Consider the following 72,089-nt stretch of genomic DNA (forward strand, 5'->3'; position numbering starts at 1 on the left):
CCATTCCCTTCTTCCAGGCGGCGATTCTGTCAACTAGTGACTCCAATGAGGTGTCGATAATGGCAAGGTCATCAGCGTACAACAGCTCCCAAGGGCAGCCTGTGCGCAGTTCGAGTGGCGGGGCCTCCAAGACAATGATAAAGAGCAGTGGGCTCAATACAGAACCCTGATGCACACCTACGCCTACTTTGAACATGTTACTGTGCCCATCTCCAACACGCACATAGCTCCTAGCATTCAGGTACATTGATTGTACTATCCGTACTAGCCATTCCTCAACACTCAGCTTTCGCATGGCCCATCAAATCACCTTTCTTGGCACTCGATCAAAGGCTTTTTCTAGGTCTACAAAGGCCATATAGAGAGTCTTGTTTACGGCAAGGTGTTTTTCTTGAAATTGACGGATGATGAAGATGGCGTCAGTTGTACCTCGACCTGGCATGAAGCCGAATTGTATTTCATCAATCTGCACTTGTTGCCTAATCAATTGTTCTGTCACTCTCTCAAGTATTTTCATGGTCTGGTCAAGCAGCTTCAAGCCTCTGTAATTACCCCTATCAAGGGCACCCTTTTTACCTTTATAGATGTTGACGATGTAACTTTCTTCTCAATCTGCTGGTATACGACCCTCGCTAACAATAGCTTCAACAAGATCTCGTATAAGAGCAACTGCAGCTTCGCCTGTTAGCTTTAGCATCTCTGCTATTATTCCTGAAGGACCAGGAGCTTTGCCCATGCGCATCTTACTGATGGCTTTTTCGATCATCTCGGTGGTGATTGGTACACTAGGGCCCTCGACTGATGGTTCATCTGAGAGATTATCCGGGTTCCAGGGGAACTCTACATTGAGAATTCGTTCATAGTATTGTTTCCAAGCGACCTTCCTTCCTTCCTCGTCGAGGGAGAATTCACCAGCACCATTTTTGATGGGTTTATCACCACTAACGTCTTGATTGTCACGTCGCATTTGCTTAGCCAGCTTGTAGACGGTCCCTGACTTTGAGTTGACATTGTGAAATAGGAATATAGGAATCAATTAGTCTATGGGTCTCAAAAGTTTAGTCTAGCTATAATATGCCTTTTTACCCACAATTTGCCTGAGAAATCTACATTTTTAAGCTTAGCCTAAATTTTTACGCTCGGGAAAAAATGCCCCTTTTCCCATCATTTATGCGTGAAAAGTACCCTTTTTAACATAACTCTCGCGGTAAAAGTGCCCTTTTTTAAAAATTTGCCCACCTAGTCCCAATTTGTGAAAAGATGCTATGGAGTACATTTTCGAATGGACAAAATATTAGCTTCTTTATCAAGAATTGCAACACGGCTCAAAGATTTTAAGTTTGGTCACGTTTTACTGAACGTAGTCGAAGATATGAGTTGATACTATTGTTGGAGATATCTCGTTACTTTCTGTCCGGTCCGATTTGATTGCATAGAATGCTCGGCACAACGCTGGAATTCCAATGAAAATAAGACTTTTAACAGCATTGACGTAAAAAGATATCTATATCATTTTTTTTAAATAGTTTTGATTTACACTAGAACAATAATAACTCGTTGCATTAACAGCCGTGGCTTGATTTCTTAAAAAAGCGAAACGGCTTTTGCTGTTTACGAACACTACGTGTAAAAATTAAGCAATTACTAGAAAAAAACAAATAAAATTTATAGAAACTTGAACCTTTCAATCACTGGATAAGATGCATCATAGCGCGTCGCCATACCTTCAGGCAAAGAAATGATTTCACCAGCGCTGAGTAAAACAAGGTTGGAATGCATAGACTCACCACACGCATTGTTTAGATTGCAAAGCACCGATGAACTTGATACTTGAAGGCGAAGAAACCTGCAACAAAGAAACATTGAAAAAGAAACCGGGAGGAAAGTTTGTTATTGTTGACTGATTAATAAATTTGTTTTAAGTTAATTGATTGCGATGATTCGACACGGATCAGTGAACAAATTATAATTATACAGGCCTACTTGCCATGGATGTATTTGTCAGATCATAGACGTACTCTACTTGTAAATATATTATTTTTCTTACAGAAGGCCAACATAAGCTAATCGGTCATATCTATTCTTACATCCGGTGAACAAAGATTTCGATTGAGTGGACGAGAAACCAAGAAAGCCAATCTTCATGTCCAACTTCACAAGTGTCTTGCCACAGCACAGCCGAACCGGCACCCTTCTGAGCGTCGTAAAGGCTCTCACCAATCAGTCATGCAGCAGACACTCAGGTAGTGTTCACCAGCAAATGCCGTTGTTTTCATTTAAAAAACAATTGTACAGAATTCCTGGGTCAATCAGATAATTTTTTGTGAAAGTAAAGATTTGTCACAAAAGGTAAATATATCGTCAATACAAACTTTCAACAAATTCTACTACAGCTTTTGGCTAAAAAACAGTCAAACTGTCTGCGGATTTTTAAGTATAGAAAACAGCCAACGTGTTTTAAAAACTGAATGAAGTGTTAAGATAAAAAGTGCCAGCATGCTTGAACAGAAAGTACGGTTGGATTCTATGTATGCGCAGAGTACACGCGTATCATCTTTAGTTTCAGATGTCACTTCACAAAATCGACAAAATTTACATAAAATACAAATTAACCTTTGTGACGTAATTTTCTCAAAAACTCCGCGACTCAGAAAACAGAGAAAAAATGACCACATAAAAACAACTGTCTGTAAGACTGCAATTTTAAAAGATCAAAATTTCAAAACTATGCTCCCAAACTTGAGACAGGACTTAGTTACTTTTAAAACAAAACATTTTTTCGTGTCTGAAAATCTGTGACATGCAGAAGTGGACTTCGGCACTTTTTTCGTGCTGAAATTTTGCAACAATGTGTAGGCTAAGACTGCTAAGTGACTTCCAAAAGCACTTTTTCCAAGGCTAACTCCAATTTAGCAAAATTTGACGTCGTACTTTTAAAACTACACTCTATTAGTTTTGTTCTCGTCAACAACCCTTTTACAACTTGATATGTTACTGCAATACCTTTTGTCAACAAATCGTGGTAAAACTTATTTTTTACATACTTTGTTTTGGAAGAAATTGGCAACAAATGTTTTCACAAAACCAAATACTGTACAAAAGTATCATTGTGTAAGTGTGTTTCTCGGCAGTCGAGTGTAGTGCTGACGCCAGGAAGATCGCTCCTTCTCAACATTGTGTAGTGTGGTAATTTTACAATCAGTTCTTGGTTTTCACAATTTGTGGGTTATAATAGCAAATACATTGCAAGTGTTGATCCAACGCTGTGTATCATCATGTGATAGCCTATGTGTGTGATCTTTCGTTACAGTTTAACAAGTGATGAAAAATGGCTGAGATGAAACTTTTGACGACGATTATCTTGGCAATATGTAGTTGATAATATTATTAGGTATCTTACGGTTGGCCCAAGAAAAAAAAAGGGGGGGGGGGTTAATTAATGTTAAAGGATTTTTGTGGTACCTTGTGGGGAAAAATAATGTGGCATTTAAGCTCGCATGTGATTCTCCCAACATGTTTCCATTGGTGAATCTGAGCCTCGCCAAGGCGTTTACAAGAGACCGCACTGGATTCGGGGACTGGATTGGGGTCAAAAGTAGCCTTAGTGTAAAACTAAGCCGACTAAGATCGCATGAGAAATACTTTTGATTCTCGGCAGTCAAGTGCAGCAAGAATTGAAGTGGTAGGCATCGTGTACCGGCTATCAATCTGGCCTTGTCAATATCACGTGACACAGAGGTCTCGAACACTACTGCACCAAATAATTGAATTTGATCTAAATAAAGCATTCTGTTTGAATAAGGTACTGAAGAAACCGTCTTTAAGAGGCGAAGGCTTTATCAACAAATTTCCGGACCTGGCTGGTTTTACTTAGCCTACTTGTTAAATTGAAATCTTGCCTGAAATAATTTCCGTTTCAGAGCATAACTAAAATGTACGTATGGAGCAATAACAATAATCAAGAAAAAATGACTTTTTCACTGTACAAAGTTTACAGCCAGAACATGCCAAATGAAACTCTGGAGTAAAGATTATGCAGAGAACACTCTCAAAGTATGGAGCCTGGTGACACTTGAGAAGCACTATTTGTCACAGATTTTGCTACTTTGCGATTTTCTTCTAAAAATTCGATCATGCTTTTGATGACGACCATTATCAAATCGCTTGAGCGATAAAATCGAGAAAAACAACGAGGTGAAATCACCGTAAAATCGTTCAAGCTATTATTGTCATCGTCACTTTCCTTAAGCTAAAACTATATCAACGATCTCCAACCACTGAGGCACCCTTCTAGGCTACATAACAGCCCTTTCGTATTAAAAATGCATTAAAATCTTTGAAAGTTTGTTAAGTTTTGAAATTAATATTTCTTTCAAAAAATGGAAATATTTAAATAGCCTACGAAGAGTGGAAGACCTATGAAACACAAACCACCAAAATGAGTCAATTAAAGTAAGCTAAAAATAGAAAATTTGAAGAAAGTTGTTTAACAGACCGGATTAATAGCCTGTTAACACTCAAATTCACTGCAAGTTGCTTTAAAAAATAAAGCATTTAAAAAAACGGAAGCTGCGGAAAGAGGTCTAGAAATCTGAAACAAAAAATGTTTACAATACTTATAGCTTTAAAAAGTTCCAAAAGATACGCAACGTGGTCATCTTTCAAAGTTCAATGCTGAGAAAGAGTCGGAACCAAGAAAATCAATTTCTCCATTACGATAAAAAGCTTTTGAATAAATACTGCAACCAAGGCCAATCAACTACCCTAATGTAATCTAATCAGTTGCACTCAGTGGCAGTTCACCCTTCCCTACAAAAAAAACACACGCACTGAAAAGTAACTTTATTCATGATGCATTTGCAAGGTCGGGTTAATATTTACCTGCACATCATTGTCTTTTGTTAAAATCGCTTTATCCTTAGGCTACTTATTGCTTGATCCGCCCCTTGTTGTAGGCCTATCTACATTGCATTGTGGAGATAACAAACAAGTGGAATTGACTTGGTTCTGTATTAAGTGGGGTATCAGAAAGTTAAAAATAGGTTTCCAATTTTCTATTAAGTTACTATTATTTTTATAAGAAATGAAATATTTAAAATTTGTAGGCTACTTCGTCTAATTAAAACCGTTTGCCAACATAGTTGAAGCTATAGCAAGGACTTTTGACGCGCAGAAAAAAAAGCTCTTTACAAAGTCGAGACCATGAGGCAAAACCGTTTCAAAGGAATGCTGTGGGCAACTTTAATTATTATATAACCATGAACATGTGAGATTTACGGCACTGATAAGGACATTACCTTAATATATATTTTTAATTTGACCAAACGATTATCTGCGGTCTACAGTAAAACTGTAGCATCAATAAAAAATAATCTTTTTTTTTCAAGTTCAACTCTCAGTAAAAGTTGTCCAAGCATCAGTCACAATAAACAAAGCAAAAAATTTGCACGTTTACTATAATCGACGAAATTTCCCAATTTTTATACAAGGATATTTGAGTAGTGAACGCAAATTTCTACCATTAAAGTAGCGTCAAATGACATTGCAATATTGTTTGTCAAGTATAGGTGTAACAAGCCAGAAGCAAGTTGTTAAATCAGTTTTATGACTCATCGCTTTTATGTTGTGATTTCCTAGTATATTAACTGTCATATTAAAACGTAAAGCAAATCCTTTGTTTATAGTTTACATTACAAAAAGGGGCGTGTTTGCAGAATACTGCTGCGGTGACTTTTATCCTTGAGATTAAACATGACTTATCCCCCACACACGTTATAATGGACTCGTGGTTTGGCAATTCGGTTCCTTAACAATAGACCAATGTTCGACACCAGATCGAGGGGTACATAAAAACTAGAAAAATGTGGTATTCAAACCACACGAGTAGAACTGAGATCCTACTGCATATAGGCTACACAATGCTACAAAGCTTCATAATACGCTTCAACCAACTGTGTGGTCACAGAAACAAAACTACTTCACGTTTTTCAATCATAAAAAAACATTATTAAAATTTGGAAAATGCGATAGATTAAAACCAATAACACATTAACTGGTAAATATAGGCCTGCCCTACATCCGTTAAAAACAAGTAGGCCTACTCTATCTAGTTATTTATGCAAAAGCCAATGCGCCTTTCTGCTTTATTGAAGACGCCTGAATGAAACAGAAATAATCGGCAGCAAACCTTATCTCAGAACTAGCTTACACAAGAAACTAAGTAGTAGTTTTTTTTAGCAGTAACCAATAATGATTTTATGTCATTTGGTTGTTGATTCCAAGTTACAAATCAGTTTCATCCAAGACGGTTTATATATTGAACCGTTGACGTATTTGTAATCTGCAGGTCGTTGCAGCAGATGAGGTTTATTGACCAATCAGAAGCAACAGCTGAGAAAAGTTTCGCAGGAAAAAGTTTAGGAGATCAGGTTTCTCACAACTCGCAACATTATTTGTCAAAATCAAACTTGGGAAGAATCGGGACGAGTTTTAAAAAAGCAAATTCAACAAAAGTTTAGTAAATAAGAATTGCGTACAAATTTTCGAATGCTTACTTTTCAGGTGGGCTACTTGTCAGTTTTGTCAAAGTGTGTTGCTGGCATGCTTATTGCTTATGGAAACTTTGCCACTATAATGAGCAAATGTTGAGAGTTGTGAGTAACCAGATTTACTAAACTTTTCCCTGCGAAATTTCTTTCAGCCGCGTTAAATCCTCCCTTCTGATTGGTCAAAACACCCCATCTTCTGCAGCGACCGCCAGGTAACAAATACCCGTACTGTTGTGGTGCGCATGCGCAAAATAGTCTTACACCAAACGTAGTGAGTCGTTACCACCGAATTATCTCAGTGGTAACGGGTGAGCGATACTGTATCACAACATTGTCAATTGAAAGCTAAGTGTAATACTGTATAACGTATATCGCCATTTGGGTGTTTACAAATGGCAACTGTAAGTAATTTTGTGAAAACCACCAACAAAAAAGAATGCCGCGGGTTACAAAGAATTTTTAGTTTCGAGTTCACCACTCATTCGCACTATTTTACACCCTCGGTTTCGCTGATTAGACCGTACCCGTGGTCTGATGTAATAACACGCAAAGAAGTTTTCTTCAATTTCCTCTAACGATTACGCTTAAACATTTAAATTGCGCTTTCCAGATGAATGAAAAAAGACATTATGCTTGGTTTAGCCAGCGGAAGAGGAGGAAAAGGCTGTCCCAAAACGAAATGGATCGATACAGTGATGAATGACAGCGGGATGGACATGGAAGAGCTGAAGGAGGTTGTGAGGAATCGAGAACTGCGGAGGGAGATGATATATAAAGTGACCCAGAGTTGAAATAGACTGAATGGATGGTGACGAATACCAATCACCCCTTCAATAGCCTTGGTTTATAGAAATCGCAAGCAGCAAAGTAGGTCTACTTTTGCGAGTTCGAGTAGGCTACTTTCATTTTCAGAGTTCCAATTCTGCAATGAAGATCCTGTTCTTCGAGTTTGAAGCTTTGGTACGAAAGGGGTGTGTTTGATTGTTTTAAGTGGTCTAGTTTCAGTATCATTTGTGCTGCATTTTCATTTCTCTTCAAGAATTGCAAAACACAGGGCAAAAATCAAACTTAGTAGTTTTGTTAAAGTTTACATTGGCCTACCTAAGCACCCTTGTAAAATTGTGCCAGTTAATGGTAAAACAAGTTAAAACATATTTCGGTTACATTGAAGGTAACTTACTGCAGATGAGAACAGTAACAAGGTTAGTAAGAACAGTGTGATAGTTATTTATCCGGTTTCATGTCACTTTAAATGGGACCCAATTTTAGACTTAAAACATAATCTCATAAGCTATCTGCAAAATGTCTTGAGGATTTTTGGCTATTATCTATGTGATGTGCTGTTCAGAAGTGATCTTGTAACACATTGTTAAATTGTGCGTTTAGAAAAAAGAACTGCTTGTACGATTAAGAATTTCATGGTACCTGAGCCATTGAGACGTTTCAAAATAAAGTAATGACCCATGGCCACCTGGAGATGCGGCCTGATTTGTCACATTTTGCAGATCTTGATTACAGCTACTGCTAGTGCTTGACTGACATTTTCTGAGATCTTTTTACTTTTTGCTGTCTCTTAATGATACAAAAGCTTTTTGTTGGCTTGGGGAAGCAGTAGCAAATGAGAAAAAATAAGTTGAAAACGCTCAATCAGACTGTTATTGACAAATTAACAGTCTGACTAAAATCTTGAAAATCAAATTGTCTTTGTTTTTCAACATCTGATGATAAAACCTATTGTGTCATCTGGGGAAAACAGTAAAGGCGAAAAAATAAAATTTCTAGAAAAGTTTATTTAAACAGTCGCCCAAAGTTGACAAAATCTGGAAATTTCTGCAAAATGTGACAAATCAGGCCGTATCTTTAGGTAGCCATGAATGACCCAACAGAAAGAAGCTTTGCAATTCAAAGTTCCGATTAAAAAATTTAGTCGACAAATTCAGGGCTCAAATCTATGCTATTTTAACTGGTGACCAAAAATGCTTTTCGTTCTTTGCATTTCGAGAATCAACTCACTCAGCTCATTGCTGGGTTGGTTTTATGAGTTATTGCTGACCAATGTGAGGAAACTTTGAATGTGAGTTTGAAGTGGCCACAATCGACAAAATACTAGAAAATGCTCGCTGGGAAAGAATTGTTGCACGCCAATGTATTCTTGCAAGACATCCAAAATACCACTGATGCTTCCAAACCAACATAAACGCCGGCACTTTTGGCTTTAATAAAACAAACTTTGACTGCACTTTTCATTGCTGATGGATCGTATCAAGATATCAGCGATATCAAGATATCAGCTGGCAAGCGCCGTATGCGTGATCTGTAAGTACTGCTCAACAAACGCAATGTCTTATGTAAGAGCTGGATGGAAAAATTGTAGTGATTTAAAATTAATAAAAAAGTTACTTTCTGAACGCGACAACCCTTAAAGTTGAAGACAGTATTTTTTTTCACTTCACTTCTACTGCATTGCTTGCGGTTGAACGCAAAGCGCCGCGATGATCAGCTTAATTGTTAAGCAATGTCTACCTCTTGGTGTTGCTTCGTAATAGCCATTCGGGATTTGAGCAAACTGTTCTGATCTCGAACTCACTTTCTGCATTTCTTTGTTTATTCTCAATCTACCATCAGAGAGCAATAGCAAAGTCGTATGAGGATGCCATTTTATTGTAACATTTTGTCTTTCGACAGCATGCATCAATTTGCAAGATTTTCCGCCATTTTTTATAAATAGGTGTGAAGCCGCCGGGTATCAAATGGATTCATTTGTGAGAGTTCTTCTTCTTTGTCTTTTTATTATTTAAACCATACTTAGCTTTGCTTAAAACTTTCTTAGGTTTTAAACCATACGCTTCAAGCCTGCTAGAGTGGAGCTTCGATATCTTTTTATAAGTTTCATTGAGATTTTCTTTCCGCTGTTTTTTCTTCTTTGAACTCGTGATGGATTTGTCAGACCCAGGTTCGATGCCCAGCATGCACAACTGACGCAACCGATCGCGTTTTCGACGCCGTTGTCGTGAATTTAGCTTTTTGTGTTTTTCAACGAGTTTTTCTTCAGAAGTTTCTGTCTCTTCTTGTTCAGTTTCATTTTGAGGCTGCGTTGATTTTCTAGAAAGAACAAAGAACAGTTTCAAATTTATCAGAGATAGCCTGTTCCTAGCATCACAGAGAATGGCTTTCTTTTAAAAAAATACCCCCTTAGAATAACTTACACTTAACATTATTGGACGTGTTTCAACATAACGTATTAGAGAAGAATTACACGTGTCGTCCAGTCAAGCCGGTGTTAGAACAAAAACAATTACGGATCCAAAAGATACAATGCCAGGAAATTCAAGTTCAATGTTAAAACACCTACTTTTCTTTTTCTTCAAGTTCTTTGTAAAACTTTTCAAAATGTTTATCTTTTTTGCGCCTAGCTCTGAGGCCATACAATCTATTCAGGTAATCCTCTTCTTCGGGTTGTCTTCGTTGCACGACACGCTTGAGTGAACACCAACTATTTAGGGTACGGTCGTCTGCGAGCAATATCTGAAGATAAAGACAAGCTTGAAAGTGCAAGTCGAATCGGATTTATCCAACGAACCTGGTCAATGAACTAACGATATATGATTTATAACACCGTCGCTGTTGTCGGGGGAGGATCCAACAAGGAGCCTTAAAGGGGAGGATTTCCACAAAACAATAATCCGACCTTGCAAATACAAGTTATTTTTCTGTGTTTTAGGGAGGGGACGATCATCCCAATCGCTTCTCAGTACTCCCCCATCGATCCGCCACTGGCTACTGTATTTAAAAATGATTTTATGATGGATTTAACCTCTTGCGACGTTGTATCAAAGCAATAACGTTATTTGGTGAGCTGAGGGCAAACGAACGTTTGAAAAATAGCTAGTGCACTAGAATAAGACACTCTCCTCATAAAAAATTGAATTGAATAACAACTTGCATCTGAATTGAGATCAAGTGAGCGACATACTGTGGCGTCAGTCTTCAGCCTGGCTCCAGACTGCGGAGAGGTCATTTCTTTTGATAACTATGAAGCTCAAGAACGTGTCGGTTTGGTGCACAGCTATTGATCGGCCTATTTTTAAGATAAAACGGCAGAAGCACTCACTCCCTTACGACAAGGTAACCTCTTAAGATGCGTTAAACATGTCACTCAAAGGACAATTTCATCAACGGTCAGACAACATGTTCATTGTTCATGACGTTCACTTTGTCAAGCTGAAAACTAATAGCTTATACAAATGGATTATTGAAGAGTACAATAATCTTTGTAGCGCCCAGATGTACAAAATGAAATTTAACACTTTGTTACGTATCATACAAAATACGCTTCTTGCTGAAGAATACGTTATGATCAAAGTCACTTTAAAATGATCTCAGGCTTCTCCAACACCACACAATGTCGTCATTAATCTCCACTCCCGTTGTGAAGAACTAACCCTAACCCGCTCATTAACAAAAAAAACTTTTTTTCTAAATTTGTATGTTGCCGTCAAGACCTTACAATCTCCACTGATGATTCGTAAACAGAAACGAAAAAGGGTTTCGGTGATTCTTGCAGCGCATACCATCTCAGGACGATCAATTTATGTAACTGGTAAATGCTAACCGTCTCTACATGAAATATTTGCTGCAATTAGACTAATGCCGTTTCCAGAGCAGAATATTTCACGATTTTATCAACAGGATGGTTATGAAACTCAGATTTTTATCAGTTTGGTTTGGCTTGTTTATCACTTTACGATCAACAACGATAAAACTGCTCAGGGTGTCCCCGTCTAAAAAAAGATGATTTCTTTGAAATTGTTGTCCAATGAACTCAGTGCAAATGGTAAGTTTCTCGCACTATTTAAGTTACAGTTTACAGTAGAGTAGCCTACTTACATCTTCAGTGGAAAGTCCGTAGTCATTTGCGGGTACGCTCCGGTATTTAAAGCGGCACGGCATATCACCGATCAAATCGTCAAAGTCCATCGCGTAATATTCTTCCAAGTGTTCGCTCATTGTCTTCTCATCTGCGCATAAAGCAGCTTTGCTTACATAACTATCGGTTTTTACGCTCATTTAAACTGCGTAGACGTTAAAATGACGTAATGAAGAACACTGCAAGCTACAAGATGTTTTTAAACAAGACTAGACAAAATCCAAGTAGGCTACGTGAACAAAACAAATGCTCCCTGCAAACATCATTTTTCTTTGAATAGGGAGGCCTAGGTCTGACGTGTTGGGATTGCGGATAAACACCAGACACCCAATATTTTAACTCATTATGACGCCATAAAGATGAAGAGTATGGCCCTTGAAATCCAAATACACATTTTTGACTTATTTTGTTAGCTATTTACCGTAAGATGATAAGATTATTTTCATTGGCGCAGGTTTTGGGTGTAGGGAGTTTTTCCTGAAAACCCTACCACATTAGAGCTCAGAATCTTGGAAATTTGAAAATGACGAAAATATGAAACATCCTACTGTTTAAGGTTTATGTACACAATAAGATTGTGAAATTTGGAATCTAACGAGACTGGCATACCATCAGTCCTACAAATGTTCTGATGACACCACAATCAGAGCACCGGTGATCCAAACTTGTAGTTCACATTAGTGTGTTGTAGAGCGAAGAGTTGCCGACAGTAACAATAGCAAATGAATGGAAACGTCTTAGTCAAGTCTTAAAATTTGAAATGATTGATATCTACTGCAATTGGGCTTATGAAAGGGGGGATACCAAGTAAGAGACGGGTTGAAGGCATTATAAGGCCCTGAAATTGAAAATATTCGAAATGAAAGAAAAATGGATGAAAAGAAACGACAAAAATGATTGATCAACTTTTCTTTTCAATGATTTTTTCAACGATCAACATCAGCCGAGCTGCGTTTGATTGGTTTTGTAGAGAAAAACTTAGATAAAAATACCTGAACACGAGTTCTGTTTAGCTGCTGTTTCGTAAAATTCAGATTTCTTCTTTTTGTCTTTGCCTTTCACTTTTTTTTCTTTAACTTTCGCTTTTGGTTCGGGTTGATAATCACAATCCATCTGCATCGAAAGCAGTGTTACGTCAAAGTGACATTTCTTTCCATAACTCAAATCGGCTGGTCACAATAGGGCAAAGCAAGAACTTTTTATTCCAACGACTCGATCGGCTTCAGTATTAAATTAAAACAAAATCCTTCGTCTATTTTCACTAAAGAATAAGTGAATTAAACCTAGGATTTTATCCCCACCCGGTGGCTATATTTAGGACAATTTTTCAATAATTCAACCAAAAAAAAAAAACGCTGGTAAATAACTTGGCCTTTCCGTGGCCACGGTCTTTTACAGTTTCGGAATGAAGTTAGATTGTCTGTAGGTTAAAAACTCACAACGAAGTCCGCTTGTTCACAATCAGGAAGTTCTGGATCATATTCCTCTTCCTGGTCGTAATCTGAAACAATACAACGTGTGACAAACAATATATTGCATAATGCATTATTATACAACAACGAGATGTGAACGAGAAGCAGAAACGACAAGTTACGAAAATTTCCGATGAAGCTCTCGGTTTCCACCATGCGAAAACAAACATGATTTTATTTTTCGCTAGACGGCATCGGACCAACACAAAACCTATTTAATGCTGGTCGTCGTCGTCGTGTGAGCGTCTGGGGCCGAGGGTCTATCATTTTACCACCCTAGATTCACGATGTTCCCGGACTACACTGGAAGGCTACTAGATTACTTCACAATTTAAGCAACAAGTATTACAAAATGACAATTATGCACAATGGGTCTGCTACTAATCGGTGAGAGCCTTTTTCGGAGAGTTCCCTATTCGGCGATTTTTTGAAAATCCAACGACGTCTTCTGCAAATCCGACGATTGAACATTATTCAATATTCAGACATTGAATCAATGTAAATACGAACTGTTAGGCTAATTGGGTTCTTTGAATCCTACGTCACCGTCTGTATGCAAACTTAGAATATATTAGTTATTTTTGTCATCAAATTACCAAACTATATTTTTAGAAGTAGTGCTGCCAGACCTTTTTATTTTTTGCACTAAATTTAGTATTATCAAAACTACTTTACTTCTGTAGCTTTAATATTTTATACAAATTGTTGCAACTATAATCTTTCTCCTTAATTTGCATATTCTTTTTGCATTTTTTTCACTACCTTTTTGGTGAAAAAACAGTATAATTGCATTTAAATCGCCATCAAATTATTTCACTTGTAACTTTTGTAAAACTTTTGGAAAATGAAATTGATTGAACAAAGTTTATTTGAACAGAAGTAGTATGTCTGTATTTTATTATATTTAATTATGTCTCTATTGTTATTTACTTTTTTCTGAATCCGCATGGTCACACTGAGCCAGTTTCCTGCAATGTTTATTTTTCTGAATTTTTTATGACATCACAATCAAGCGAGACTCTCGAAGTAAAAACTTCGGGAAACTTGTCACTTTCTGAATTTATTTTGTGTTAAATCGCCCTTGTTGCTCTTGCAAGTGTTAATTGTAGGTCTATTTTGCAATCGACGAAATAAAAGTTTTCCTTTTTCGCTTTCTTTTCTAGGTTAGGTGGCTGTGCATTTTCTACACAATTTCAACGTTTAGCGACGTTAAAACGATGTAAAAACGGCAATTTCTGCTGGTCGGGATAACTAGGCTACGGCACCCGATAATTTCCTTTCAATCCAAGCTGTAAGCCACACATGTGTTGATCCAAACTAATCATTTTAACTATTCAAAAGTACTAACTTGAATGACATAAACATGACGAATTTTAATTTAATAGTTCAAACATTTTATTTTTTCTGCACGATTTCAACGTTTAGCGACGTTAAAACGATGTAAAAAACGGCAATGATAATTAGGCTACGGTACCCGATAATTTCCTTTCAAAAATTTAAAATAATCGCCGAATAGGGAACTCGCCGAAACGGGCCATTCCGATGCACAATACAGTCCCTGGTAGTTACAATAACTAGACGCCAATGAATGACTGCAGAAAGGATAGATAAAATAGAAGTAGATATGATCGACGCGATCATTTGTTTATAGGGTCGTCAAAACTTGAATCTCTAGAGCTAAGGGTCGCTAGAGCTAACTAACTAGCCTATTATACTGCAAGGCCACTTTGGAGCACCCGATCTTTGGTTTTGTCACCCAAGACACGCATAACTTTTGCTCCGACCACATAATGAAGTAAATATCTCAATTCCCTAATGCATTGTTCATTACCGATATTGCACTGTTCGTTCCAGTCCGTTGCTTCACCAAAGTCATCATCTTCCATGTCAGAGAACTGTGGCTTCTTGTCTTCTTGTTCCGTGTAGAACTCGTCGTTGAACAACTCCTGCATGAAAAAGTGAAGTTCACCTGGTGCGTAAAGTCAATAATAATCTTTTGAGCACAAGTCCCACATTACGGTGACAGGGTCTCAATTATGATAACAATTTTATACTTTTCAACGCATTCCACTTCGTAATTTATAAAATATCGATTAGTAACTTTTGATTTTGCTTTGACTTTTAGACTCTTTTGATTGCAGGACACCATTAATCAAAAATGGTAAAAGTGTAAAACTTACAAACTACGAGGCCAATTACTAGCAAGCAACAACGAACAACACATCGACCAAAGTTTAAAGGGAACTATTTTCATATTAAATAAAGTGCAAATTAACGATAAACGTTGGTATTCCTACGCTGCAAAGAGATACAAGGACTTCACAGACAAAAATGCACAGAAACGATGTTTGCCAGTTGGTTTCAGTCATTTGTTTGTAAAAATAAGCACAACTACCAATGTATAAAGTACTGGCATAAAAAGTGTTGAATGAGAATTAAAACCATATAATATGTTGGTAGAAGCGATGCAAATCAACAAAACAAAAACATGACGTTTCAGAACCCAAACCTGCATTCTTTTGTCATGTTCGGTCGGATCAAATTCGTCATTGACGTCATGATTCGTGAAGTTGATGTCAGTGTTGCCAGTTGCAACCTTCAATCGTTCGATTTTCTCAACGATTTCCTGCAGTACGACAGTTGTTTAAACAATTTGCTGATATAAATCATTGAGTACATGCAAAAACCTTTACCGGATATACTATTTTTAATAAATCTAAGCACTTAAGAAGAGCAGTCAGAAGACTAAAATTCAAATTTAAAATATTGATTAGACAAAACAGGTTTTTACTTAGTTTTTCTCACGATTCAAAACATTTTTAACGTGTCCGATTAAACAATGACACAGCAGGCTGCTGTTGCTTTGAGGTTTTTCACTTCTGTTTTCAACGCTGACGTTTTTACACAATTCTAACATTACTTATTTGTTAACAACAATCAATTTCTCTATGACCGTCACTTTAAAACCGACGTTCTGAAAGAAAGCGTTAGCTGGTCCACAAAAACGTTTCTTCAGATAAAGTAGATATGCCTCAGGTATTGTGAAGTTTTACTGTATTATTCAAAAACCAATGACCACTATGTGCCGTTTTACTGCAACACAACTTCAATTGAATTTAATGCTCCGCAAGATGAATTTTTTTGCAAATGATGTTCTGTTGCTCAAGAGGTTGAAAGGCATTGTGGTGTTATGGCAATGGTATTCTTAGCTTAATCAAACAGACAAGGAGTGATTAAAAAGACAAAAAATAGACAAAATTAAAAAGACAAAAAATGTAATTAAAAGGAGTAATGAAAAAGACAAGGATTAATAAAACAGACACTTTTCACAAAGCGAATTCATTTATATTTTCTTGAATTTAGATCTAAGAAAAACAAAAACGTTTTCACAAATTTTAATGATGTATATCACAATCTGTGGTTGGCTACATTTTTGTCCTAGAATAGGTGACCTTATTGTGTAATTCTGTTGTGGTGTTTCGATGATTACTGACCGATAATAACCTTTTGCTACGCAATCTGTTATTGTGAAATCCTATTCTAGAAAGTTTCTGTATACGTGACATTCTAGAATTTTCTTTGAGTATTATTAGAGTTATGTTGAGAGTTGTGTATTATGAGGATTAGAAGTTAGTTATAAAAAGTATATTGAAACCGATTGTAGAGTTCTAGCCGATACACGTATTGAATAGATTGTAGAAGTGGAAGTTATTGGTAATTGTAAAGTAGCTGATGCAAGTAGTAGTGCATATTTATTTTGGAATCGACGAACACGTTGCTGTTCATAATTTGATTTCTTTAAGTGCTGGAAGTGGTGAACCATTCTTCAGTTTAAGAATTTTCGTCCATCATCTCGCAAGTGAAACTATTCCACCATTTCTTTGATTGTTTATAACGCATAACGTATGGTATCCAAATAAACTACGCCGTCAATCTTTTCAGTCACTTTACGTGCAAAAAGTATAATAGAAAGAATTGTGACAACGTCAAAAAACGAAAGAAAACGAAATACAACAAACACCCAGTTGTTAACTATGTTAATTATTATTTATTAGCTAGGCAATAACATCAATACTAATGAAGTTACTACCTGTCGTTTCAACTGTTTCAGACGTTTCAGCTCTTCAATTTTCTTTCTTCTTTCTTCTTCTTTTCTGGTTTTCCGTTCTTGTCGCCTTTTCTTGTTTCTCTCATCTTTTCTCCTCACAGAACTGGCTATGACTCTTGGATAAGATTTTATCTGAAAAATTACCAATTTGAAAAAGTTTATTCGAATGTTTTTTGTTGTTGTTGCAAACCTTGGTGTAAATCCTGGTGTTTGAAAATTTGAACTAACTTAAAACTTAATTTAAAATTAAAGAAGTCAAAAATTTTATCAATCCGTGAAAAATAGTGTGTTGAAATATTTAAATTGCAAAGCCTATTGACCTTTTAATGAAATATGAAAGACTGCATTTTCTGTAACGTTACCATGAACTTGACAACACTCGAAAAGTATCTTTAAGCAACATGTGAAAAGAGCGTTCAAGAGAAACTCTAGAAATAAAAATAAATCACTTCTATGCTAGAAACTTGATACTCTACTCACAAACGCATGGTCTGCGGGCTGTTCACGACTCGTGTTGTAAGCGTACTCAAACTTCTCCTCTTCTTCGGAAAACCTTTCATCTTCAAGTTCTTGCTCGCTCTCTTCTTCTTCTTCAGATGCCCTGGAGGAAAGGATTATGATTGGATGCCAGAGCCACCAAATCAACACTCGAAAATGGAATCAAAAGTTTGCAACGTTGTGTTCAATACGACGACTCCTTTCACGTTTTCACTTTTCATTTTAAAACAACTTCCAGCTTTCCTTCACGATTAAGAAGCTACCAACTCCATTAAATAGACAATATACCATCACGCCTACAAATCATCGACCACTTTCAACACAGAAGAAACCAGTTACAATACCAAAAAGTTTGACTGACAAGCTGAAATATGGTGTTCTTGATCGTAAAAATACAAATGATAGTAAATAAAATACAGTATTAATGAAAGTTCAATCAAAGTCAACCATCTTGCTCACTTACTCCTCCAAGTATTTCCTATCTAAAATGTAATCGCGTAAAAACTTTTCTTTTTCATCCAGCTTGGGATCTTTCCAGTAATCATCTAGCTCTTCCAAAGTGGTCTCATCATGGTTACCAACTTGATGAGTCTGAAAAGCAATTTGTACAGTTTTCAATTGGCTGTACAACCACCCACCAGTTACAAGCTATACCCCTGTCAGCAAATCAGTCCTTTTTTAAATTGTACTTTCATTCTATTGTGTCGCGCATGCAGCGAAAATGTGTTGGATTGTTGAGATTTCAGGCAACTTCTCAGGATGCTCGACATTGGAGCCACAGAACATTTTACATACAAAAGGTTTGAAGAAGTTAAATCAGGCGAGTTATCGCTATCAAGCGAGTTACTGCTACAGATTTAAAAAATTAAGCATTGTATACAACTAAAGATACAAACACTTAAAAGTTCCCACCAACGTCGACTATCGTTTTGCAACCGAAGCTGAAATAAGTTCCTTTCGAATGAACATGTATTTGCGCTCATACCGAGTCTTTTTTCTTCAGAATGCCGTCTTCGTCTTCTGCAAACTCTTTGTCATATTTCTTCGTCGCTTCAGATAAACTTCTTTTAATGTCATCTAGTTCTGCGTAGTAACTGCCACGAGCGTTTCTTCCAGAAACTTCGTCGGTGTCTTCTTTTTCGTAAATACTGAACAAAAAAAATGACGTCATAAAAATACAAGTCATTCAATCACAAAACATATGAAATAAGAATTTTTTGAAAACTTGTAAACTTATTCGTTTGAAAGTTTGTGAAGGTGAATAACTGAATATGTTTGAACGATTAACAATACAAGTTGTTTAACTTGTTTGGACTTGGAGAATTTTCAGTAGTAAATTTACATCGATCCACTTATGCAAGTAGTTTAATATGTACATATGGGAATTCCTGAGTATCTTTCCATTCATGAAGTAAATTTATTTGCCAAAATAAATCATACGAAAATAAAAGTTAATTCAGAAAATATTCGTGTTTTATGTCATTAAGGTAGTTTTGATGACAAACAGTATATACTTGTAGCGGTCACAGTTTACCCATTTCTTTCCAGGATGACTTTTCTTTCATAATCTTTCAGAAGAAAAGGTTTTTCTTTCGTTTTGGCAGCATTTGATTTTCGTGGCCCATCATCAGACTGAAAGAAACATTAAGAAATTAGTGAAGAGAACCTGAAACCGATAAAAAATAACACAAACTTATTTCAATCACATTAAAAAGTTATTTTCCGCCCTATTTTATGTTTGATAAAAGTTTGCAGTTTTGCTGTACTATATCAAGGTGATTGGCCATAAATTACTTCAAGGTGGAATAACATTATTCAATTAACATTATAATATATTAATAACATTTTTCAATTACAATGCAATCGGCAACACAAGACAAATTCAAACGCTTTCGGAGCAGCGTTGTGCTCCCTTTCATCAGGAAAAATAACCAATTACAAATCATTGATGAAAAACAGCAATAAAAGCAAAAGTAAATATATCCCACATTGAAATCACTACTTAAACAAGCTGAGCAAGGAAACCATTGCACCCATGCTACAACTTCATTTTGAAGAATATAGATCTAACAACTTCCCATATGCTTTACGTTGATTCTTATCAACTTTCATTAACGAGATACGCCGATACAGCCATGGATGCCAGGCACGGTCAAGCGCACGCAAAGTTCAACGAATGCAGCAACCAATCTACCTTAAGCACTGTGATGTAAAGGATACAAGCAAAGTAACAACTTATAGTCGAGTAATTTTAGTTATTGTTACCTCCGATTGATCAGAAGAGGACTGATGGAAAAATGTTTCGTCTTTCTGATACAGCACAGGGTCTTTTTTCTTGATGCATGCTAATGTGTGAAAGAAGTCTTTCTCAAGTTTTGAGTTGATGGCTTCTGCAGTTTCGTCTTCAACTTCGCTTTCAGAGCTGCTGCTGCTGCTGCTTTCATCTTCATCAGCGTCTCCATATTTATCTTTCACTAAAAATTCAGATGTTTTCTGTTTTGAGGTGAATGGTGTGGACACAGAATGTGAAGACAGATTTGAAACAAATTGTATTTTGCAAATAAGAGACACGTATGCATTTTAAGATAAATATGACACGTGCCAGTATAGAAAAGACTCTTTGGCGCTAAGAGTTATTCAGTAAAAGAGACTCTCTTCCATACTTGTGTTCTTTACTTTCTTTTGCAGAATACGCAAAACCAGGTTATACAAAAATATTCTGCGTAAGGTAAGTTCGGAAGATAAATTCATGCATGGGTGCTCGAAAAATAAAATTCTGACAATGCCTGGTTGCTTTTTACTATGGTTCACAAAAACAAGAAAGGTAGATAGCACAAAAAGTATGTCTTGACCGTGAAAAACACTTACATTTTTGCAACTCCTCCGCTTGACGATAAGAGTCGTATTTCTTGGCAAATTTCTCATTGATCTTCAGCTCGTCCATTTTATCACTGCATCACAATGAACTCCACTATGGCTATCTTGACACAACAATAAACAGCAAAACCCTTAAGAGCATACCAAGTAGTTTGAATTCATATTCGTTCAGGTCAAACTTACAAAACAATGGCAGTGAAACAAAATTGCTGAAGATATTTCCCTATTTCCAAATCACAAATGTGCAGTGATCAGCAGTCAGCACAGTCAATGGTGGTTAAGTTTAACTTCAACCACTCGATGAAAAATCCATAAAAATACGCCAAATTTTGAGCAATACAACAAACAATAATGTACTAACATGAAGCTGTAAACACATTCTCAACCAACAATGATTACTTCAAGTCGAAATTCGTATAACTTAGTAATCAAATTTTAAAAAATTGGTAGAAACAGACATCGGAAGGCATCTTGACTTCTTACAAAAGTAGAAAATGTATTTTGTCTCATATTTTCTACAAATCTCTTTCCAAACAGTTATATAAACGTTACGCCATTCCAAAACAAAAAGAAGACACGATTTGAAAAACTTCTAAAAGCTTACAACACATATGATGTAAATTATTATGTACAGCACCTTTACCTATTACGAATGATGATTGATGATCTACGACTAAGGTCAGTTTAAGCTAACTTAATTTTTTCAACAGCAGAAACTAAAACAAATTGCACAGTGCAATGTTTTCTTCTGTTTTCCAAACGTCAAACTTATGCGGTTAGCATGCAATGGAAAAAATGCTTTCTTATGCTATGGACTAGTGTAAGAAAGCTGTTTTCGATTAGCTATAACAATAATAAAAAAAAACAGTTAAATCGACAGTTTGTTGTAACGTTAACCATAAAAACTGAATAGTAAATACTACAAGCTGATCCAAAATTGCTTTAACTTTCAGAAAAGTTTGCGTGAAAAATTTAATACATGTAGACGTGCACACATCAACAAGTGAATTAAATATTATGCAAGTGCATTCCACAGCTTAATTTGTCATCAATCTTAGGTGGAATGGCAAGTTCCAGATCAGCAAAACTTAATGAGTTGTTGCCGAGAGCACTTCTTGCAGCAATGATGCTGTTAACAGTGGATTGAGCACCCATTGTGGTAATGGAAGTTGCATCAGGCAAAACCCAAACTTTGGACTTGGTCTGAACGAACAGTCGGTGTGTTGAATCATAGAGGTTCTGCAAGCCCTTGGCTTCATTGTCCATGTGAAATAGAGTCAAGTGTATAATGAGCGAGTGCACACCATCTTTCAATGTTAAAAACTTCTTTATGGTTTCGCGTAGTGCTTCCAAAAGACCTTCTTCCTCGAATCTGGAACCTTCTCGAAGCGAAAAGCGCTTACGTTCGCTCTTGCGCTTACTTTTTGAAGTTCGATGCGAAGTTCGACTGTTCACACTGCTCCGAGAGGAACCGGTGACTGTGCTGCCAAAATCGGAGGCTATATCAGAGTCCAAGTCACCATCACCTTCCCCAGTCAAAGCATTCTAAACATACAAAGTAAACTGCAATGAGTTAACATTTTAATTTGGCCGTCGCTCAATAACTTGTGACCCTGTAAGCAGAAAGAATAATCAGATTCTACGCATTACAGCTTCAACAGTGTTAACTCATGTTACCACCTGAAACTGAATACAGTAGTAACACAAACCAGCATAACATATAAAAGTGAAGAGCAGAAAACATAAGATGATTGTATAACGCAAAACTAAGTATCACACCATAAAAAGCGAATGAACAAAAAACATTAGCCACAGTACGCCCCAAATCAGTCCACAGACCATCTCATATAGGAGTGCACAGAAACCAAGCTTCAAGGAGGATACCTCACAACCCACCAATGCAACAAGGTCCTCATGGTTTGGCTGAATGAAAACTGCTTGGGCTTATTGCGTCATACGAAACAACGAAATAACAACAAGCCTTAAATTCAGGAAACAAAACTAATTCACTCTCCTATTTTAGTGTTATCTGTTTGAGGGTACTGAATATAACCATTTCATAAGCAACTACCGTAGCGTAAATAATTAACATTTGCAAAGCACCATAGTCTGAATCGGAAACAAACCCGACAGATGGGAGTCTTATCTCATCTACAATTCTATAGTATGATGTCATCCCTTACCTGTAATTGTTTTTGACGCTTGAGTTCTCTAACTACAAGCAGTCTTGTATAATGTTTGTCGTACTGTTGTCGATAGCTTTCTACCATCGAAGTCACGTCGTTGGCAGATTGAATTAAAGCGGGTATTAGATGAGTATCAATGAAGTCATGTAATTTGTAAATACGAATCAATCGTAATGCCCGAGACCAAAATTGACCTTTGCACAAAACAGTGATGGCAGATTCAGTATCTTTTGCTGCTTCTTCCAAAACAGTTGCAGCTTCCAGATACTGATTTTTTGCCATAAGGGTTTCTGACAGCGCTTTAGCACAATCTGCATACTCTTGTTCTGAGTAATTTAGATGCGATGCCGAATTCAAAGCATGTTCCCAACTACCTGCCTTCATGAAGCATTTGATTGCTCTTTTGTAGTTATCACATCTGGACAACATTATGCCAGCTTCTTCATATTTATAAGACGCAGTAAGAACTTCAGCATACTGATTGCTGATTTCCCGATATTGGGGAGTATATTTCTGAAATATACCAAGGGCTTCCCGATGCAAATTATGTGCGGAAATCAATTCCATACAATCAGAAAAATGGTCAGGACATTTTGATATATTGTTCAAAGCCCTTAAATATTTTTTCAAATGCATGTCAATTTTGTAACGTTTGAAGTTTTCGTCTAGATTTTTCAGCTCATTCAAAAAAGGAATATATTCCTTGGGGTCGTTATTTGAGACTTGAGCAACTGCCAAAGCCAACTGAAGATCGTAAGTAGCCAGAGCTTCCATGTATAACACACGCCCATCAACTAAGATATGCAGATGTCGAAGAGCATCATTGATTAGTTTTTCGTCAGCTGAACCACTTTTTTTCATATTTTGAAGCCTTGTAAGAGCTTGCTCAATTTCTGGCTTTGATTTCCGAACATGTGCTGTTAAAATTGAAAGAAAAAACTTAACACCATCCAGTCGAAGCAACTCTAACATAACAGCATCACAAATCTTGTCCACCTTACTCTCCTTTGATATCAGTAATGATTCATTGGGCAATTTCAATGCAGTTGAATAAAATTGTTTATACATAGTCTTCGTCACGTCCTCTTCTCTAATTTCACTGAGAAACAGATTGATAAAATCAGTAGAATCAAGTTCTTGTGCGAAAAGTCCGATATTTGAAAGGAATTTCGAAGGGTTGTGATCATAAAAAAGGTTCAGATTAATTCTATGCTTCCTCATTATCGTAAATGCTTGCTTATACTGTCCCTGATTCAAAAAATCCTTTACAACAGAAACAACTAAAGGGCGTGGATGGATTTGTTCAAGATTTCCTCGTGGCAATTGCAAAAGAGTTTTTGTGTCTCCTGGTGTTACAACTACAAGTTGTGCTCCTCGTTCCACGGGACGAGACATAACGTTTTTCAGCTTTTCCACCATCAGCTTTGAATCATTGGAAGATTGTTTTTCAGCATCCAGAAGCTTTGTATCCCTACCAATGAACACAAGAGTATGTGATGAAGTTGAAAAAATGATGTAATCTGAATGTAGAGCAAACGATGTGCATTCGTTGCTTATGACATTGTTGTTAAGATAGAATCTTTTTTCCGAAGACAGTGCCAAAAGAGCATAAGCAATGCTATTGTCATCAGTGTTGGTAAATCTACACAATTGCATATCAGGACAGAAAGTGTTGAAGTACACTTTTTGGCCAGCATTATTCAAAAAAGATTCTTGAAAGGTCATGTTTTGCTTCAAAATTCTTCCATCACTAAGTTGTACCACAACTGCTGGTTCAGATTCATCTGATAAATCGGAACACATGCAGATTACATGAGAATAGAAAGTACATAACTCTGTGCATGACATCAGCATTGTTTTCTCATTCAATTTGAGAGCAACTATGCAATCTATATTTTCAGGCGAAGTGGTAACACCAAATAAAATCTCAGATGAAGACCAAACAAGGTGACGTAAGTTACACCACCAGTTAGGACACATTGGGCAGCTTTCTAAGTCTGGTGTAAACACAGCAAACAACGAAACAGGAGTTACTTGTGATTTAAACCCATTTCCACCCAAGGCCATCAAATGCAGATCAACAAGGTTGCTTTCACAATTTGTAGTTACCTGACCAAAGCAAAAAAATGTACCACTGTTTGTCAACACCCCAAAGCTGTTTGGTGTTGCAGCATTTTCAGAAAAGCAAACTTGTTTTATGTTTTCTTGAAACTGGAATTGGTAGGCACACAATGGAGGCGGCACAGTCATGTACCTAAATGGGGTCATCTTCAATCTGTTACCATCAGTGACAGCCACAAGTGACAAGTCGTTAGAAGAATTCTTGGATTGAGCCCAAGATGCAATTTTATTACAGTTTATACACCAAGCCCACTTGTACAGAGCATAGGTTCCTTTTTTGAATAATACATGTAAATCGTATGGCTGTTCTAAATCCCAGCTAGCCCAAGAGACCTGATTTAATACCATGCTGTGTTTAAGTGACCAATTGTAATTAGAAACACACCACAATTGTAGATACATTTCTTTAGTGTTAAGATCTGTTGCTAGCAACATCAAGATAGTGGAATCACTGTTCCATTCGAGTTTATTTATGTAAATTTGTTTGCAGTCAAAAGGAAGAGTGAATTCTCCATGTTGCAAGCCATTGAGTTCAAAAAATACAACATCATGACGATGGACTTTTCTCTGTGATGAAGCAATCAAAGAACCAGATGGCTTCCAGGCAAAGCAGCTCTCCATTCCAGACATGGGTTCACTTGTGTATTGCAAGTTGCAGTTACGATTCCACACTCGAAACTTTCGCTGACCATTTTCAACATTACTTACGGCAAAATATTGACCATCTCCACGCCATGCAATCCTCACTTTCTGATCATCATCAAGAGGAGTAGCAAGTTCTGGATTAGGTTTCTTCCCAGGGATAAATTTGCCCTTTGATCCTTGAAATTGGGTTTCTTTTCTTCCCCAACCAACGTTGACAAAGTCACCCTCCCCAAACTTGTCGGAACATATTTCTAACTCCGAAATAGGATCAAAATCATGCGTCATTGCAACAACAGTTCCTCTATTAGTAGCTAAGAGTACAATTTCTTGGTCTGGACTCCATGACATGGACTCTATTTGACTGTCCAAGCTTCCAACACACTCCACATTATGATCTGTGGTGCCACATAAAGTTACATCGCCATGTTTTAATGCAACACAAAGTTGTTCTTCTCCGCACATAAATTGCATTGCAACAATTTCAATATTAGCAGGTTCTGGAGTAAGGTTGTTAAACGTGACCAAATCAATACCAAAACACTTTTCACGATTCGTCGTGACATATCCTGCGATTTTGCTGCCTGATGCAACATAGCATCTTGAAGTTTCAGAATCCAAAGTGAAGTGTGAGCAATCATTAATAATTTCAAATTCTTGCTTAAAGAGTAACTTCAAATTTTTCATAATTGCTATTACTTTATAGATTACAAACACTAAACTAACCTAAAAAACACATTCAATTAACAAATCAGAAATGTCACACACACTACCAGGAGCTATAGTTTCATATCTTTGCAAAAGGAAAACTCTTCAAAAATGAAATAGTCCTAAGACATTTAAATCATGAATTTTTTCACACAACGCTTTGTCAGTACAGTACAAGCCATCATAGAAGCCATTTCATAATCCATATGAAATACAAAGTTCAAAAACACAAATTTTAGTCAATTTACACTACAAATCTTAATGCAAAAACACAATTTTTCTGAACATGAAAGTCCAACACAAAAAATTGTAATAATTATTGTTCTTATTACATAACTTGATCATTGCAACTATATACTACTGATGTCGCCATGTGACAATGCCTACAGCCCTTCTTAGGGCTATGGCCTATTGTACTGAACTCCAATAACGAGCTGATGTACTGTAGTTTAGAAAAAAATCTCACAGTAAATCAAAATGAAAAAAAAACAGATCTTTGTCTTACACATACAGATGCAATATTGCTATATGCCAGACAATTCAAAGACATGGCAACAGGCAACAATTATCCCAGATTGCGCAAAACAACTTTCAATATTTTTTTTCCGTTTAAATTATGATAATGCTCTTTCCTTTATAAGACAAATTAAGAAAATTCTTTCCATCGAACAATTAACATTTTATCTGAGAGTGAAGAGCAATGCACTGAATACAAAATTACTGTCAATGTTCAGTATGGTTGTTGTAAATGGTGAAACAATACACACAAACTGTGACTATCAGTACTAAAAATCATGAAACTGCAAGCTCATTAATCACTAAATTAAAGCGCAGCTATCACATTTTAACATATTGCTCAGACAGCTTTCACTTCTTCAAGTGCAGCCTTAGCATTTTGATATATTTCGTTGTCACCACAGTCAGTATTGTCTTCTAACAACGTGGTCATTACTTCCATGGCTGCTTTGAGGCGGTTTTCACAATCAGGAATCATCATCCGACTTTCTTCAAGACATTCATTCCGCTTCTTGATGTCATACTCATCCTTTCCACTGGACTTCATATCTTCAACTTGCTTTCCAATGGCTATGGCTTCCTTTTCATAACTAGCTTTTTCTTTTGAAATTCTTTTAACAACACCAGTCTGAATTTTTAACTTTTTCAACACAGCGTCCATTTTCAATTAAGTAAACAATAAGCTATAAAATGTGCATACAAATCTAAGTCTGTCTGAAAAAAATAAATTAAAACCAGTAATAAAACATTTCAAGAGTTACACAAATAGGGTCTTCAAAATTTGGGTACAATATTAAACAATAGGCTATAAAATGTGCATACAAATCTAAGTCTGTCTGAAAAAAATAAATTAAAACCAGTAATAAAACATTTCAAGAGTTACACAAATAGGGTCTTCAAAATTTGGGTACAATAATAATAATCGTGTTTTTATTTGCGCCCATTGCGATAACATACAGTACACTGTGATCACAGATGCAATACAACAGACGACAGGAAGCAGCAAAGTGACATATAGTCTTCAAGTCAGCTGCTCCCCTTATTTTGGCTTGCCATTAAGTGGCTTTTCCAAGACGCAGCCGCATGCTCTGGGGCGGTGTCGAACCCACGTCCTTTTGAATGTCATGCAGGCGTTCTCGCCACTCGGCTACGTAGCCGGTGGTGAATATTTTGATGCAGCCGGTAAACGATATTCCGACGAGGCCGACCTGACATGAGACAATTGATTGTGATCGACCTGTCACAGAAACATCAAACTGCAAGAAATGACTAGTTTTCACAGTTTTTAATTTGATTTTACAGGAATTGGACAAAATATTAGGAACAGAACAGTATAGGCTACATAATATATGTACTATGTTTTCTCCAATATATTTCTGACCTCCAATTGCAATCAAATTTCAGTCACAGTAATGATGTCCAGACTTTCATCTTTGGGGACAGGGACCGACATTTGTGAAAACGCATTGTGACAAGAAATCCTTAAAACAACACTGCAGCCAAATAAGATTTGAATTAATAATACATACAGGTAGGATATGAATGATCCAATCATGACCAAAATACTTTCAATCAGCTTAGACAAGCTACCGTACTCGTTATGGAAGAGTCGCAGTTGAAAAAGCCTCCGTTTTCCACCATTTAAGATTCAAATGAGATCGATGTTTTAATACAAGGTTTGGTAAAAAAATTACTGAAAGCAACTACCATTCTTAGATGAAACAACTTTCCTACTTTCTAAACTGCAGGGTGAGTTTATGTGTGAAAATAACCCTGAATGCCTTCTTTCTACAGTGAAGCTAGAGAGCAAAATCAGCAATTGCTTAGAAAACAATAACGTGTAATTTTTTCAACCTAATTATTGCTCAACGTTGCCGGATCACCAACAAAGATTGTTTAAATGTTCCTTCAATTGTCCAAGCATTGTTGCTTGATGGCATCTTTCAATGCACTTTTCAATGACAATGTATTGAATGTCACTTGTTTGGTTAGAAATTGGCTTCAACAGCATGAAAATGAGCAACAACATGAAAAAGTGATCACTGCAATCTCCAGATCCGAATATTAATGAGCATCTTTGATACATCAAGGGTTGAAAAGTTAAAAACCATGACCCTCCAATCCTCCACTGACAAGTCTGGAACAGTTTGTGATGGCTAAAAATTCAAGCGGATTATGTCAGAAAGCTGTATCATCACATTGGTAGAGAAATAGATGCTGTGCAGAAGGCTACAAGAGTAAGAATAATATTTCCAAGATACTTTCTTTTAGTTTAGCAAAAGTTCCCACTATTTTGTCCAATTCTTGTTTGTACAAAAACTATGAAGTACAGCGTTCATATTCCGGTTATTAAAAATATAAAAAATAATGCCACCAGAACAGTATACATAACTCTTATTACCATAGGCGCCGACTTTTCAAAAAATCTTGGTGGGCGAGAAAGGTGATGACGTCATAACCATAACGCTGTTTTACTCAATTAAAATAGTCTTTGATTAACATTAAGCTTACTGTCTTGCTTATATTGACACCTAGGTCGCAAACCGAATTTATTAGAACCACTGCTTGAAACGATTAGTTTTTACGCATGCAGTACGCCCTGTAAAAATTTTGATATTGTTAGCTCATAATTGGAACAGTTGGAAAACAAGCCGGTTCATTTCCTTTTCGTGTGTGGGAATAACAACGACCAAGACAGTGAAGTTATCGAAATAAAGCGCAAAAAATCATGATCTCAAGCAGAGTGAAAACCCGCTATCAGTTTTATTAACTTCGTTTCGCTCGTTTTGCTAATTACTTACCTTCAATGCGTTAACAACGGTGAAGTGTTTTCTCTTCTGTTTTTTATCGCAAGTCTTTATAGTCTTTTATCGAATACCGTATACACGAGTATAGGCCGAGATGTTCGCAAGCGATTGTCACCTCAAAAACACAGGTTCAACTTGTACACGGGACAAGCTGTTATCTCCAGCTTGGCAGTTTTCAAAATGAACACATTTTTGCTGCGGCAAAATCATTGCCGAGACAGATTACGGAGTGTGAAATGGCGTCGGCCAGAGTACAAGTTTTGAATACGTTTATTTGCAGTGATTCAAACTTAATTTTCAAATTTAATGATTTCTTGTCATTTCTAAACTTTATGCACTTGTTGAGCAATATGCAAAGCTCACGAGACAAAACAGCGGAAAGAGCTGTTTTAAGAGATCAATTTTTTTATTTTTGCGTGTAGGATATAATCGTTCTAATTACGTGACATTCCATGATCGTTCAAGTTAGTCGATGTCAAACCTTAGCGGCCGCATAAAACAATGATGTCAGGTTAGCTAGGTGATAATAGCGGTAAGAGACGTCGTTAATGCAAGCAATACCTGCGACCAAGACCATTAAACAGTTAAACACCTTTTCTTTTATCGGTTTTCGATTTAATTCTCACACATTGCGAACAAAACAATGCGTTCTGTTGAATCATAATTGATCTCACGGCGGGAAGACCTCGTTGAAAGTAACGCATCTAATTTAGCTGGTTTAGTTAATATTGCAGTGAATAGTACGTGACTATTCCAGCAGCGTAAGTTACTCTACCATCTACTTTGAAATTTCCATACCGTATGAGAAAGCCATGCGATCAGCTGCTGTTTTGCGGGCAAAAGCAACGTAGGCTATTTTTCGCTTTCGGCATTCTTTAAGTCCATTTAAATGATCTAAATCTCTTTCGCGAAGCGTTTTATCTTTGAAACACCACTTGTAATAACCATTTTTGTTGCCCCTCAACTATAAGTTTACGGGGGGCGCCGCCCCTCGGCCCCCCCGGAAGTCGGCGCGTATGCTTATTACAGTAGTACCGTATATATGTGCTTGATTGGTTATCTCTACAGCGTTGAAAAAAGTAAAAAAAAAAATGAAAACAAATGATCAAAGCGAATGACACTATGCTAAGGCATATTCTCAAAACGTCACACAGTCCAAATCACGAGTGATCACAGCTAAAAAAAAATATGTCAAATAAACAAGGAAAAGAGGATTTCCTAATAATAGCTATACATTAAACGTAAGTTATGATGAAAAAGGAATAGAAATTGTAGATATGATAAAATAACAAACACTCAAAAACACATTGATAGTGAACAATAATACAGTACCAGTGTATTAAAATGCGATACATGCAGAATGATACCAGTAAATAAAAGTGTTAACTTGCAATGCATTGGTAGAAAAAAGTGTGTACTAAACAAGTAATCTATATATACAGTCAGTGCAAGTCTGCAAAGGCACAAGCACATAGGTACACGCTCAAAACAAACATTCTATGAGGATATGATTTAAAAAGGGTTGAAAAACAATGAATTTTTTTTTCAAATGACATTTTTTTATGAAAATCAGCTAGCCTACTCTACTAACTTCCAACTTATTGTCTGTGACATCACAGATGCTTTCATCACTATAAGTTACAGAAAGTTTTCTGATTGGTTGGTTGTGTTTTTGGTTTGCCTGACGTGGCATCCAAGAATGAGAAGAGTGGATAGCCTATGTACCGCTTGCAGAATCAGCAGTGACAAAGCTAACTGATAAGACTACGAGAAAGAGGTATAATGTGTGCTGCGACAACTTTTTACCTCACCACTGATGGCTTTCAAGCTAGAGAGAAACGATAAACTAACCACAGTTAGTGCCATGAAGTTGCACTAGGATGTATGGGAAAACATTTTGGATATAGCTGCAATCAAAGCTCACATATAGTTTGTAAACTCAACTGGCACAAAAATAGGAAGACCAAATTTACTTGGCAGTTGACTGAATAGCTACATAATTGCAAACTTGTATTTATGATAATGTTGTCATGGTGCATGTACTCAATGTATGGTATGTGCAAATAAAACAAGAAAATGCAAAAAATGTCATAATAGCTAGTAACAATGCTAACCGTCTTTATTTGTTTGTGTTGTAAAACTCAACTGGTGGAAAGTGCTCTGAAGATAATTCAAAAGTACAGAAATTTATGTCAAATGTATTACTGCATTCATTTCATAGTTGACGTAAATGTTAAATAAATCCATGTTTAATTGAAAATGGCATTTGTGCGTTGAAATTCTTGAATGACATAAAATAATAATTTAGCAGTGATGTAAAGCAAAAATCAGGAAAAAAGAGAAACGTGTTGTATTGGACCATGGACTTCTAAATAGTAGAATCTGGACTGGAAACGGTTTAAAAGCTTGCAGTGTCGATGTACATCAGTTGGTCAAAGTGAAAAGCGATTACGCGACGCAGTGAAGTGCAGCAGCGCTTTAGAGAAGCGAGCACGTGCGTTGTGCCAAAAAGAAGTCATTTTAAGAAATGAGCAGAGAAGGTAGCTGCTGTTCATAGATATTGTAATGTTCATAGATACTATTTGCAATATCATGTGCTGTTAGAATCGTTCGTGCAATTGTCAGTTTGTAACAGTTAGTTTTGGATAGGCTGTAGGTTGTTAATTTATGAATTAGTAGCCGTTGTTGTGCTATTGTTTTTCATTGGCACAGGAGGTCAAAAAAACCGGAATGGCCCGTATCGGTGAGTCCGATTCGGTGAGTCTGATCCCTTAACCGGGGATGTTTTCAATTTTTTTTTTAAATTATCGAGTACCGTAGCCTAATTATCATTGCCGTTTTAGGGTTAGGGGTTAGAGGTTAGGAACTCACCGAATCGGACTCACCGAATAGTAGCAGACCCAAGAAAACACATGCTACAAACTTTCAGTCAAAGTATGCACTGGGAACAATAACTTTATAAAGCCTGCTAATGAGTGATATAGCCTGCAGTCTGTTACAGCAGTCAGTGATATAGCCTGCAGTCTGTTACAGCAGATCTGTTTTCTAGGGTTTTTAAGGGGCCCGATTTCAAAGATTCCCCACAAATATGAAATTGGTTAGCCTATCAGTTTTGAAAGCAGAGCCCGGAATCGCAAATTGTTCACATTCAGCATTGAAGGGGCCCAGATTTTAGGAGTTTGGGGTGTACCGGTACTGAGTACATTCTTATTTTAGTGCTTTTTCAGTTGCTTCCCCACCCCTTCTTGTACAGTACCAGCTCCATACAAGTTAGGGTTACTTACTAAACACCACTAAGGGCTTGGGTTAGTTTAGGGTTAGTTACTAAGGTATCCAAAAACCTCCCTTAGCGAATAACCCTAACTCGTACAGTGCTGGTACTGTACGAGTAGGGGGTAGGGTCACAACCGAATAAATGCCCTTATTTCTTTTCTCAGCTCAAATTTTTAACTATAAAATGGCATGGCATATGTACCGGATAAAAATTTGCCATGTCCACATAATGTAACTTGCTGTTGTGTTGTGTTAGTTAAATATGGTATGATTTGCATCTAAAATCTGTTTGATGTTAACACGCAAAGAAAAAATATTTACTTTTATACTTTATTCTTTGTCATGCAATTTAAATTCTTTACAACTTAACCTCTGATAGCCATGGTTGGTAAAACAATGTGGCACTGAGGGTGACTTTCTGTCTTAACCTTACTGTGCAACTTATATTTAAGAAGGCCAGGTGGTTCTAACTGTTGAACTGACCATGAAAATGCCATAAACAAAGTGGTCCGGATTAATGAGGTATTAACTGTATTGAATAACATACATACAGTAGTCAAATCTTCCCAGTTGCGAACTACAGTAGTACCAGTAGTCCAGTACCAGTAATATGATAATGGCTTATCCATATAAAAGCGGTGCCAGTAAACTGACAGCTAAAAAGAAAAGGAGTTTTTAAGTCAGTATGCAAAAAATAATTCAATGCTTCGGTAAACACTTAACACAAAACAGACAAGGTGTAAGTGATTTCTGCTGTAATGCTCTTGTCTTCATTGATATTAATCATACTTCAGTTTTGAGTGATTTTGTCTCTCATGATTTTTACAATTTCGTTGATCTGAAAATGTGCATGTTAAATCTACACAACTTTACTTAGTTACAGGCATTGCTCTCAATGCTCTGTCACTCAGTGTTCTTTTGTTGTTTTTTCTTGGGTCCAAAAGTTTGTGTTTGGGTTGGTGTTAGGTCTTAACCTTTGCCCCCATCATTGACCCTGGACTTGGATAAATGGATAATGATGAACTATCTATAAGAACAGCACCATACAACACCGCTAAACATTTAATGTAATTGCGTATACCATATATTTTCAAGATTTTAAAACATTTAATGTATGATTAGCCGTACAACCACTGTAGCAAAAAGTGAAGTTATGGCAATGTTAAAATCTACATATGAACAGGAGTCCTTTGACAATTGAGACACCCAGTCCACGTTTTTACTTGTACCTTTTAACTGTACATCATCTTGTCTTGTTATGTTTGCTATTAATATCATAATCAGGGTTTAGCCACCCCGTGGCTGTAGCTATCATATCACTTCACCATGGTGTGTTTTTTCAATGCAAGTTGCATTGTTATGCATATGCTTAAACGTAAACAGATGAATATGCATTTCTGCTTGTGGAAGGACTCCTATATATTTTTGTTGTCATAGCCTGTCCTGTCATTGCCAATGACTGTTTTTAACTTTTATGACAATTTTTATATACATACTTTAAGGTATTTCAGTTCTTGCACTTCATATTATGTATCATGACTGAGAACCTGAGGATTAGAAGAATTTGCAAGTGCTAAAATTACTCAACTGAATCACTGTCCAGACTTGGCTTAATTTTCTTTTTTGAACATAATTGGTTGATTTAAAGTATACACTTTTAAATTAACTTGCTTTTCCGTTTAGTTGCAACAGAATTGACGTGCAAAAATGCAAAAGCGTAACAATTAAAAACACTGATACCAACATAGACTCAAATTAAAAACATTAATTATTTTGCAGTTTATAGTTTCATTACCGGTATATTAGCAATCTATGTGACAGTAGAATATGGTGTATAAATGTGCAGCTATGAATTGTCGGTCTCGGTATGCTGGAGAAAGCAAAGATCCCACTGTAACGTTTCATGGATTTCCATTGGACGATAAGAAGTTCCTTCAAGTGTGGTTGCAACGTTTGGCTAGAAAGGATTTTATCCCATCCAAACGGATCTGCTACTATTCAGTAAGTCCGATTCGGTGAGTCCGACAATTCATAGTGAGTCCTAACCTCTAACCCCTAACCCTAAAACGGCAATGATAATTAAGCTACGGTACCCGATAATTTAAAAAAAAAAATTGAAAAAATCCCCAGTTAAGGGATCGGACTCACCGAATCGGACTCATCGAAACGAGCCATTCCGCATCTAAACACTCCAAGCTATGTTCTCTTCATTTCACACCAGAGGATTTTATTAACGAATTAAGTGATACCAATAACAGACGCAAAAAAAAAAGAAGAAAATTAGATCGAAGGCGTTTAAAAAATGATGCTGTTCCAACAGTTTTTAGTCATTTGCCTTTGTATATACTATTTGTACAAAACTGAGCCTAGTCACTCCGGTCTCTCTTCATCTTCGTCTCGGCATGAAAATGCAGTAGCAAGATTAGAAGAACGTTGTGAAAGTTTTTTGAATGCAGACAACCTTACTAATTTCGATCATCTTCTTACAAAAATACCTGAAAAGCTTGAAAGACAAAAGTATCTGTGGCACCATATAGATAAGGGAGCATATTTCATCCATCTATCTGCCAACCTCCATCTATTTTAGCAACAATCTATATCAGTGTTGATTTGGAAGTCACTCTTTATCGAGAACAAAAAGTCATACCCTCAACATCATACAATCACATCCTACCTACTGGCAAAGTGACTTTACTTTCTCAAGTGTCCAACTTAATGGCTTTTGCAAAGAAACAAGGAACAGAAAAAAACATCACTAGAAGAAGAATTTCAAATAAACATCAAAAAATTGATTTTAGACTTTCTTCTCATTACAGAAAATGATCAACAAATTTCCTTTTTGAAATTTTTTATTGAACAGATTAGCTTGGTGTTTACCAACAAGCACAATCGAAGATATTCTGCAGAATTACCACCGATATCAAAACAGTGTTTATTTTAATACTACAGTACACAAGTGATATGCAATATGCATGCCATATGGCTACTGCAATTTGAAGTTTTTTTTATGAACTTACAGGTGCAAGTGCGACAACTGCAATAAGCCTATCCTTCCAAAAGTGGCGGAATGCAGGTGTTGCACCGAGATAGAGTGCATTGCCTGAAAAGTGGGAGAAGGACGGGAGACATATGACTGCAAAACAAAGTGCATAACGGAGCACCCTGGGTTTCAAGCAGCCTGTCTCAATGCGAATGTTTTAGAAATTGCCTGGCTGCAGTACAAGCAGCAGTATAGGGTTGATGGGGCTCCTGAGCATAAGCGCCATAGACACACTACATACAGGCAATTAGCCCATTGGCTTTGGACCGTTGGTGTTAGGGATACCTTAGTCGAAACCTTAGAGTAGTTCTTCCAGCATGCGCAGTGACTTGCATAAAACTCCACTTCTCACTACAAAACAATGAGGACGATTTTGTTGGATTTAAACTGTAGATACCTGAAGAAGCCATATCAAGTCATAGGTCATTAAAGTTTGTTCCATTAGCCTTCTTCAGCAACAATGTAAGAAATTTAACAAAAAGTATGATGGTAAAAAAATTGCTTTCAATCAAAAACTGCAATCAAAGTGAATGCAATAAAAGGTTTGGATCTGGATTTGGCAAGCCACAATTTCCTGAATTCTTCTACAAATACTTCAAGAGATCTAGATTTTTACATTGGAGAAGACTCATGGACATTTTTTTGAAATTCTAATAATTGATCCAACATTTCTAAATAAATCAGTTGAAACCTGGGAAAACAATTCAACCTTTAAAAGTGCTAAAGTGGTTGTAGCAAACATCAGAGTGGTGAATGACGCAGGAAAGCGTGGCGTAAAATTAGCCTATGATTTTCATGGCACTGCTCAAAATGAGAAACGATTTCAGAACAATTGGCAAGTAGTAAAGAAATCCAGAAAATCTATTACGAACCAAAGGAATCGAACACTCGCTTTATCATCAAGCAATTTTATAAGTACCGGTAATGACATGACTGTAACCTACCAGGTTACAGTCATGACCAGTTGTCAAATTGTGCATTTCGAGAGGTCTTTTAACCTAAATGGACAAAGATAATGAAAAACTGACATCAAAAATTATGACACTGTTGGTTGAGAATGTTTTGGTAAAAGAAGGTTCACGGCTTTGCCATTTCCCTAATCAAGACTTTGGAATGAAGCAGACAAAAACTGGAGTTTCCGTATAAGCCGTATGGCTACTGCAACTTGAAGTTTTTTTTATGAACTTACAGGTGCAAGTGCGACAACTGCAATAGACCTATCCTTCCAAAAGTGGCGGAATGCAGGTGTTGCACCGAGATAGAGTGCATTGCCTGAAAAGTGGGAGAAGGACGGGAGACATATGACTGCAAAACAAAGTGCATAACGGAGCACCCTGGGTTTCAAGCAGCCTGTTTCAATGCGGATGTTTTAGAAATTGCCTGGCTACAGTACAAGCAGCAGTATAGGGTTGATGGGGCTCCTGAGCATAAGCGCCATAGACACTACATACAGGCAATTAGCCCATTGGCTTTGGACCGTTGGTGTTAGGGACACCTTAGTCGAAACCTTAGAGTAGTTCTTCCAGCATACGCAGTGACTTGCATAAAACCCCACTTCTCACTACAAAACAATGAGGACGATTTTGTTGGATTTAAACTGTAGATACCTGAAGAAGCCATATCAAGTCATAGGTCATTAAAGTTTGTTCCATTAGCCTTCTTCAGCAACAATGTAAGAAATTTAACAAAAAGTATGATGGTAAAAAAATTGCTTTCAATCAAAAACTGCAATCAAAGTGAATGCAATAAAAGGTTTGGATCTGGATTTGGCAAGCCACAATTTCCTGAATTCTTCTACAAATACTTCAAGAGATCTAGATTTTTACATTGGAGAAGACTCATGGACATTTTTTTGAAATTCTAATAATTGATCCAACATTTCTAAATAAATCAGTTGAAACCTGGGAAAACAATTCAACCTTTAAAAGTGCTAAAGTGGTTGTAGCAAACATCAGAGTGGTGAATGACGCAGGAAAGCGTGGCGTAAAATTAGCCTATGATTTTCATGGCACTGCTCAAAATGAGAAACGATTTCAGAACAATTGGCAAGTAGTAAAGAAATCCAGAAAATCTATTACGAACCAAAGGAATCGAACACTCGCTTTATCATCAAGCAATTTTATAAGTACCGGTAATGACATGACTGTAACCTACCAGGTTACAGTCATGACCAGTTGTCAAATTGTGCATTTCGAGAGGTCTTTTAACCTAAATGGACAAAGATAATGAAAAACTGACATCAAAAATTATGACACTGTTGGTTGAGAATGTTTTGGTAAAAGAAGGTTCACGGCTTTGCCATTTCCCTAATCAAGACTTTGGAATGAAGCAGACAAAAACTGGAGTTTCCGTATAAGCCGTATGGCTACTGCAACTTGAAGTTTTTTTTATGAACTTACAGGTGCAAGTGCGACAACTGCAATAGACCTATCCTTCCAAAAGTGGCGGAATGCAGGTGTTGCACCGAGATAGAGTGCATTGCCTGAAAAGTGGGAGAAGGACGGGAGACATATGACTGCAAAACAAAGTGCATAACGGAGCACCCTGGGTTTCAAGCAGCCTGTTTCAATGCGGATGTTTTAGAAATTGCCTGGCTACAGTACAAGCAGCAGTATAGGGTTGATGGGGCTCCTGAGCATAAGCGCCATAGACACTACATACAGGCAATTAGCCCATTGGCTTTGGACCGTTGGTGTTAGGGACACCTTAGTCGAAACCTTAGAGTAGTTCTTCCAGCATACGCAGTGACTTGCATAAAACCCCACTTCTCACTACAAAACAATGAGGACGATTTTGTTGGATTTAAACTGTAGATACCTGAAGAAGCCATATCAAGTCATAGGTCATTAAAGTTTGTTCCATTAGCCTTCTTCAGCAACAATGTAAGAAATTTAACAAAAAGTATGATGGTAAAAAAATTGCTTTCAATCAAAAACTGCAATCAAAGTGAATGCAATAAAAGGTTTGGATCTGGATTTGGCAAGCCACAATTTCCTGAATTCTTCTACAAATACTTCAAGAGATCTAGATTTTTACATTGGAGAAGACTCATGGACATTTTTTTGAAATTCTAATAATTGATCCAACATTTCTAAATAAATCAGTTGAAACCTGGGAAAACAATTCAACCTTTAAAAGTGCTAAAGTGGTTGTAGCAAACATCAGAGTGGTGAATGACGCAGGAAAGCGTGGCGTAAAATTAGCCTATGATTTTCATGGCACTGCTCAAAATGAGAAACGATTTCAGAACAATTGGCAAGTAGTAAAGAAATCCAGAAAATCTATTACGAACCAAAGGAATCGAACACTCGCTTTATCATCAAGCAATTTTATAAGTACCGGTAATGACATGACTGTAACCTACCAGGTTACAGTCATGACCAGTTGTCAAATTGTGCATTTCGAGAGGTCTTTTAACCTAAATGGACAAAGATAATGAAAAACTGACATCAAAAATTATGACACTGTTGGTTGAGAATGTTTTGGTAAAAGAAGGTTCACGGCTTTGCCATTTCCCTAATCAAGACTTTGGAATGAAGCAGACAAAAACTGGAGTTTCCGTATAAGCCGTATGGCTACTGCAACTTGAAGTTTTTTTTATGAACTTACAGGTGCAAGTGCGACAACTGCAATAGACCTATCCTTCCAAAAGTGGCGGAATGCAGGTGTTGCACCGAGATAGAGTGCATTGCCCGAAAAGTGGGAGAAGGACGGGAGACATATGACTGCAAAACAAAGTGCATAACGGAGCACCCTGGGTTTCAAGCAGCCTGTTTCAATGCGGATGTTTTAGAAATTGCCTGGCTACAGTATAGGGTTGATGGGGCTCCAGAGCATAAGCGCCATAGACACTACATACAGGCAATTAGCCCATTGGCTTTGGACCGTTGGTGTTAGGGATACCTTAGTCGAAACCTTAGAGTAGTTTTTCCAGCATGCGCAGTGACTTGCATAAAACCCCACTTCTCACTACAAAACAATGAGGATGATTTTGTTGGATTTAAACTGTAGATACCTGAAGAAGCCACATCAAGTCTTAGGTTATATCGATATTACTGTTTGATATGTAATGCTTTGCAAAAAATATTGCCCAATGCCCACCACAGCACTACAATAATGGACGATTGCTTCCAAATATCATATCATGAAAAACTGTAAGAGCAGAAAAAATCAAATCTTTTAGTGGGATTCGTTTATATGTGGACATTGCTCGAAAACATGCAAAAAATCGGGGATGGCTCCATGCGCTGTCTGTGAGTGGAGCAAGGAGGAACAAACCGCAGACCACACCATCTGTAAAGCGTTGTTTACACTGTTGTGCCATGTCTCGTGCTGTTCTTTGAAACGTTTTTGCTCCAATGATTTTTAGTGCTGCTGTTCACACCGGCTTGTGACGTGGTCGATTGAAACGTTCTTTGTACGGTTGAGCGAAAATTGCAACTGAACGATTTCAGTTCAAGTCACAAGCGAGAACGTGAGATTTCTAAACAGAGGTTGAAAGGCAAGCAGGACCTTCGTGGGTGCTGTGACATCACAAAAACTGCTTTAAATGAAAGTTACTCCCATAAAAGGTCTTGACTTGAGATAGGAGGCAAAATATGTCATTTTATCTAACCTTCCTTGCAAGTGCAGTGCTTCTCTAGCGTCTGCCCTCCAAGTATACAAGCTGCATGATGAGGCTTAGAATAGCAGAGTGGAGAGATGAAAGAGGCCTAGGCTTTTACTAATACAGAATCAAGTTAAGTGTAGGGTGACTAACATTTTATGTACGGTACATTTATATACATGGTAGAAGAAAAGCTGCTTTAAAACTTTAAATTCATCAGCAGGCTTCTTTAAACATGTAGGCTAATCAGTAAAAATGATATACTGGCACTCCTATGTTTTGTGACTGGTTGATTACGCTAGGCTAGCTATGGCTAGTACTGTATCTACATACTATGTCAGTGTCATCTTCTTTAAACTAGGCAACTAAACATGCATCTACCAAAGCTGTGGAGACTACAATTGTAAAGCAAAATTTAACATATGAAAAAACTGTATGATATGAAGAATGTGTTTTGTTATTTTGAAATGCATATAGGCTATATAAAACACTGGTAGTATACTGCATGTACAGTGTATGTACATTGGTTTGGGTACAATGATATACGATTGAGTGTTGGTGGAAAAACTTGCTTGTGAAAGAGCAGTGTTGTATATCCATCTACATTCTTTGACATGATAATGACTGAAATATGTCAGCTGCCGAAGTCCATTACTGAAGTTTTGTATTGAGATATTATTAGTATGATAAAAATAGACAATGTATAGATTTAGCAGAGATTGTAGTCAATTATTGGAAGCAAAACAGCATATATAGTTGCATATATAGGTCCAGTTGCCAGCTTGGAGATCGACTGCTGCTTGAAGATGCAGCCAAAGGAGGAAGGTATCTACGAAAGCATCCCTCCTCACCTTGAAAAAAACATCGAAGTATTCCCATGCTCCGACATCATTTCAAAAGCGGAAGTAGAAGCACTGCGTGGGGATCGTTGGGCAGTTTCGAACATTGCTCAAATCAAAGCCTGCTATTCAGACATGCAAAATCAGGACAGGGAAGAACTTTCCAAGCAGTTCAAAAGTGAATTTGTGCAGTAAATGTGAATACAGCTGAGTAACCAATGAATGGTGCAGCTGAGGTTACACCATTCATTGGTTACTCAGCTGTTACAAATTCTACATAAAAAAAATTTCTGAAATTTAATGGTCCTCAAGGGGTTCATAAATAAATTTTTTTAAGGCAATTCTAAATAAATTTTTTGGTAGCCAATTCTAATTTTTTTATCCATTGTTGATTGTCCATTGTGTTTTTATTCTTTCAATTCGTTAATTTCAATTCGTGAATTCTTATTCTTTCAATTTCAATTCGTGAATTGGTTAGCGCGTCATTTCTGGAACGAAGAAGCTTCAAGATTAAGCGGCGCTGGTTCGACTCTCGAGGTGTGCGCTTGAGCAACGCACGTTAAGGACTGCTCTCCATTCAGCGGCATCTAATGGATGGAATAGTTCCCCGGCAACAAGACTTTAACAATCGGAAACTTCACTCCGGCAATTTCGGTGACCGGGCCTGCGTCAGTGATTCAAAGCCTCTACAAGTATGCGAAACTGCCAGGATTAAGCTCTGCAAGAAGCTTTCCCAGTCCTAGGATAAAGATTCAATCAAATCAGATCAAGCGGCGCTGGTTCGACTCTTATGGTTGGTTTAAAACCATCCAATAAGTAAATGTTTTTATTTGCGCCCATTGCGATATCATGCAATATATACAGTGCGATCACAAATGCGATACAACAGACGATAGGAAGCGGCGAAAAGGAACCAACTAATCTTCTTAGTAGCCTGCCGATAGGCTATGCAACTTGTGTAGGCTACTTGATGTCTGCCTGCTGATTCACTGAAGTAGCCAGTCTGTAAGGAAAAAGAATGACGTAAAATGTTCAGGAGAGCAATTTTCCTTTATCCATTTAATGAAATACCAATTCAACAAGGAGTATTAATTCAATGAAATACCAATACCCTGGTCTGGGGGAAGTGCCTGTCTTTGGGGTGTGCAAACCGTGCGATTGTACAGGGCCCGTAATTTACTCAGAAAATGCAGAAAACATAGAGATAGTTAGACAGTTTCATACCCAAATTTTTGTTGAACATGCTTTTAAAATGCACCAAATTCAAAGTAATTTTTCAAATTTTTTTTCTGTGGGAGGCCCCCAAGACCCCCTGCCACTGGGGGTCGCCTTTGGCGAACACGCCGTCAGGCTTCGCCCGCCGGCCCTCAAACCTCCCTCCCCTTTCAAAATACCCAGCTACGCTACTGAATTGGATGATTTGGATAATTGTCATTGGGGCCCGCAAAGCATATTCCGCACAGGGCCCGAAATACCCTAAGACCGGCACTGCTGGGGTCACAGGAAGAGAGTTCCGACGTCCCTAAGCCCTGTGAGCCGTTATTCATTCATTCGATTGTGCAATAGGTGATGTAAACCTATTTATTTAAGTGGTTTCCACGCAATGATATTCCGCGTGCGCATATCCCTAATAGGCGTCACGCATTCATATTTTTAAGTGAAAATGAGGGTAGTGTGTCTTTAATTACCTGCTTAAAAACGCGAACCGGAAATGACGTAATTTTTTGGGAGTACGTACCCAAGATGTTAGGCTAGCTACAGGATAAAAATTAATTGAAATGTGCAAGAACTATTTAAGCTACATTAAAGTTTCTTCAAAACCTCCGCGCATTTGTCGGTTTACCTATATCTACCGTATTTTACGGACCATAAGGTGCACTTTAAATTCTTTTTTTTCCTCATAAATTGATCGTGCGCCTTATGGTCCGATGCACCTTATGTATGGATCAAGTGCGGTAGTGCTTTATTGCCTACACTCAAAACCAGTACCGATATACTATTATATATGGTCCGGTGCGCCTTATGGTCCGGTGCGCCTTATAGTCCGGTGCGCCTTATGTATGAACAAAAAACTAATCAAAGCAATTTATTGACAGTGCGCCTTATAGTCCGATGCGCCTTATGGTCCGTAAAATACGGTAATCTGAAAGAAATGGCAAACATTGAAACTGAAATGCTTATTAATTTGGTGCGACAGTACCCAGTACTGTATGATAAAAAGCTGCCGTTGTACCACATGCCAGCAGTTCGGGAAAACTGGTGGGCAAAATAGCTTCATCAATGGACATTCAACAAACACACTGGTAAGTCTTTACTGCAGTATCACTCAGATCATGGTTATTTATAGGTCAATAACTTTTTGCAATATGTAACAGGTGCTGCGTAGAACAACTTCTGCACCCACACTGCATGACTATTTCCAATTGTGTTTACAACTAATTTGACTTGAATTTAAGTAACATAAAATCTTAAAATAAAATTCAAACCAGGGTTGCTTAAAGTAGTAATGGAAAGATTTTCAGGGATTTTTAAAGCAGCAACACGCTTTGACCACTGCATCAACTCGTTCGGGTGCAATTCCAATTGGGCGACTAAATACAGTCGAAATCGGCTAGTCGCATATCGGTTAAGAGCATAAATCGCTTTAGAGCATAGCAATGCATAATCCCAAACCATTCCCATTCACTTGTGAAGAAAATTCAACGGTTAGTCGCATAATGATTAATCGCATAAATCGGCTAAGCGACTAGGAATTCTTGATAGATTTGTAGACTTTTATCACTTAACCGCATATTTCCTTTGGCAAAGGTTTTACTTCCTTTGGCAAAGTTGCTCAAGATAACACCTCAAGACAGACAGTTAGCGCCTACATGATTTAAACAATAAAGTAAAACCTCACGAAAAAAGGCCTTCTCTTCTATGACTTGAGTACAGTGCTGTATGAATCACAAGACCACATTTCATTTATGGATTGTTACATCATAAACAAGTATCATTACGTCGCAGTACGAACTGTAGAACCACAAGACTAAGTTTTATATAAACTGCAAAAATAAAGAATACGAGAGGAAATTAGCAAGTCAGCAACGCGAAAAGAGTTTTGTTTGTCCGACAGAATCGTAAACAAAACATGATTAGTGAATTTTCTTTCTTGCTCGCTGAAGCGAATTCGTTACGGTTGGGTGATCACGGCAGCTACCCGAAAGCCACGAGGAACGCGCGTGAACAGTTGTTGCTGCGTCACACTTCGCTGACCAACAGCCAAACAAAGTAGTACCGTTATTTGGAATTCGGTTGTACAGTACTATTCTAGAATATTCTGTAAATCTCCTAACACTCCGGGTTACGTATTAAGGCTCAATGCCTTCGTACATCGAAAAAGTCCAGCGGTCTGTTTTCACGCTTTTGCGTTAGATAAACGTTCGGTATTGACGTATAGGATACTGTCAAACAATGTAAACGGTTAAGCGCATATACCGTTTAAGCGCATAAAAAAGCTTGACAAATTGACTATGCGCTTAAACGATTTCGACTGTACTTGCCACTTTGTTGAGAGAATGCCAAACGCATTCTTTACGATCTTACGCGCTCTAGATAAGCGGTGGGTAACTTTGCGCTTGCAAAAGTCCAAATTTTTTGCGCTGCTTGACACCTACCCAAACATCTAGACCGCGTCGCCGCCACTACTCATTACTCAAGGGTGGTAAAAGGCAGAGCACCTCGACCCTTGAAGTGGCGAAGAAGGTTCAAATGAAGAAGAAGATTGTTCGAAAACTAAACATGTGTTACTATTGGACAACTAGCCATGTATGAAAAGAAAGTGCCATTGCATCACAAAAAATCGATTTTCATCCATAATGTTATTTTCACATTTTAATGATGCACTTTCAGTGCCAAAGCCGAGAAAGTCTCGTTCTTTGTGATGGCTCATATTGTAACAATGGCCCTTTTGGATAAGAATATTGCCATTTTTAGGCCCTAATGTTTGTTTTGACCCAAAAGCGTCAATTATGTTGTGGCGTTTTGAATTTGATCATAACTGTTTTGCTCAAACTTTAGGTAAGTTATAACTTTTCCACATCATATTCAGAAACGTAGTGTAAAACAAACAATTATCATCAACAACTTGTCTTTGATAGGCTGGAAAATATAGCGGATAATCTGGCAACACTGTCGTCTGTGTTTTAGGTAAAGAGAAATCCGGAATGGGACGTTTTGGTGAGTCCAATTCGGTGAGTCCGATCCCTATTCGGTGATTTTTTCAATTTTTTTTTTAAATTATCAGGTACCGTAGCCTAATTATCATTGCCGTTTTAGGGTTAGGGTTAGTTAGAGGTTAGTAGAGGGTAGGGGTTAGGAACTCACCGAATCGGACTCACCGAATAGTAGCAGACCCAGGGAAATCACCTACAATCAATGAAAATAGTTGGCATTGAAAGTGCTATAGTATGTTCCAACTGAAGAACAAGAGCATGATCCAGAGTAACGTAGATATATAACCTGACATTATCACAATGTAGGGGTAGGCAGTAAAAATGAAAGTATTCAGATTTTGCATAGAACCCTTTTTTAAACAATAATGTGATATGACAATGTAGAATCAGCAAAAAAATGTGAACTTTAGACGTTTTTGGCAATAAACTAAAAAACTGAAAATTGCATTGCACCACAAAAAACTGAAAATTGTATTTTCGGATTGTGAATACAAACAGTCACAATTTTCTGGAATAAATGGTTTTCAAATGTAAAATACTGCATTAACTTGTCATTTTTTTATGCAAATTGGCTCTGTGAAGATGAAATAATAACTTAAGACTAATTTAGAATTTTATTAGTCAAAAAAAGTCCAAAAAACACAAAAAAATGGTGAAAAAACATTAATTTTTTATGATAAAAATGTTCAGGAAAGGACAGGCCCATTGCAAAGCCCTGGACACGAGAAGAGATAGAATGGTGGGGTATAAAATGAGGAAGCTTTCGAGATTAATACATTTAATGGACTTCTTGAATAGTTGAGGGCATTTCAGGGGGGTAAGGGGAGGGAGAGATGAAGTAAGGTTTTGGGTAATTGATTTCACAGTCGTGCCGCTGAGGGAAAATACCTAAACCCGATTTTATTAAATACATTTAGTACTATGATTATATTAATCTTGTTACTAATACTATGATTGTTTTTTTCAAATGGCAAAAAATAATACAATATTTGTGCTAGGGGATGTACTTTCCAAAAATTATGATGCAGCGATTGCTATATCTAGTGTTGCCCAAAACTGAAATCAGAGAAGATGACTCTTTGCGTCAGGTTATATGTTACTGCTTTGATGAAAAACATGGACATAAGCATTTGGAAAAGATTACATCATTGACCAGAAAAGCAATCATAGAGAAAGTTCAAAAGGTCATTACCCACTGCCACAATCATGATTAGGCCGAACACAACCACACAAAACCAAAGAAGGTTGGAATGTTGGAATGGCTTTCGTGAAAAAGAGTATTTGGCAACTCCACAACTCCACAGTACAACAAATTGAAGAAAGGCAAGATAGACACACTAAAAGATTATGTTATCAAATACCCTCATGTTCAAGTCACCAAACCAACAGCAGATATTGCACAACCAATACTGCAGAAGATGTGTGTTGATACTGCTGATGTTTTGGAGAGACAAGCTGGCCAGGAATATGGCTTCAAATGGTGATAAGGTTGACAACCTTCCCCGAGTCTCTGTGCAACTCATCTGCATTTGCTTTCAAAAGAAAGTGCCAGTTTGCCATCGCATTACCTTGATGCAGAACGCCACTTTGCTGTATTTGGCAAAAGAGTACCTGTTGCGAAGTTCCGTAATAAGAAGTTTACCGCAATAGGCATCAGAATTGATGTCACATTGTTTTAATCACCCACTTTCAAGAACAAAGTAATTAAAGGCCTAGTCAAGATTCTCAATGACATGGAGAAGGACTGGGTAGGTAAACAACAGCAATTCCTCAAATTAAAAATTTCAGAAAAAAAATGAAAAAGCAAAGAACCAAGCAAATTACACTCAAAAGTGTTTGGAATTGTGTAAAGGATGGAAAGGACCAGCAACGACTGTAGAAGAGTTGATGAAATCCTCAGATCAAGTCTTGACAAAAACAAAAAAAATACTACGAACAGAGTTATCCTTCTATCGAGACACCCATGAAGCCAGTGTCATACAGCATACAGCAACCATTTGTTCAAAATGAATACTATCCCACACAACGAATGATTAGGCTACTCAACCTGTGTGCTCTTCTTGCAGAACATGACCCAGTATATCACTATGTTTCCTTGCCATCAAAGAATGATGCTGCAATGGTTTTGTCATCACAATCCTGTGTTACGTCAACTCAAAGTACTGAAGACGACAACATGATGGAAGTAGGAAACTATTATGTCACATTGATGACTGAAGGGAATGTTGATACATGGTATATTGCTTCGTATGAGGGGCAAAACACCGATGGCAGATATACAATGGATCACCTCACGAGAGTAGATCGTTGAATGCATTATTGATGGTCAGTGGGATGTTTCCCAAGAAAGGAATATGACGTTTACATTGCGTAATCATACTTTTATTTCCAAAACGATTGAACAATTTCTGAAGTGAAGTGTGAGTACACTTTCATAACTTTTGTTTGTATATAATTATGTTTTATTACCCGATTTTTGCTTGCTTTTGACCCCTAACTTTAACCGATTTGTACAGAGTAAATCGGTATTAAGAAGTATTTCTGCAAGATTCCTCAAGTATTGCAGGCAGTATCAAATACCATTACTTCATATATTGGAAATTAAACTCAATTTTAGGTGTTTTTGCCTCATTAGGCTACCTCAATTGCCTGGAAAATTTATGCATATGTCCAAGACAAAATGCATCAGATTCAATCTGAAAATAACACAACAGAGCTAGGCAATTGATGAAATCCATCTAAGGTTATTAAAAGAGGCACACTCAGAGATAAAACATAATTTGCTACAAAAACCTTTAATCAATCTCTTTCATCCTGCTGTTTGCGCCACCTGAGAAGTGAGAATTCTTACAATAACTGACGTGCATGCTCATTATGTGGCAACGGAAAAAAGTTAACGAAGGTGAGTAAAAGAGAAAAATACTAGTTTTGCAATATTAGGCCAGGAGGAATGTAAAGAGTGCAACAAATATTTTGAGCACAAGAAACTTCACAATCCAAGTGATAACATCGATGACTGCGAGCGATGTAAACGTAATGAAAACCATCTGAAAAATAGAGACTAAGCTAGAACTGCATGCAAACAAGATGCAGAAATGAATCTCAAAGGAGATGATATGGAAAAGTATTGGGGCAGTGTGGATGTGGACTTGCAAAAAATAATTATGTTGCCTCGTATGACGGGCGTGAAGACGTGTGCATTTACCCGTCGGATTATAGCAATTAATGAGACTTTTGCATAACTAGGTAAAGCAAAAAATGATGTTGTGGTGGTGTGGAATGAGTTCGTCTCTGGAAGGAGTGTTCCAGATATTTGCAGTGCCTTCTGGAACTTCTGACTACAAAACTCAGAGAAAATAAGGAGATTATTCTGTGGTGTGACAACTGCACTGCTCAGAACAAAAATTGGACATGTTCACCTTTTTAGTGTTGGCAGTAAACAGTGACCTTTTGGCAGCTGAAAGCATTGACGTGAATTATCTTGTCACTAGACATACCTTCATGTCTGCTGATTCCGTTCACCATCAGATTGAACAAGGACTGCGGAAGCATGGAGACGTGTGTGATTGGCTGGAGTTTAAGTCAGTTTTAATGAAGGCTAAATGTGATGTACTTGACCTGGACTCTCCAAGGCAGTCCCGCAACCGCGTGTTAAGCTTGCTGATATGAGTGTCGTGCCGTTCCGAGAGGATAGAGGCCGATTAAGTACAAAACATCTCACAGTATCAATGTTGAATACAAAGCCCTCGATTTCTTGAGGAAAAGGTTCAAAGTCGACAGTGTTCCATCATCTCATTCAGCCAGCATCAAAACAGAGTTCGATCTTCACGCCAGTCCGCTAGCCAATGGCTAGTGAAAATTTGCGCGGACTAGTAGAAATGTCCGATTGGCTATTGGCGACGTCACTCTGATTGTTTGCGTCTATAGTACGAGAAGGTGTTTTTGTGCGTATTGTTGCTCTCTTGTGCGTACTGAAATCTGAAAACCTTTACTTTAGTTAGTTTCAGCCTAAGCCAAAACACTTATCTTAATACGTCATCAGACAAGTGAAAAGTCAGTAAACTGGTCGGACTAGTGAAAAATCGTGCGGGCTAGTGAAAACGGGGAGCAACTAGTCTGGTGGGCTAGTGAAAAAAAAAAGTAAGATCGACCCCTGCAAAAAGTGGTGACATACTAAACAAGTTATGCCAGTTTATGCCGACAAATCGACGTCTATTTTGGGAACAGCTACCCACCAACAACAACTCACTCGACTTAATTGATGTTGACTAAAGATACTGCATTGTACTTGAACCATATTCCAAATTTTGTGTGTGAATTTAATACATTGCTTGAGAAATGCCGGTTTGCCTTTGCAGCGCAGTCAGAAACATTATCAGGTTAACAAAGGTAAAGCAACGAAGCTACCGTACACTATTTAGAAAATATTGATTTTGAGTGCCTAAGTCCTAATGCCTAGATAAGTGGACTAAGAACTGAGGGCCCACTGGTTAGTGGTTATGGTGCAATATCTATCCAATCAGTGAGCCAAGAATCACATGCGGCGACTTATGGAGTTGGTGAAGAAATTCAATTTTGTGGACAATTACTCTGTAAGAAAAATGTGTCCAGCATTCGAAAGTCACATTAGTGATTTTCTGGAAGATGCCGACGACCTCTTCGACATATTTTGCGGGATTGCCGGGATGATATGCAACGTCGTAAACAAGAAGAGAACAAACTGAGGATGAACGAATCAGATATTGCATTCTACCATGATCAACGTGGTGAAAGAATGGGTAGATGCATTGACATTGTACAAAATCTGTCTCCATCAGACATCAATTTCAAAACGCTTTTTCTCAGCAACAAGCTCGAGATAATCGAGATAGGGCTTTTTCCTCAACAGTGGATAACCCAGACCAGCCACCAACTGAATGCTAGGATTCGGAAACTACTGCGAACCAATCTTCTACTGCAACGGCTAGTACCTCATTTGAAGACTTTGACCAACCAGCAAAAAAGTCAAAGCTAAATCAGCAAAATAGGCAATCAATCAAAAATCTTGTTATGATATGTGAAAGGTTTCAACTGTCCGACAAAGCATAACTGGATGAGGCAGTAAAGAAAGTGAAAGCGGAAAAAACATGCTATTCAGTGTCACAAAGTACCGATATACCATTAGAAACATTAAGAAGTAATGTTAAACATACTCACCAGAGAAGAGGTTCAAGAGGGGTAACTGTTCTGAGCGAAAGAAGAGCACTTAGTAGAGGTGTTAATAAATCTTTTGCAACATTTTTGTTGTCTTTTCTTCTGCCTCCAGTATCATCTCAGTGACAAAATTAGCTAAAACTTTTGATTTGATTTTGGTGTAAACCTACACATTGTTGCAGCTGGGTCATTCCATGCCAAATGTCCTGAAAATCAAAAAGATCCCAGTTTAACCATCTTCGATTTTGCTCAAACTTGGTCAAAATGTTATTTGCCATGATTTAGCCATGCATTGCAAATTTTAGCTCAGTATCTATTATAGTTTTGGAAATATGATGCTTTAAAGTTTCATGTACCCCCTAAACTTTTTCGCATTCGGTTTTTTGGACCATTTTTGATTAACCATACAATTATTTTTCTCCGAAGGTTAAATAAAGTTTATTTTTGGTAAAATGGTTCACTTTTAGCTATAACCTGTATTACCGGTACATGATTGCATTGTCAAAATGCAATTACTTTTCAGCATAGGCTAGTGGAGTAATCAAGCCTCAAAGTAGCTCTTTTCTTCACCAAAAACAAATTTTGTGCCAAATTTGGAAGTCTGTAACTTTTTTATAAAAAGTAGGATGGCTATTATATTTATCATGTATGCTCTTTTCCTACCTGGCAACAACTTCACCAAGTTTGATAAGTAACGTTACATTTATTAGAAAGTTGCAATGCATCAAAATATGCACCCCAAGCAAAAAAGCTAAAATAACGCCATCTTGTAGTAAAAAAATACCCCCGTAAAACAGTGTTTACAAAATAATCTTTTTAACTTGTTGAAGAACATTACCTAAGGAACTTGTGTATAAAGTTTTGACTTTGTAACTCAACTATTAAGAGGTAAGTTGGGGGCCAATCTTTAACTCCCCATAATACAAAATTGGCTTATTTGCAGAGCCATTCCATCCTTAATTTAGGAGAAAAAAAATATTTGTACACCCATGGTTCTAGAATTTTATGATATATTGTGTTCAGATAGAGCTCATTGAGACAACTCTTTAAAAAAAATTAGCGTTCTATGACCTTCGGTTCTCGAGATATTGAGGATTGCAATTTGGCCACACGAGGTGCAAATCCTGGTTACCATGAGTGATTTTCAAGTATATTTCTTATATAGATGTTAGAAGAGTGGGGAAAATTGCTGTTTGGGGGTTTTCAGGGGCAGTTGATTCTAATACGTACCAAAAATTGCTATTTGTTAGAAGAGTGGGAAAAATTGCTATTTGGGGGTTTTTAGGAATTCAATAAAAACGGTTCCAAATGGCTCAGAGCAGTAGTTTTGTCTCTACAGTTATTTGTTACTCCTTTACTTCAACCGCTCAAACTTGCCTCTTAATAGTTGAGTCACAAAGTCAAAACTTTGTACACAAGTTCCTTAGGTAACGTTCTTCAAAAAGTTAAAAAGATTATTTTGTAAACACTGTTTTACGGGGGTATTTTTATAGCACAAGATAGCTTTATTTTGGCTTTTTTGCTTTGAGTGCATATTTTGATGCATTGTAACTTTCTAATAAATGTAACGTTACTTATCAATATCAAACTTGGTGAAGTTGTTACCTGGTAGGGAAAGAGCATACATGATAACTATAATAATCATCCTACTTTTCACAAAAAAGTTACAGACTTTTAAATATGGCACAAAATTTGTTTTTGGTGAAGAAAAGAGCTACTTTGAGGCTTGATTACTCCACTATACTGCAAATTAATTGCATTTTGACAATGCAGTAATGTATATAATATAGCTAAAAGTGAACTATTTTACCAAAAATAAACCTTATATTACCTTTGGAGAAAAATATATGGTTAATTGAAAATGGTCCAAAAAACCGAATGCGAAAAAGTTTAGGGGGTACCTAAAACTTCAAAGCATCATAATTACATCCAAAACTATAATAGATACTGAGCTAAAATTTGTAATGCATGGCTAAATCATGCCAAATAACATTTTGACCAAGTTTGAAGAGGAGTCAAACTGATAGGTCTTGGACGCTTGGCATGGAATGACCCAGCTATCTCCTACACAATACACATGCATGTCTTGCACAAAAGTTGTGTGTTAATTTTGTGTTATCATAACTGCCAATTTCCTGTGTGTATAAAAATTTCCTTATAAAAAATTTGTTTCTTCCTAAAGCTCAAAAAAAATTTTAATGGTTTTGTTGTACCCTTTTCAACCACTAGAATGCATAAAATAGGTATAATAAATTAGGGATTATGATAGGTTTACCACAGGAATACGCTTGTATACCCATTTCACCCAAATTATTGGGGTAAAATGTGTATATGAGGGAACAAAAAAAGATTGGTTACTACAGCTTTAATATTCAATTTTAGGAAAATTAGCCAATAGCAATAGTTACACCAAAGACCCAATATAACAACTCAAAAAATAATTAAGCGATCCACCAATAACAAGATTGCACAGTGCAAAATACATGAAAAATATACTCATTTCACCCCACCCTACTTTGGATTCAACCTAGTTCTTACCCTGAACAGTTCGTACCCTCAGTTTGTACCCTGAAAAGATCGAGAGAAAAAATTAAAAAAGTCGAAGTCGCTGATCGCAGTTTCCGCAAACATTTTAAAATTTTCCCTCTGAAAAGATTGAGAGAAAAGATTGAGAGAAAAGATTGAGAAAAGTAGCACAAAGCCGAAGTTGCTGATCGCAGTTTCCGCAATCAAACAAAAACTCTCAGGATCATTACTGGAAATTTTAAAATGTTTGCGGAAACTGCGATCTCAACCCTAACCCTTCTAAAATGTTTGCAGAAACTGCAATCAGCGCCTTCGGCAAACTCTTAGGATCATTACGGGAAATTTTAAAATGTTTGCGGAAAAACGGAAACTGCAATCAGTGACTTAGGCTTTGTTCCATTTTTTCTCTCAATCTTTTCAGTTTGTTTGTTTGCGGAAACTCAAATCAGCAACTTTGACTCTTTTTTAATTTTTTCTCTCGATCTTTTCCTAACCCTAACCCTTTTAAAATGTTTGCAGAAACTGCAATCAGCGACTTTGGCAACTCTTAGGATCATTACCAGAAATTTTAAAATGTTTGCAGAAACTGCGGAAAAACGGCAACTGCGATCAGCGACTTCGGCTTTGTTCTATTTTTATCTATTGATCTTTTCAGTTTGTTTGTTTGCGAAAACTCCGAACAGCGACTTCGGCTTAAAATTTTGAATTTTTTCTCTCGACCTTTTCAGGGTACGAATTAGGTTGCACCCCCCTACTTTACGCTTTTATTCATCTTGATTTGTTCTTGAGAGATATTACGATGCTAAGCAGCCATGTATGTATGTAACTTAAAGTATGTTTAAACCACATAAAAATTAGACCTATAAGTAGGTGTAAAACATTGTTTTGCATATTGACGATCCACAGGGCTATTTTAATATGAAAACTGATCCGTGATAGAAAAAAGGTTGGGAACCGCTGCTCCAGAAGACATAAGGTTAGAACTTTGCCCTTTCTGAGCTAAGAGTCACATTTCAGTAGTGCTTAGCAAACACAGTCCAACCATGAAAACCCTATACACCAAATGAGGAACAGATTTTCATCCTATGTATCCAATCTGTACTATAGTATTGCGATCAAAAATAGATAAATTAGAAATAATTCAGCTAGATATTTGCTAACTGGAAACAATACAGCAACTGCAACCTAAGAGATGTACAGCAATCAAGCAACACTGACAGTACAAGGTATGCAGCAGACATCACTATTCACTACCTACTGAATTTGAAAGTGTTAGCTCAATGTCTTGTATTCCTGGTGCAAGGTCAGTTGAGACACACAGAAAAGTTGTTGAAAAAAGAGGATCAGTTTTTGAAAAAGGTTTTTTATCTTCCCTGGTAGGAAGACTTGATCGGAATGGCCTATTTTGGAGAATCTAATTCAGAAAGAACGATTCAAAAACTTTTTTTTTTTGGAGAAAACCGATTCATTGATCTCTTAATCCAGCGACGGCTTCTGTTTATTTAGATAATTTTTAGAAATCATTTGAATAAGCGGTTACTGTATTTACCTTTCCATACCCATGCAAAAAAAAAGTTATTGTTTCAGTAAGGTAAATGTAAATTAGCTGATATCTTGTCGTTTAAGGCTAGCCTATAACGATATCTAGCAACTTTAGTTGAGACATTTTTGCTGAGAGTTCATTTGATTAACCACCATTGTTAGGGGTCTGCTACTATTCGGCGAGTCCGATTCGGCTAATCCGATTCGGCGAGTTCCCTATTTGGCGAGAGCTTTTTTTCGACGAGTGCCCTATTCGGCAAGTTTTTGAAATTTTATTTTTGAAAGGGAATTATCAGGTACCGTAGCCTAATTATAATTGCCGTTTTTACATCGTTAAACGTTGAAATCGTGCAGAAAGGAATAAAAATAAAATGTTTGAACTATTAAATTAAAATTCGTTATTTCAGTTCAGTTGTTTTTATTTTTAATCATGATATCAGAAAACAATTCACGTGAACATAGCAAAGGTGTAGAAAAAGGTAGAAGCGACAAAACGCGAACGTTAAAACGTGCTTGTGACCAAAGTAAGTTATTGAGTTGAAAGAAATTTGGCACGGTCGCAACACCTTCAGAAAAATTTAAGAAATGAAGGGAAAATAAAAAAAAGAAAATATTACAAAAAAAATCATGTTTAATGTCTATAAGTTAGTACTTTTGAATAGTTAAAATGATTAGTTTAGACCAACAAATGTGTGGCCTACAGCTTGGATTGAAAGGAAATTATCGGGTACCGTAGCCTAGTTATCCCGACCAGCAGAAATTGTTGTTTTTACATCGTTTTAACGTCGCTAAACGTTGAAATCGTGTAGAAAAGAGAACTTTGCTGACTAGGATACGTTGCAACTGGGAAACATTCACAGAAGCCCTTCGATTTGTTCCAAGAACCCATTTAGACTAACAGTTCATTTGTACATTGATTCAACGTCTGAAAACATTATCTTAAAAATGTATAATCTTAAAAATGCAACCTATCGAAGGGCTTCTGTGAATGTTTCTCAGTTTCAACGCAGGCCTTAACCTTTGTCAGACTGCATATTTTTACACCGCTAACAGGCGGCATGGGTACAATTGTACCCACGTACATTTTCCATTGAAATTTCCAAGTTAGTTATATTTTTTGTACGGTATGCCGTATTTATTGGTCAGAGCGTTTAAATACTGTGCTCTAGGGAAGTATAGCACGTGTTGCTGCACCAGTTCTCTCTCCATTCCCCTTTTATTTTTATCATCCTTTCTGCCCCTGCGATCAGCTATCGTCATCCCAGTCGTTCCACTTCGTTTCCTCTCCCTTCGTCTCTTGCCTTAGATAAGACAAGGCACGTGCAGTAATAGAGTTTTTGATTATATTTGAGTAGGACTAGTAGGAATTGGTAAGTTTTCTGCCGGAATTGGTTAGGTGTAAACTGTAGATTGAAAATTGGTTGTACTGTAGGCTATAAGTTTTGGAAGGTTGGTGAAGAAATCATGAGTGATGGTGATGCTGAATCTAGCATTTACGATAATCGAAGAACACGACGATTGAGGTCAGTATCATTTTGTGTCCAGCTTATATTTTATAGCCTACTTTTGTAGTACCGGTATTTCACAAAGAAACATTATACACATTTATTTACTTTTTTGCTGCCTTTCAGATATACGGCCGATGAAATTAGGCGTATGATTGAAGAATCTGATTCTGAATATGAGGAAGGCGCATATGTTGCATCTGACGATGAAAACTACATACCAGAAGCAGATGATGGCATTGAAGAAGCGTCCGACATTGAAGAAGAAATGGTGGTAGAACAGGAAGAAGAAGAATACGACTCAGACGAGAGTGTTGAAGATGTCCCTGCCATGTCTCAACATGTTGATAGCATTTGGATTGCTAAGGATGAAACCGAATGGCATAGAGATCCGCTGCCAACTGCCCAAACAAGATCTCGTAACATCCTACGACAAAGAGGTGGGCCTGCAGCAACCAGCAATCTATTTACAGAAAAAGAGCTGTTCAAATCCATCATGAGTCCAGAGATGTGTGACATCATACTAAGAGAAACAAATCGAAAGGCTAGAAGAGTTTATGAAGCTTTCAACAACAATCTCGCAGAAAGATTTCGTAATGCTTCTGAACGGCCACCACTAAGAACATTCGAGCCCTTTACTGAAGTTGAGCTCAGTGCATTTATTGGCATCCTTATTGCTGCTGGTGTACACAGGAATAACAAAGAGAATCTGGAAGATATGTGGAAAGTAGATGCTTTGCCTCTTATACGTGCAGCTATGTCTCGTGACCGCTTCAAGTTGATGCTCAGATTTATCAGATTTGACAACGATAATACACGTGCAGAGCGTGTGCAAACAGATATAGCTGCACCAATACGAGATCTGTGGCTAATGCTGAATAAAAATTTGGAGAGAGCCTACAAGCCACATGAATGTATCACGATAGATGAACAATTGTTTCCATTTCGAGGACATACCAAATTCACACAGTATATATCATACCATCTAAACCAGCTAAATATGGTATCAAGGTTTTCTGGGCTTGTGATGCATCAAACGCCTACCCGCTGCATGGTCAGCTTTATACTGGAAAACCAATAGATGGTCCCCGACAAACAAATGTTGGTGAGCGAACAGTTTTGGACCTGGTCTGTTTGTATAAAGGCTCTGGAAGAAATGTCACCACCGATAATTTCTTCACAGGTAGGCTATGCAGCTAGCTAAAGTATTGAACACCTGGGACATGACTTTAGTTGGAACAGTCAGAAAAAACAAGAGGTTTTTGCCAAGCAACATGCAGCCTGGCAAGGAAAGAGCACTTCACTCGACCAATTTCGCCTACCATCGAGATGCAACAGTCTGTTCATATGTGCCAAAGAAAAACAGATCAGTTGTGCTTCTATCATCCATGCACATGACCGGAGAAGTCGAAGCAACACAATCAAGCAAACCAGAGATCATCACGTACTATAATAAAACCAAAGGGGGGGTGGACACAATGGACAAAATGCTGGGTGAATACACAGTAAAACGACGGACACTGCGTTGGCCTTTGGCGTTTTTCTATAACATGATCGACGTCACTGGCTTAGCGTCGTTTATCATCTACATGGAACACAAGCCAGTGTTTAGGAAAAAGGACCAACGGAGAAAGTTCCTGAAAGATCTTGCGAAACAGCTATGTATGCCTTCAGTGGAAGCTCGCACTACCAACCGCATGATGATGAGAAACCGCTTCCTTCGAGCTGCAGTGGAAATGGTTCTAGGACGGCCCATTGCGACACCGCCAGAAGGGGCAGAAGCTAACCCCAAAGAACCCCATGGAAATCGAGGAGCTACACCGATTGTTGGCAGTTGCTATGTCTGCAGAGATCAGAAACGAAAACGACGTAAAACCAGGAAAGGCTGCGTGGCTTGCGTTCAGCCTGTGTGCGACGAACACTCCATAACAAAAACAAAGTGTATTACTTGTGACACTGACTAAACCCATCTCGACTAAGTTTTCTTTCATATTTCTGTGTCAAATAAATCATTTCTGTACTCTGTTTTATTCAACATTCAAAAAATTGTCTTTGTGTTATGTATACTGGCATTATTTAGATACACAATGTGCAAGGGTACAATTGTACCCATACCGCCTGTTAAGGGTGTAAAAACAACTCGACCCTAAATCTCGGTAACGTGTAAAGATTTTTTGCCGACATTTAGTCTGCATAATCTAACACAGAAATGTAGAGATGTCAGGAAGTTTCAGGTCTCTCGGGTGTCTAGAAAAAAGACTGTCGTATTTTAAAATTGGAATGGGTACAATTGTACCCATGCAGCCGGACGAAGGTTAAAACTCATGTTTTTTTTCGGCAGCCATCGTGGCCTACCGAGAGCTCCTTCTCGGCGGCCAAATCTGCGTGCTTGGATGCCAAAATATATACAATAACGATAGCACAAGTAAATAGCATTAAACTTGCAACAATGTTAAAATGATCACTTAGCGTTGTTGAAGTCTGGGCGACGTCCTGCAATAGAATCGTTGTACCACGCATTAAATGCTTTATCGGGATTGTAATCCGGTATTGCGGACCATCTAACGACCCTAAATTGTTTTAACTGCTCGCAGCTCAGTAAATTGTTTTAACTGCATACCGCCTTTCAAAAAACCTGACTATTTATTCCGTTATGATGTAACCATTGAGGGTGTGAAGTCACTAACCCAAAGCGTTCTCAACTATGAAGACATGTGTTTTACCCACGGATGTCAACTAACCTAGTTCTCCTTCTTAACAACGATTCAATGTCCGACAACATTAAATCGATATAAAAACGACAATATTGCCAGCCGATGTAAATTAGCACTTCGGATTAACACTTTGTTAAAATAAACATCGGAAATTGCGAACAAGACTTACAGCGCTAGTGATCGCAGCTGGATATATTCACTACAGCAGTAGTAACTATGATGCGCTGACCTAATTCTGCGTCACCCATTGACACTACATATTTTCGACATTTAATCCACGATCATTCTATTGCGAAATTAAATAATTGGCTAGAAGAAACCGGCGGCCAAACTTGGCCGACGGAGGAGGTAGCACAGGCAGTCATTCAAGCACTACTTAGCGGCCATGGCCGCCGGCTGCTTTAAGGCTTGCAACGTATCCTAGTCATCAAAGTTCTCTTTTCTACACGATTTCAACGTTTAGCGACATTAAAACGATAGGCCACACATTTGGTTAGCCTTTTCATTCTGTTACTACAATGTAAAAATGAACTGTTATGCTAACTGGGTTCTTGGAACAAATTTTTGCTGGTAGGGATAACTAGGCTACAGTACCCCATAATTTCCTTTCAATCCAAGCTGTAGGCCACACATTTGTTGATCCAAACTAATCATTTTAACTATTTAAAAGTACTAACTTATAGATATAAACATGATTTTTTTTGTAACATTTTTTTTTTTTTATTTTCCCTTCACATCTTAAATTTTTCTGAAGGTGTTGCGACCGTGCCAAATTTTTTTTAACTCAATGACTTACTTTGGTCATAAGCACACTTTAGCTATCGCGTTTTGTCGCTTCTACCTTTGCTATGTTGACGCGTATTGTTTTTGATATGATGGTCAGAAATAAAAACAACTGAACTGACATGACAAATTTTAATTTAATAGTTCAAACATTTTATTTTTATTCCTTTCTGCACGTTCAGCGACGTTAAAACGATGTGAAAACAGTTAGGCTACGGTACCCGATAATTTCCTTTCCAAAATAAAATTTTAAAAACTCGCTGAATAGGGCACTCGCCGAAAAAGGCTCTCGCCGAATAGGGAACTCGCCGAATCGGACTAGCCGAATCGGATTAGCCGAATTGGACTCGCCGAAACGGGCCATCTCGCATTGTTAGCCATGAAACGCCATTTGACAATGGTTTTATTTCTTCGCTGAGACCTACGTTAAGATTTATTTGATTAACCTCTATTAAGCTAATTCCTTTGAATAAATGCCACTGTGAGATTTCAAAAATCTCTGAAAAAGACTGTCTTTGAATTGAGATTTCTCCAAATCGGATTATCTGAATTGAACTCCGAATAGTAGCAGATCGAGAGTTGATACCTACTTTGCCTAAAAGATGTATATTATACATAGTGGAATAAGGAAATACCGATAGGTTGGAAAAATATGGTGACATTCTAGCATGTCTAAATTAAGTAGTCACTACCTGTATCTTAAAATGTAGTACTGTGAATTATACAATATTATATACGTTTGGTAGTATTTGACTCCATTTCCTTTGTGTTTGTTCTCTGTTCATGGTTTCCTTAGGTAGCATTCTATTTTGTTTTGTTTTTTTTCACTGTGTATTTATTATGTAATTTATCGTGAAAGCTGAAAAGCAATACAATGCTTGCAACACCATTATGATTAATGTGTGTGCTGCAGTTTATTTTTGTGATGATTGCAAAGTTTAGTCTTCCTGCATTGCTTTAACAATTAGCACTCTTCAGTTGTTTCAAGAATGAGGAGACCACTGATTCTGAATGAGGAGACCACTGATTCAAGTTCATGAATGATAAGAAATATGCATGCCCAGATCTCAATAATTAAAAGCCTTTAACACAGTTATCATGTAATACAGTATATACTATATTTTAAACGGTACTTTTCCAAAAAATTTACTGCAGGGTTTAGTTAGAGGCAAGTTTTCAAAAACTTTAATATCTGATCTAAAAAATAGAATGCAATTTAGTACACAAATCATAAGTAAGAATTCAAATTTCACTGTTGTTAAATGTGGTGTGCCACGAGGGTCAATCCTTGGATCCTTGCTTTTTCTTCTTTATATAAATGATCTTCTGCATCCTCTTTTTCAACTGCACTCTTTGCTGATGATTCAAATTTTCATATATCAGTTAATACTTGTTACCGTGTCTCTCAAAAATGTCAATACAGAAATAGATAAAATAGTTGTGTAGATGAAATCCCTTAAGCTGTCAATAAATTATAGTATAATTTATTAAATATGATCCTCTGCAATTAAACAAAAAGTAGCAGAAATATGTACTTTGCTCTTCAGTAGACAAAGTATTGAAACAAAGAAAAGTATGGATGCAACCTAATTCGTACCACGAACAATTCGTACCGTCAGTTCGTACCTTGAGAAGATCAAGATAAAAAATTAAAAAAAGCCAAAGTCGCTGATCTCAGTTTCTGCAGACATTTTAAAATTTTCCGCAAACAAACAAAAACTCTTAGGATCATTACTAGAAATTTTAAAATGTTTGCGGAAACTCCGATCAACCCTAACCCCTTTAAGATGTTTGCGGAAACTCCGAGCGATCAACCCTAACCCTTTTAAAATGTTTGCGGAAACTCCGATCAACCCTAACCCTTTTAAAATGTTTGCGGAAACTGCAATCAGCAACTTCGGCAGACTCTTAGGATCATTACCGGAAATTTTAAAATGTTTGCGAAAACTGCGATCAGCAACTTCGGCTTTGTTCTATTCTTTTCTCTCGATCTTTTCAGTTTGTTTGTTTGCGGAAACACCCTAGCCCTATTAAAATGCTTGCGGAAACTCCGATCAACCCTAACCCTTTTAAAATGTTTGCGGAAACTGCAATCAGCGACTTCGGCAAACTCTTAGGATCATTACCAGAAATTTTAAAATGTTTGCACACATAGGCGTCGAAATAGGGTGGGCCGGGTGGGCGGCGCCCAACCGGCCGTGAAACGAGGGTGGGCAAAATATGTTTCGCCCACCCTGTTTTCATGACACTTATGAAGTGTTCGTTACAATTATTTCAGTTTTTGTTAAACGCTGAATTATCCAACCAACTGCAGTGCAACTTCTTGTTTTACGCTATGTCTCTCGCTAGGTATCCGATAGAATAAAGCAATTTTGCAACAACGCTGCGTTGAAAAAAGGCGGCAGCCTACTCACTTTATTGTTGTTGCTACGGCAACTGCCACATGTTGGCAATTCCTGGTGTGAGAAAGCCACGTTTGATCTTTTCTCCAAATGGTCTCACTTTCGATACCGTACGTCATAATCAAACTTCAGTTCCGAGTCAGCGTAAGGGAATATGAATATGACATCATAATGAACATGACAATAAAATAACCGATACAAACTAAAAACGTATTGAAGCAATCGCTTTTTACAAATCTTTCCTCACAAACTTGTTGCTGGGTATAAATTGGGGCCCCGCGCGATGTTGTCATTTCATTATTTATTGAAAAGTTAAACATGAAGCAAAGTCAAACATCTATTCGCGCATTCTTAAAACCAGCTTCCAAAAGGCGTCGATATGATAACGCTGAAGAAGCCATATCCAGCACGAATGAACGTAGAGATGACATTGATGAAGAAAGCAGTGCTTCAAGGATGGACAGTAGTGAAGTGAATGTCTCAGGCAATGCACGTGTAGTTGTAGAAGCAGCATGAGTCATGGATCTCTGCCTGCTCCATTTCACGTTAGCATGCTGCCGGATCAGCTTCCGGCTCGGCAAGGTCGTGTGTTGCAAAGGAAGCTTATTTCCCTGCGTCTTAACCCTGATGGTACTTGTTACTGTAGTCACCTGTCCAAACATTTTGCGCCAAATCCGAAGGCGCCACTTTAAAGATAACAGGTCACGAGTCACGCGCTTTTTAGGTCTCAAAGGAAAACATAAAAGAAGTTTGTTTAGTTTAGCAGCGCTCATCAGATCGCAAGGCGCAAGAAAGCAAACATCAAACCTATTAGAGCTTAATTGCTGCAGCGACGCTAAACGCAGTCTTTGTTAGAAAGACTAACCATTGCGAATTTGCGAACATACACATTCAATGAAATCTGTTTGAAAACTCTCACCCACCCAGAATTCCTCTCTTCTAAGAAAAAAATCGACGCCTATGTTTGCACACGTCATGCTTGGCATTACCGAGTCATGGTTTGCATTAACGAGAATTTAAAATGTTTGCGGAAACTGCGATCAGCGATGTTCTATTTTTTTCTCTCGATCTTTTCAGTTTGTTTGTTTGCGGATACCGATACCTAACCTATTTAAAATGTTCGGCTTTTTTAATTAATTCGGCTTTGACCGGCGCCGGTCTTTGAATCTGAAACACTATTTGACTAGTCATGACGTCACTATACAGTCACTTTTTTTCTTTTTCTCTTTGAAAGCAAAAGACGAGAAGCGCGTATATAAGTTCTAAATTTGACAATTTTATTCAACTCAAACCGTGGCGCGTGCTATACTTTGCCGGCTCCTATTCTAGAGAGAATGAGTTCGATACTACCCAGAAGCGTTCGTTTTTTTTTAACTAAATTTTGACCCGAAGTGCATTTTTGTAGTCAATTTTTAATTTGAGTTGCATTACATTTACATACCATTATCATTTTTTTTAAAAGAAGCATTGTATATAACTAACTTTTTGAGAGCAAAAATGTAATGCATCGTTCGGCAAACACGGTCACATCAATCAATCAATCATTTTTCGTGTTTAAAACGTGCCTGAATGAAAATATATGTAGTAGGCTATATATCAGTAGTTAGCACAAACACAAAATTGCCCTGAGAAATTCTCAAATTCCAGCAAATTAAAAAAACTCTAACTTTATTACTCACATTTGAAGACATAAAAAATTGGGCTGTAGGCAACTCAAATTAAAATTTAACTACAAAAATGTACTTCGGGTCAAAAAAAAAAAAGAACACTTCCAGGTAGTATTGAACTCATTCCCTCTAGAATAGAAGCCGGCAAAGTATCGCACGCGCCACAGATTGAGTTGAATAAAAACTTCGAATTTAGAACTTATATACGCGCTTCTCGTTTTTTTGCTTTGAAAGAGAAAAAAGTGACTGTATACTATAATGACGTCATGACCGGTCAAATAGTGTTTCAGATTCAAAGACCGGCACCGGTCAAATAGCCACTGCCTTTTAATTTTTTGGCTTTAAATTTTAGAAAGCAGCTCAAAAAGGTGTGCAGCATTTAAGCTTCCTCAGTACGGTATGACCATGTCAAGACCAAAATAATAATTAAATTCTTCAAAGGTTTCAAGTTTAAGTATTGTGGCATACCGGTAACAATTGCCGTGCATGTTGCGCCAGCCCACCATAGAAGCAATTAAACAAATTATATAATCAACTACTACATAATTCTTCATTAGTATGGGAAAGCATTCTCAAGTATGCGAAACTACCAGGAATAACCTATAAAGGCTTTGTCAGTCCAAGGATAAAGATTCAAAACCAACCAACCTTTTATTTCAATCCAAGATTCAGTTCAGTTGTTTTTATTTCTGACCATCATATCAAAACAATACACGTCAGCATAGCAAAGGTCGAGAAAAAGGTAAAAGCGACAAAACGCGAACGTTAAAACGTGCTTGTGATCGAAGTAAGTTATTGAGTTGAAAGAAATTTGGCACGGTCGCAACACTTTCAGAAAAATTTAAGATATAAAGGGAAAATAAAAAAAGAAAATGTTACAAAAACAACATATATTTAGGCTATAGCTTTATTAGCCCACATAGCTTTAGCTGATATATTTAAGATTTGTATGGACAGTTGCTATGAAAATCAGCCATGGTGCGTTATCAAGAGTGCTGATGGTCGTAAGGGGAACACGTCTTGATGCGTTTAGCTCATAGCAAAGAAGAGCAAGGCAGGCAAAGAAAACCCCACAAAGAAATCCTACCACAGGCAAAGCCATTTCAAGCGCAACGCACCATAGGCCTTGCACGACTCACAAAATAGATAGGCTATAACTTGACGACATGAAAACAATGACAAAAACAAATAAAACAAACTAGCAAAAACAACATCATCATCAAAAGTGAGAAAAACTAACTGGTAAAGGTGATCAGGTACTATGACACTTCCTCAAATGGGCGATCAACCTAACGCAGAAAGCAATCATTAAGAAAATAAATCAATAGTTTTTTTTCAAGTCTAAACCTTAAACCATTTGACCAGGTTAACACTCACAATAGTATTTCAAAATTTTTTTTAATATAATATATAATATAATTTAATTTAAAATAAATTATATTATATTAAAAAAAATTTTGAAATACTATTGTGAGTGTTAACCTGGTCAAATGGTTTAAGGTTTAGACTTGAAAAAAAACTATTGATTTATTTTCAACATCATCATCTTGCGGAAATTCAATTATACCCAGGGAAGTTATGTCTTGAAGAGTCAAGTGGGGCAAAAAAATGCAAAATGACAAACTTTTAATTTTCTCGCTGAAAAATGGGCCAAAAAGTCCAATTTTACCCTCTATTGATGTTGCAGCTTTTGCAATGTACCGGTAGTATTGTTTTCATGACATACCGGTATATCAAATATGACAATAATCAAATATAAATTTGGAAAGAGCAAATGCTACACTCTTGCTCCAATCCGTGTTTGTTCGATCATGTTTATTTTTACCTAGCAAGATCAACGAGTACAACAAGCCTTAGCCTTTGCTAGCTATTTTACTTTTGTGGATAAGTTGTTCAACAGGAATGCAGGATCAAACTATCCCAGTGATGCCAAATTCCGCCCAAATCGTTTTTCAGCTTTTTTGTAAAATTCTTTCATTCATTGGACCGTTAGAGTGTTAGACCATTAGAGCAAATTCACCAAAAAACAACTCATTTTTTATATTAGCAACACTTTTTTACTGCTCTCCTATCACACTAAGTTTTTTTTTCAACAAAACTTTAAAAAATGTTTGTTTGAATATTTTTCTTATTCACAACTTTAAATTTTACATAATTATTTGGGACTATATTGTTTATATGGCAACACTGTAAAATCATACCGTGCAGTGTTGCCGAAATAAAATTGGTTTGCTGAATCAAAAAAGGTTGAAACAATAATAGAAAAAGTAAACACTCCCAGAAAGGAATATAACGTAAAAATTAACACAAAAAAAATAAAAACGATGATTATTGCAAAAAAAATGTTTATTATTGATGGAATTCTGGTTGAACAACTCAAGTGCTTTACTGATCTTAGACACAGAATAACTGAAAATGATAAATGCGATGCCGAAGTTTTGAGATAAATAAAAATAGCAAGAAAAAACTTAGTAAAAATTAGACATTGACAACACCTAAAGTTACGGGAACATTGATATTCGAAAACGAATTATTTAATGTTATATTTGGACTACGTTGCTACGCACTGTAGAGCTCCTTGATACAGACACATAAACATAATCATTGTCATCATTTTTGGGAAGCAGCTGACTCGATGACTACTATAGTCTTTCGCTGCTTCCTGTCTGTTGTTGAATATATTTGTACCGGTTTATTTTTGTACAGTATACTATTTTTCGCAGCAGCCAAAATAAAAGGTTTCTTTTCTCTCTCTCTCTTTCTCGCTCTCTCTCTCTCTCTCTCTCTCTCTCTCTCTCTTTCTTATCATTCTCAAGTAGCTACATGTTCCACACAAGTACAAGCTCCACACAAAATGAAAATTACATAACTTTTGACACTTTTTAATTTTTTAAAAACAAGGTAGGCTATAAAAACACATTGTTAACTGCGGACAGTGGCCAATAATTCAATCTTACGGATCTCTTCACCGCAGTGAAATGAAAGTAGAGATTAGTTTCGAAGTTTCGGATGAAATAATGGTTTTCAAGAATGGGCATTTCCTATAAATGTTTGTTTATACACCCCTCATTTTCTTTGAATTTTTATAATAGAATCCTTGATATTTCAAAGAAAAAAATAATCACAAACGAAAATATAAGAAAATAATTCTCATATTAGCCTACTGTGACATGTCACTACTAGGCAGAGATGTACGTATACGCTGCAAATTCTACGCCGCATACTTGCGGCGTAGACTTTTTGTTTGCGCTAACGCTTGCGGCCACAGTTTTTGGATAGTTTGCGCTTGAGGCCACGCCGTAAAGTTTTCGCGGTTTTTTAGCGCATAGCGTGAACGCATACTTTTTAATGTATTTTTTTTCTTTACAACACGCCAATACCTTCCAGCACTGCAGTTGAAAGAATGTTTTCAATGAGCAAAGACATATTGGATCCAAAACACAGCAAAATGTCAGATGAACACTTTCAGATGCTTGTGTTTCATCGTGGAAATTCAAAATAAAACTTGTTTGTTTCGAGTGGTTTATGCCGTGTGAATGTTTGGCACCTAGCAAACAAAATTAGTTTACGCTAGTGTAGGCTATGCGTTGACGCCGCCAACTTTTTTTAGAAGTTGCGTTGACGCATACGGCGTATGTTTTTTCGAACGTTTGCGTTTACGCTGACGGCGTCAATATTTTTTGTATGCGCGTACATCACTGCTACTAGGCCTACATCCCGGCTAGCGGGACCTGTCGTTTTTGCATTAATTCAACGTTTGCTGACGTTGGATCGGTGTAGAGGTGGCGAGTTTAGCTGGCTGGGGTGATAATTATCGACATAACTTTATATCAAAGCACGCTTGATATCTGCAAGATAGCCTATAACTTTCCTAAGTATAATTGGATTTCCGCAAGATGATGATGTTGTTTTTGCTTGTTCGTTTTATTTGTTTTTGTCATTGTTTCATGTCTCCTAGTTGTAACTATTTTGTGAGTCGTGCAAGGCCTGCCTTGCCCTTCTTTGCTATGAGCTAAACGCATTAAGATGTGTTCCCCTCACAACCATCAGCAGTAACGCACCATGGCCGATCTTCATAGCTAATTCTTGAAAATATCAGCTAAAGCTATAAAATTATTGGCTGTTGTTTTTATTTTTGTTTGTAACATTTTCTTTTATTTACCTTTCTATCTTAAATTTTTCTGAAGGTGTTGCGACCGTGCCAAATTTATTTCAACTTAATAACTTAGGCTACATCCGTCACAAGCACGTTTTAACGTTTGCGTTTTGTCGCTTCTACCTCTTTCTCGACCTTTGCTATGTTGGCGTGTATTGTTTTTTTGCTGAGATGGTCAGAAATAAAAACAACTGAACTGAATATAGGCCTCTTGTCAGAACGCACACTAACATGGAGTAGGCCTAATGGTTGGAAACAGAGACGAGCACTTTCATGCGGTCTCTCCTGAGGGTAGCCGAGTTCAATTCCAAATGAAAAAGCGAAACAAAGCTCATCACCAAGTCTAAGAAAAAAAAACTAGCCTACGTTCTCGTCGTTTCACAACAAAATGCCCTTTTCAGCGCATACGGTCGTCCCAGCTGGGACAATGGCTAGAGAGACGAGAATTCGGCAGGGGTCTTAAAGAATCCTTCAGCCTAACATCAAGAGGTTCACGACCAGCAAGCTTGACATTGTCCAGCGGCTGGCTTACGAGCACAATGCGACCAATGTTCTCCTTCACGAAACCCATTGCACAACACCGAGAAAGTACGGTATAACTTTTTGCCAGCTGCGTAGCAATAGGCCTATACTAGTGGTTCCCGAAGAACACCCCCTAGGAGAAGTTAACCACTTTTCATGGGGGGCGCAATCTTTGCAACGACATTCAGTCTTTTACAGTGTGAAATGGCTTCAATGCCTGATATTATTTATTGCAGTTTTTATTTCTTTGGGTACTACCTACTAAGAATCACTGGTAGGGTTATATGCAGACGGAGCTTTTGTTGCGCTTGCTCTGCAATTTGGCTTCGTTTTGTATGTGAAAAAGAATAAAATCTATTCAGTGTCTATTGGTCTGTGTTTCAGTGTTATTCGTTGCGTTATAGCGAGGTCTTAGCATTTAAAACTTTGCCTCCAGTAAACCAATAAAGGATGTCCTGAACTTACTTATCAAAGTGCTCCATTCACCACAGCTGGGGGTTTATAAAGCTGTATAGCTTTGTAGCCATCTTCTCGATCGTTTGTGTAAGTAGGCTATAGGCCTAAGGATACGCAATCTGATCGTAATACTTAGATTTTCCACACGAATGGTTGTCCATAGAAACATTTTAATTGAAACTTTAATATTTTAATAACAAATATTTATTTAATAAATAAGTTATTATTTGAAACTTTAGCGTATGAAGTGCGTGCCACGTCTATAATCGTTCGTGCCAGTCGCCCTTATTGTGTGCAACATGACTAAAGTCGTTTTCAGTCGGCTGCGTAGCCAAGTGGTGAGAACGTCTGCGCGAGTGCGCGACGTTCGAAAGGACGTGGATTCGATACCGCCCCAGAGCACGCGGCTGTGTCTCGTCAAAGACACTTAATGGCAAGCCAAACTAAGGGGAGCAGCTGACTGAAAGACTAGCCTATATGTCACTTCGTTGTTTCCTGTCGTCTGTTGTATCGCATCTGTGATCGCAGTGTTATGTATTGTATGTTATCGCAATGGCCACAAATAAAAACACAATTATTATTATTTTCACTATCGTCATTTTTCATGAAGCATTTTTAGCAAAGCCTACCGTCTACCTTGGAGTGACACTGGACCGTACTTTTAACTATACAAAAAGCATGTTGAAATACAAAAACTAAGGTTAACCCTAGAAACAATACTTTTAGGAATATTTGGGCAATTTCAATAAAGTTGCGCAATTTTTGGCAAATTTTTGTTTTTGATCCCCCCAAAAAAATGTTTTGGTCCAGTACTGTTAAGCTTGTGGTCCTATTATTGCTCAATGATAAATCTGCTCAAGACGGTTTGAATAAATAGCTGTTTGTTGTAAAGCTTATGTTTTACAAACATATGCAAAGCTTATAATTTTGCCCAAAAAGTTGCCCAAAGTGCATAGGATCTGTATTGCTAAATGTTCAATTAGAATGGACCTTATTTTACTTCGAACCGGTGTAGGCCTATAAAAGAATAAGCAAATTTAAATAACTTGATAGCCTATACCTTCTAGGTGCGAACATAGACATGACACATGGTTGTGTAAATAAACGATTATAGGGTTGAAGCAACTGCGTCATATTGATTTGGGCAGTTTCATAAAAAAAAAAATCTCAAATGCACGATTATATCATAGGCTACATTATAATGGGTACGATACCTAAATTAACATGATACAGTTTTAAACACACAAGGTTAATAAAGATCTTGTCATTTTTGTTTCTATAAAAAAAATATTAGGCGAAACATGAATATGGGTGCGCCAAATGAAAATTCTACAGTAGACTAAATATTTTGTGCAACTTGTAATTTTTAAAATTGATTTAGCCTGTGTTAAGGGCTTTTGTTTAGAACTTTTGTCCAAATTTGAGACTTTTTTACAACAGCGGAGAGGAGTTGGGCAGTTGCCCACCTGCTCCCATAGCTTGTACGCCTATGATCGCCAGAAGCACAGCATTTTCAAAAGATTTAACATTTTTTCCATTAGTAATTAACTTTCCAATTTATGTTTCTCGGCAGTCGAGTGCAGCAAGAACTCAGCGATAGACACGTGTTTCGCCTATGAGGCTAGGTTCATCAATACCGCACCACTAGTTCTTTCCTCATAGTTGACATATCTGTAGACTACAATGCATGCTGTAGGGCTACCATTAGTTGCAGCCTAGATTATGTACGCCTCAGCTCAGGGCCGTTGAGAGGCCAATTTGACGCCGTACCAATGAGAACATCGGACTCCAAATCAAGACTCTTGTAAGAAAAAACTCGCTATATTCAAAGAATATGCGATGGTTTCTTCCAGTTCCGGTTCCGTTTGAAAAAGTTACGGGCCCCTACATTTATTTCAGGCCGGAATCCAAAAGCAGAGGTGTAGCCTACAGAGTCAGGTTTTCTGGATTCCTGCTCCACTCTGATTCCGGCCAAAATCTGAGACTCCAACTCCTAAATACTCCAAAACTCTTTTCATGGGGGGCGGTCATAGTAATATCAGTCATAATCAGTCAGTCAGTCAGTCAGATCAGTCAGATCAGTCAGTCAGTCAGATCAGTCATAGTAATATTAGAAGAACGAAATGTTTATGTTGTAAGTAAATTTTTAGACTAAACTTTAATTGTTTTTTGCTTTCATGGTCGCGCTTTAGCTATAGGCCTTCGTTTCTCAATCTTTGTCATCCAATTGACAGGCTCTTGCTATAATGTTGTAGACCTTAGAGTGCGGTAGATAGTGATGCTGCTCAATGTTGTTAAACGGCATCTTCTTCGTGATTTTGAACGATCAAGTTATTTAATGGAACAATTGTGTTTTTGGTGACGTTTGAATGACTCAGCGTGTCATCGTCTTGGCCTTTGTGACCTGTCACAGAAATTCTCGAAGACTTTCTCCTGCATAAAAACCATGTTTATTGGTAGCTATACTTTAAAATGCACCTAGCCTATATTCGGAAAAGCACGGTTACAGCATTTATATTTTTTATTAGTAGATAAACGCAAAACATAATAAGCTTATTTTCTTATATGTTTCCTAGTAGGCTACGTTACCTAGATTTTCTTCCTTGTCCTTGAATGTATTCACTTCTGCTTCCGAAGCTTGGTCTGAATGACCGGGTTCTTCCAACCGCGTTTGCCCATCGTTTGCGAAAGTTTGTCCCGAGAAACGTGTATAAGAATGGATTCAAAGCACTGAAAAATATGATGCCCTAAATGTTTCATACACAATTATAAGTGTAATCGGCAAGATCAAAGGAGTCTCATTAAAATCTTGTCTTTCTGATTTTTTTTCTCTTGTCACATCAAAATTAGAACATTTTGCTGTAGTTAAGTTTTTACTTAAACTAAAGCTCAATAAAAATAAAAAGTTTGAAAAGCTCAATAATCGCAAGATATGCGCAATGGTCACGCGTGCTGTCACGTCGCATGACACCATGATTGTTTGCGTGCCATTTATCGAACTTTGTCAGGCAAATTTGTGCAGCGTGCAAAAAGTGCTTTCCTAATTTTAGTCTCTGTGGTGATAACATCTTCGAAAGTTTTCCATGTTGTGGAGTTTTCTCGAGAGGAGTTTCTCTTGCTTAAAAGAAACCGTTCCTTTACTCGTACAGGCCTAGTCCAGGGATGTGCGACGTGCGGCCCGCGGGCCAAATGCGGCCCGCGAAGATGTGCCAAGTTTGAATTGTGTGCAGCCCGCGAAACG

The 72,089-nt window shown here is 37.4% G+C and overlaps 4 protein-coding genes across 4 annotated transcripts in view; all 4 read right to left on the bottom strand.

Annotated features, from left to right (window-relative positions):
• Window positions 1-9,191: 9,191 nt before the first annotated feature.
• Window positions 9,192-20,571, bottom strand: LOC145781932 (protein KRI1 homolog). Its single transcript, XM_082593628.1, has 14 exons — window positions 20,422-20,571; window positions 19,819-20,027; window positions 19,088-19,185; window positions 18,539-18,701; window positions 18,017-18,144; window positions 17,536-17,656; window positions 17,038-17,187; window positions 15,457-15,573; window positions 14,779-14,893; window positions 12,915-12,976; window positions 12,468-12,588; window positions 11,436-11,566; window positions 9,901-10,073; window positions 9,192-9,650 (listed from the first exon to the last, which is right to left on the bottom strand). Exons 1-14 carry the CDS (start codon window positions 20,495-20,497, stop codon window positions 9,305-9,307), a joined length of 2,010 nt encoding a protein of 669 aa, XP_082449754.1. The 5' UTR covers window positions 20,498-20,571; the 3' UTR covers window positions 9,192-9,304.
• On the bottom strand, window positions 20,562-26,066 carry LOC145781931 (elongator complex protein 1-like). The gene is made up of 2 exons (XM_082593627.1): window positions 22,614-26,066; window positions 20,562-21,975 (listed from the first exon to the last, which is right to left on the bottom strand). The coding sequence occupies exons 1-2, from the start codon at window positions 26,064-26,066 to the stop codon at window positions 21,439-21,441; spliced, it is 3,990 nt and encodes a 1,329-aa protein (XP_082449753.1). The 3' UTR covers window positions 20,562-21,438.
• A 39-nt stretch (window positions 26,067-26,105) lies between these two features.
• On the bottom strand, window positions 26,106-30,624 carry LOC145782291 (tubulin-specific chaperone A-like). Its single transcript, XM_082594077.1, has one exon. The coding sequence runs from the start codon at window positions 27,262-27,264 to the stop codon at window positions 26,944-26,946; it is 321 nt and encodes a 106-aa protein (XP_082450203.1). The 5' UTR covers window positions 27,265-30,624; the 3' UTR covers window positions 26,106-26,943.
• A 40,518-nt stretch (window positions 30,625-71,142) lies between these two features.
• Window positions 71,143-72,089, bottom strand: part of LOC145781620 (somatostatin receptor type 2-like) — a 19,351-nt gene continuing 18,404 nt past the window's right edge. Inside the window, exons 8-9 of the mRNA XM_082593295.1 lie at window positions 71,438-71,578; window positions 71,143-71,281 (exon numbers count right to left, since the gene is read on the bottom strand). Of these exons, the coding sequence (XP_082449421.1) occupies window positions 71,143-71,281; window positions 71,438-71,578 (280 nt within the window). The remainder of the gene's footprint in view (window positions 71,282-71,437; window positions 71,579-72,089) is intronic.

The sequence above is a fragment of the Aplidium turbinatum genome, chromosome 13 (assembly GCF_918807975.1).
Source record: "Aplidium turbinatum chromosome 13, kaAplTurb1.1, whole genome shotgun sequence".
In the NCBI taxonomy this organism is placed as follows: domain Eukaryota; kingdom Metazoa; phylum Chordata; class Ascidiacea; order Aplousobranchia; family Polyclinidae; genus Aplidium; species Aplidium turbinatum.

Bases quoted from the DNA above. Each gene is read 5' to 3' on its own strand.
- LOC145781932 (XM_082593628.1), bottom strand. From the start codon at position 20,497: ATGGACGAGCTGAAGATCAATGAGAAATTTGCCAAGAAATACGACTCT. The intron at 18,702-19,087 runs GTAAACTGTGAC...TTTTTTGTTCAG, and splicing joins GTCATCCTGGAAAGAAATGG to TATTTACGAAAAAGAAGACA. The intron at 12,589-12,914 runs GTGAGTTTTTAA...CTTTCGATGCAG, and splicing joins GTGAACAAGCGGACTTCGTT to ATGGATTGTGATTATCAACC.
- LOC145781931 (XM_082593627.1), bottom strand. From the start codon at position 26,066: ATGAAAAATTTGAAGTTACTCTTTAAGCAAGAATTTGAAATTATTAAT. The intron at 21,976-22,613 runs GTAAGGGATGAC...TTGTATGTTTAG, and splicing joins AGCGTCAAAAACAATTACAG to AATGCTTTGACTGGGGAAGG.
- LOC145782291 (XM_082594077.1), bottom strand. From the start codon at position 27,264: ATGGACGCTGTGTTGAAAAAGTTAAAAATTCAGACTGGTGTTGTTAAA.